This window comes from Brassica napus, chromosome C3 (assembly GCF_020379485.1).
Source record: "Brassica napus cultivar Da-Ae chromosome C3, Da-Ae, whole genome shotgun sequence".
NCBI classification, from domain to species: domain Eukaryota; kingdom Viridiplantae; phylum Streptophyta; class Magnoliopsida; order Brassicales; family Brassicaceae; genus Brassica; species Brassica napus.
The window spans coordinates 18,941,099-19,002,046 of record NC_063446.1 but is presented as its reverse complement, the minus strand read 5'-3'; the positions used below and the strand labels follow the sequence as shown (position 1 = coordinate 19,002,046).

General features: G+C 33.4%; 6 protein-coding genes and 1 pseudogene across 13 annotated transcripts; 1 reads left to right on the top strand and 6 right to left on the bottom strand.

The window, feature by feature from the left end:
* Positions 1 to 656: 656 nt before the first annotated feature.
* LOC106414020 (F-box/kelch-repeat protein At4g38940-like) lies at positions 657 to 2,548 on the bottom strand. Of its 4 annotated transcripts, none has more exons than XM_013854739.3 (2): positions 2,426 to 2,548; positions 657 to 1,993 (listed from the first exon to the last, which is right to left on the bottom strand). In XM_013854739.3, the coding sequence occupies exon 2, from the start codon at positions 1,956 to 1,958 to the stop codon at positions 873 to 875; it is 1,086 nt and encodes a 361-aa protein (XP_013710193.1). In that variant the 5' UTR covers positions 1,959 to 1,993; positions 2,426 to 2,548; the 3' UTR covers positions 657 to 872. The 4 variants fall into 4 exon arrangements, with proteins under 4 accessions (XP_013710193.1, XP_022555000.1, XP_048606888.1 ...); XM_022699279.1 differs by having other exon boundaries at positions 2,448 to 2,482; XM_048750931.1 differs by having other exon boundaries at positions 2,437 to 2,472.
* A 618-nt stretch (positions 2,549 to 3,166) lies between these two features.
* Positions 3,167 to 4,395, bottom strand: LOC106435656 (annotated as a pseudogene).
* A 4,433-nt stretch (positions 4,396 to 8,828) lies between these two features.
* On the top strand, positions 8,829 to 10,867 carry LOC106435671 (thylakoid lumenal 29 kDa protein, chloroplastic). Its single transcript, XM_013876577.3, has 10 exons — positions 8,829 to 9,063; positions 9,148 to 9,249; positions 9,333 to 9,420; positions 9,504 to 9,604; positions 9,685 to 9,725; positions 9,805 to 9,935; positions 10,011 to 10,117; positions 10,200 to 10,337; positions 10,420 to 10,554; positions 10,639 to 10,867. Exons 1-10 carry the CDS (start codon positions 8,971 to 8,973, stop codon positions 10,747 to 10,749), a joined length of 1,047 nt encoding a protein of 348 aa, XP_013732031.1. The 5' UTR covers positions 8,829 to 8,970; the 3' UTR covers positions 10,750 to 10,867.
* An 806-nt stretch (positions 10,868 to 11,673) lies between these two features.
* Positions 11,674 to 14,004, bottom strand: LOC106435672 (F-box protein FBW2). Of its 4 annotated transcripts, none has more exons than XM_013876581.3 (3): positions 13,773 to 14,004; positions 12,731 to 13,044; positions 11,674 to 12,573 (listed from the first exon to the last, which is right to left on the bottom strand). In XM_013876581.3, exons 2-3 carry the CDS (start codon positions 13,042 to 13,044, stop codon positions 11,931 to 11,933), a joined length of 957 nt encoding a protein of 318 aa, XP_013732035.1. In that variant the 5' UTR covers positions 13,773 to 14,004; the 3' UTR covers positions 11,674 to 11,930. The 4 variants fall into 4 exon arrangements, with proteins under 4 accessions (XP_013732035.1, XP_013732034.1, XP_013732032.1 ...); XM_013876580.3 differs by having other exon boundaries at positions 13,809 to 13,963; XM_013876578.3 differs by having other exon boundaries at positions 13,491 to 13,956.
* Positions 14,005 to 19,145: 5,141 nt separating this feature from the next.
* On the bottom strand, positions 19,146 to 21,225 carry LOC106415346 (serine/threonine-protein phosphatase 2A activator). 2 transcript variants are annotated; one of them, XM_048750928.1, is made up of 2 exons: positions 19,856 to 21,225; positions 19,146 to 19,392 (listed from the first exon to the last, which is right to left on the bottom strand). In XM_048750928.1, exons 1-2 carry the CDS (start codon positions 21,007 to 21,009, stop codon positions 19,368 to 19,370), a joined length of 1,179 nt encoding a protein of 392 aa, XP_048606885.1. In that variant the 5' UTR covers positions 21,010 to 21,225; the 3' UTR covers positions 19,146 to 19,367. The 2 variants fall into 2 exon arrangements, with proteins under 2 accessions (XP_048606885.1, XP_048606886.1); XM_048750929.1 differs by having other exon boundaries at positions 19,146 to 19,377.
* Positions 21,226 to 33,431: 12,206 nt separating this feature from the next.
* LOC106415949 (protein EXORDIUM-like) lies at positions 33,432 to 34,662 on the bottom strand. Its single transcript, XM_013856760.3, has one exon. The coding sequence runs from the start codon at positions 34,491 to 34,493 to the stop codon at positions 33,549 to 33,551; it is 945 nt and encodes a 314-aa protein (XP_013712214.1). The 5' UTR covers positions 34,494 to 34,662; the 3' UTR covers positions 33,432 to 33,548.
* An 8,841-nt stretch (positions 34,663 to 43,503) lies between these two features.
* Positions 43,504 to 45,417, bottom strand: LOC106415982 (arginase 1, mitochondrial-like). Its single transcript, XM_013856801.3, has 6 exons — positions 45,049 to 45,417; positions 44,806 to 44,965; positions 44,596 to 44,729; positions 44,230 to 44,439; positions 44,048 to 44,158; positions 43,504 to 43,954 (listed from the first exon to the last, which is right to left on the bottom strand). Exons 1-6 carry the CDS (start codon positions 45,196 to 45,198, stop codon positions 43,694 to 43,696), a joined length of 1,026 nt encoding a protein of 341 aa, XP_013712255.1. The 5' UTR covers positions 45,199 to 45,417; the 3' UTR covers positions 43,504 to 43,693.
* Between the last annotated feature and the right edge of the window lie 15,531 nt (positions 45,418 to 60,948).

Below are 60,948 nucleotides of genomic sequence, written 5' to 3'. Positions count from 1 at the left end.
AGATTAATAAATAAATTAAATTAAAAACTATTTAGTCAATTACAAAATAGACTACAAAATATCATTGATTACATAATTTAAAGAGTTAAAAGTTACATTAAAATATAAAACATCATTTATTTTGACTTGTCTCTATGTTCTGACCGGCTTTTTGATTTTTATTTCATCATATAGTAAGAATTTACAGAGCTCTGGAAGCCTATCAGCTGTGAGTAAATTCGCTGGATCAGAAGCATCAAATTGAAAATTTTGATACCCTTCTCTAAGGGTCTAGTCCCTGAGCCTTCATGCGAATGTCTTACTTCTGGTTGCCTATTGGAGCCATTTCGCTGTGTGACAGCAGCTAAGTTGAGGACTGTCTTCTGCGAAATTCTTGTTTCATGATCCTTAGTGAATTCAGGCAAGTTATGGCCACAACTGGATTAGTGATACTAAAAGATAATTATTATCATGGTGAGTCCTCACTTGAGCTAGCACTTGACATTTATAAAGGAGCTACAAGAATTTTTGAATCAGAGTTTCTCACGAGGATAACAGTTTGTTGTTTGCTTCAGAAGCACTTCCAAACTTGCTGCTGCTGAACTACTGGAAATACATACGACTTTAATTCTCAGCCTAAGACATTAAACTACAGATGAGGTTGTGAGGAAGCAAACTTCAAACAAGTCTCAAGGAAACGATTATAGAACATAGCAAACTTCAAGTCTCAAGGAATCGATCTAAGATAAAAACATAGCACAAGTTTTAAACGACTACATGAAACACGTTACTACGTTAACGATGTAAGCTAAGCACACTTCCAACTCACGTTGGGAATTAGGATAATTTAAAATACGAAGGGATCTAAATAGAGATATTATTATTATGCTGCATCAGACGGTAACAGAAACAAATTTGACCATGTCAACCATCCCATCCTCAATCACAACATCACACGACTCCTTCTGACCCCAAATCTCTCCTCCTTGGCGCCTTTCCAAAGCAATCTCTGCACAGCAAATGACCTCTTTGCCGTCATGGTTTTTATGAAAGAAGAGAGCCAGCTTCTTCTCGCCATAGCTCACCGCATGGGACCTAACTGAATCAGCAGTCTCCACGGCCAAAAAATCTTTCAAACCATTGACAACACTCCAACACCTCTGCTTTGGATCATACGCCTTCAACGCCATCTCGAAACAATCGTGATAGTACAAGACATCGTCAACCACACACGCACCCACCCATTCCTCAGAATTCAACACCTCGTCCATCAATTCCCATTTCCTTTCCTCTGGTTCATAAACAAAAGAGTTGCCGTTGCTGTAATCTTTCAGGTAAATCTTACCCTCCATCACCATAGAATCAGACCAAAAGGGACCAAGACCTACATGAATGTCTTCCTTTACCAACTTAGGCTCCCATGATTGTGTTTCTGTGTCAAACACCGCGACTACATTCTTCCACGCTTCCCGCGACCCACTTTCATCCGGCAAAAAGGAACCACCAATCAGGTAAATCTTCCTGTCGATGACATTAGCAACTTTATTAGTCATGAGCTGAGGAATGTCAGAGATGGGCTGACACGTGTGAGAGGTGCAGTCAATGCTGAGCGCATCGAGATCGTTAAACCCGTACACCTTCGAACCAACCGAGACATAGCTTCCACGGGAAGACATGTGGTGAAGTGTACGTGATCCGACGATGACCAAGCGGTTACTGCATTTGAGTTTCTTGTGGAGAATGTAGAAACTAAAATTATCACGAGTTTGGGGGTTGCGGAGGACGGCATAGAGACGGTGTTGGGTGATGCCTAGGAAGGATCGCCTCTTGTAGAGCGTAGGAGAGGCAATGAGTTTCCTGAAACTCTTGGAAACGAGGGAGAGAGTCGGGTAATGGCTTCTGGGCACACGAGCTACGATGTCAATGATGACGTCATCTGGAAGCGACGGAGTCAGAGACTGCTCCATGTTTTCAGACATGTGAAAGCTGTGGTTGAGTGAATCAGGAAATCAACCTGAACAAAAAAAAAAAAGGAAATATGTTATTGGCTAGCCTAAACACACAAAAGAGAGCTAGCTGATTCTAAGTTCAGACATCATTTCAAGTTCAGATATATATTTCAAACTCAGACAATTCAAGCAAGTTCAGACATATCATATCAAGCAAGAATCACAAAGAGACGAGGAAAGAGTAAATAGCTAAGAAGCTGATTTGAAGACCACAAACCACGCAAGTAATGGGTGAATATTAGGGTTTACAGCATACAGACAAAAGTTTCAATTTTTATGTAATTATTGGTCATGAAATGTATGCAGGAGGATAAACCATAACCACCCAAAAAGTTACACTCAGATTTCAACAACAAGATAAAAGAAACCAATCGAACTAAATAGAAAAGGAGGATGGAGAGTAAGAGAAAGAAAAATTTCAGATTTTGAGTACAAGCCTGCAAGTAACTTAGGCTTTACGTAAGACACTCTCAAGACCCAAACCAAAGAGACGACGAGTTGCATGAGAGAAGAAGCAGAGAATGGAAAACTCTTTATAGGGATTGAAAAGTCGCTTTATTTGTGAATTATAATAAAATAAATTTTATTATGGGATTGGGGTCCATAATAACCCAAAAAGGCAAAAATAATGGACAAGTAACTAAAATTCCTTAATGGGAAACATTTTAATCTCACTACTCCTTAATAATCTTACTATTTATACCATTTATTTCTTCTCGTGACCTATTCTTTTCTTTGTAATATAATTGACATCTCACCTATTAAACTAAAAAATTAAACTTCAAATTAAATATTCATACGACAATTCAACAAGGATTCCACTATCTTAACATTCTTCCCCCTTCGCCATAATTCTCCTCACCCACCATTCTACATTTCGCAATTTTGAATCTCCATTTAAAGGTAAATTTTTGTCATTTTCATGAAATTTTCTTATTAATAGATTATATATTTGATATGGGTAATGTGAAAAATCAAAATTCTGTTATGAAACCGGAGTTTTTGAAAACAAATATAAAAATGATATTTACGGATGATTTGGTATATTTTATACAATTTTGATACGTACAAAAATCATTACACTGGTGTTAGAAAATATGTTTGTTGTTTAACACGTTCATTGTCGTGTAAAAAGATTAAATCGAAGCTATATTTAAAAATTTTATGCAAACTTCAAGTCTAAAGAAACGATTCAAGAATAAAACATAGCCAAATTAACAGAACATATATAGCACAAGTTTTTAGTCGACACTAACGATGTTAACAAACTCACCACCACACGAAATGGCATTTAGGATAAATGAAAATACGAAGGGATCTAAACAGAGTTATTATGCTGCATCAAACCGTAACAGCTACACATTTCACCACGTCAAACAGCCCACCATCCTCGATGACAACATCACACGACTCCAGCTTACCCCAAACCTCTCCTCCTTGGCGCCTTTCCAAAGCAATCTCCGCGCAGCAAATGACCTCCTTGCCGTCATGTTTTTTAGGAAAGAAGAGAGCCAGCTTCTTCTCGCCGCACTTCACCACATTGGGCCACTTTGACAGGGCACACTCAGACGCCAAAAACTCTTCCAAACCATTGACAACACCCCAGCGGCTCTGCTTTGGATCATACGCCCTTAACGCCTTCTCTGAACAATCGTGATAGTAGAGGACATCATCAACCACACACGCACTCTCCCAGTCCTTAGAGTTCAACACCTCGTCCATCAATTCCCATTTCTTCTCCTTTGGTTCGTAAACAAAAGAATTACCATTCATGTAACCTTTCAAGTAAATCTTATCCTCCATCACCACAGAATCAGACCAAAGAGCACCAACGCGCATGTTTTCTTTTTTCATCACCGGCTCCCACACTTGCGTCTCTGAATCAAGCACCATCACTGTTTTCCTCCACGACATCCCATGATCAGAAGTGAAACGGGAATCACCGATCACGTAAACCTTCCCGTCGATGACATTAGCAACTTTACTAGGCATGGGAGTCGCCGAGAAGCGCTGAGGCATGTCAGGGATGGGCTGCACCGTGTGGGAGGCACAGTCAATGCAGAGGGCATCAACATCGTTGAACACATATGTCTTCGAACCCACCGAGACAAAGCTTCCACGGGAAGACACGGGAGGGAGCGATGGGACGATGACCAAGCGGTTTCTAGAGTTGAGTTTCCGGTGGAGGATGTAGAAACGGCAGGTGTTGGGTGATGCCTAGCTGAGATCGCCTCTTGTAGAGCTTAGGAGAGGCGATGAGTTTCCTGAACTTCTTGGAGACGAGGGAGAGTGTCGGGTAGTGGCTTCTGGGCACACGAGCCACGATGTCAACGGTGACGTCGTCTGGAAGCGATGGAATCAGAGGAGATGATGACAGCTCCATTAATTCAGACATGTTAAAGATGACCTAAATAAAGGGAAAAGACTAGTAGGTAAATTGCTGAGAAGCTGATTACAAGTTCAGACAGAAGTATTGTGCAATATATTTAGACAGAAAAGTTTCAATTTTTTTCAAAGTAGAGGTCAATATATCAGTCAAAACCCATCAAGAAATGTACGCAGGAGGACCCTTTATAATGCAGATTTCAACAATAATAACCAATAACAAATTAACTAGGCAGGACCATTACTCAACAGTAACACTCAAAGTTTCAATTTTTATCAAAGTAGAGGTCAATATGTCACTCAACAAGTAAGTAGGACGAGCTTCCGATCATTTATCATGCAGATTTCCACAGTAAACCACCAAAAACATTACTATCAAGTTTCAACATTTAAAGAAACAATCGAATGAGATAGTAAAGTAGAATGGAGACACGGAGAAAGAAGAGCTGAATTTTTTCCGAAATAACCTGCGAGAAGCGAGAATTTCAGCGAGGAGATTAGGGTTTCGCGCAGACTTTAAGGGTCCAAGGGTCCAACTTTAAGAGAGAAGATGCATGATGAGAGAAGAATCTCTTCAGGGGTTTATGTTAAAAAGTTAAACGGCGACGTTTTCGTGGCCCATAATAATCATTTCGAAGTACATAGCCTAATAGTATCTTAGTTGGCCCATTAAATAGATCAATTGGTGGCTTGATGATGTTAAAAGTAGGAAACAATGGGTTGTATATACCCAATTGAGTTCCAAATTTGTTAAATGCCCATGAATTTGAATAGCCTTTTAATCAGTAATGGACGAAACTAACCTTGTTTTTTGAAGGGAGATAGTGGTCGTACGTGTCAGTCTGCGGATTTAGAGCAGTAGGCCTACCGGTAGGGGATGGATCAGACGAAGGTCTGTTGTGTAAAGGACGGGTTTCGTATTTGTAATAATGTCAAAACCTAACTTCTATGTTATTGTGTTACATTATATGTTTGCTTGATAATGTATATCATTAGCAGTTAACTAAGATTTACGGGGCTAATCGAAGCTAACTAAGTGTAAATGGGCTTCCAACCAAATTTTAATTGTAAAGTCTCTTGGATAGCGGTAAGTGTATTAATCAATTTAGATCTGATTTCATAGATGGGTGTTAATGATTTAATATTACTAAGATAGGTTAAAATTTGGAGTTGTGTTTTTGTAAGACATTGTTACCGCCTAACGATTTGAGTTAACAGTTAAGCGAACAAACATTTGATGGGTGTATTAAGCTGATTTAGCGACAAAAATATGGTGTATTGATCACCTAACTTCCATGTTAATACATCTAATAATCGGTTATTTGTATTGATCACTTTGGGAAGACATCTTGTTACCGTTTAAAGATTTGAGTTTCGCTAAACGATCAAGCACTATTTTAAAGCCTAACGATTTGAGTTAACGATTAAAATATAATGACTCACTAGTAAACATGAATTATTCGTTAAAACGAAAAAATTGATAGTGTGCATAAAGAAACAAACAATCCTTAAAATCTTAAACAAAGTCTGTAGTAGTAACCACTACTTCAAGAGGTCTTCATGAAATTTAAGAACCAGTTGCTTTGCGGCGTCTGGGAGAATGCGAGGAGTGATAGCCTTACATCCATCGACACCGAATGTTGCATAAGATTCAATCAATAGGACAATCGATGAATAATAAAAAGCTTAGCGGTTAAAATTATAAGTAGCCATATGTAAAAAGCTTAGCGGATAAATAATTTATTAACCCTAGACCAGTACATCGTATACTATCACCTCTCTATTCTATCAATCTTGTTAACCGCTAGACAAATACGTATCCATCAACGGACAGATTAGCGGCTACAAGTTTTATTTAACATAAACAAAGTATATGCATACTCTATCACCTCTATGTTTTATCAATTTTGTTTACCACTAAAAAGGAAATTAGCCATAATTAAACAAAGTTAGTAGATCTATGTTGTTTTTACCTTGAACCAGTATATGCATGAATTATCACCTCTACATTCTACCAATCTTGTTAATCGCAACGACATGTTGTCCAACCGTACCCGAGAATTGCAGATTCTCTTCAACGGCCAGAATCTTCCCAAAAGTCGAATTGTGTAAGAACTCCATCCATCTCTTTAGGTTCAAGGGCCTATGTTTTCTTGATTTTGTGATACGAGTTCAGTCGATCATCCAAAGCTCTTCGCCAACGGCTAACATCATCTAGGAAAGAAGAATTTCCTCCATTGAACGCGATTATGGCAGAAGGAAACAACAGAAATCGAAGATTTAGAGAATTTATCTAAAATGGTGAACGAGAGGGTTTTGGCTTTAGAAATGTTGGAATGAAACGATTGAAGAATATTGATAGAAATATCAAACTAGGGTGAGTGTGGAAATAAAAATAAATGTGTCTCTTCAATGCTCTGGACGGAAACACCGATATGCAGCTAGCTCTGTTTTGTTTTCTTTGGAAAAGCTGCGAGACATTGAATTGTCCAATGTGTAGAACGCTCCCGTCTGTCACGCACCAGAGTCTATGGGTCATAGGGGAAGGTAGTTCATAGGGGTAAAACGGTCATAGAAAAGTGGACTATATGCTTGAGGTTATATGGCAAATATGTGATCCATTTGGGTGCATTGATGCCAATTACTCTTAAAAGTATTTAGCTTTTGCAAATAAGTCTTACAATTTCCAAGTATTAACTAAACCAATCTCTTTTGTGGATTTCGATTTGCGAAGTGAAGTTTATTTTTATTTTAAAAAAAATTGCATTGTATATTACAAAAAAAATAAACAAAAGATAACATCCCTTATATATTAATAGAGAAACATTTAAAAAGTTATAACCTTTAGTTTGTATTAATTAAAAAAGTGTCATGCTGAGTTGTCACACAATTAGAATGCTAATTTTGCTTACGTGGCCGCTTGAGAATCAATTGAGAATTTTGTTAGTTCAAAATTAAATTGCTAGAGAATGTTATATTATATAGTATGTCCATTATGGACCATTCATTTATAAAATTGAAATTATTATATAGTCTTTCCTTAAATAAAACCTACGGAATTACCTAATGTGATTAAGATATATAAGACAATTAATGATTTTAAATAATAAAGATTTGCTAACAATCTGTATACTTTTTATCTTTTTGTTTAATTATTTATTATTAAAATAAATTACACAATTACATTAATCATATAATAAAAATTAGATTGTTTATATGTTGTATTTTTAATTTTTCAAAACGAGTATAAATTACTAAAATTGTTAAAAGTCTCACATAAATTTTTATGATCAAGGTTTAAAATATTTTCTATAATAGGATACAATGATTATAAAATCATATGAATAAATAATTTTATTTTAATAGGTGTTTATGTTAATATATATATATCATATCGGTTAAATTAAACTAAACAATATGAAAAATACATACTTATATTTTGATATCCGCACTGAACATATATTGAAAAATTAATATTTTAATTTTGAATTTTTATTGTTTTTTAAATGATTATAAATTATTGAAACCACTAAACATTTCACATTTAAAAAAATCATTTGTGCAAAATTTTGTTACACAAATATTCAAATAATCATAAAATCATATAAGTAGAAACCTCATTTAATAAATACACATATTAAAAGTATACTATATATCTATGTTAATATAATTTAATATAAATTATATATCATATACGATAGATAAAATTGATTATTTTGATTTATTTATACTAAAATGATTTCGAATAAACAAGAGCGGTCATTTGATTTATATGTGCATGCCTATTTATTACATAATAGTAGCTGATTTCTTAGTTATTTGATATATAATTATTATTTTATTATTCATAATATGCAAAAAAACATAAAAGAAATATATATATATATATATATATATATAAAATATTTATTAATAATTTTAAATCTTAAACATTTTCTAAATCTCAGCTAAAACAAAATAGCGAAATGAGAATCAACTCAAAAATTAATATTTATATCGAGCAATAACCAAAATGAAAAAAACAACACAAAAATGAAAAAAATATTGAAGATAGATAGGATTAACACGTAAGCGTAAACTTTTCATAGCCATAATTAACTTTTAAATTGCTAAATCATGATATAAAACCGATGTGACATAGTTTCATTGTAACCAAATAGTAGGCCTAAGATTCTTCGGCCTAAACATTAGGTTTTTATGCGATAAATGATTTTTTAACCTAAAATATTTTTAAAAATGAGATCATCTCATCAGTAAACAAATTATGTAATTAATAAAAAAAAATTTAAAATTTTTTAAAGACTAAAAATATTAATTCAATCAAGAATATAAATTTTATTTTTCCATACGATATTTTTTAAATAATTTTCATATAAATTAAGCTAGGCGTATCCTAGTTTTGATAAAAAAAAAAAAAAAAGCGTTACATTATTTTATAACCATAACGAAAATGCCTCCCTTTCACGATACCAAATCAATAGGAGTGATATGATTGGCTGGTTTGGATAACACAAAATCCACAACTGTATCCTTCACAAAACCCAGAAGCAACCTCCAATTTCTTCACACATTCTCTCTCTCTCATCAGAAACCAGAAATGGGAGGAGTTTCTTTCCTCTCCACTGTTCCCTCCTTCACCAACATCAACAATCGTCAACAACATCTCACATTCTCTTCTTCTCATCGCTCTGTAAGTTTCAACCGTTCCCCATTTACTTTTCTACCACATTTATTATCATGTCCCTTTCGAAATAACTGTGATGATCATCATCAGGTTCTCATTCGATGTTGCAAGACCGATCATCAAGTTTCCGACAACACTTTTTCTTTTCACCGGCGAGATGTTCTCAAACTCGCCGGGACTGCTGTCGGAATGGTATCTTTTACTTGCTAGGACATTACAAGAATTGTTGATAATGTGATTGATGAGTTCTTGGCAGTGATGATCTCTTTTGTTAGGAATTAATAGGTAACGGTTTCATTAACCATGTGGACGATGCAAAAGCTGCTGATCTGAATCAGCGTAGACAGCGATCAGAGTTTCAATGTAAGTTCTCAAACAGATTCATGTATAAATGAAGTAACAAGAGGTTGTTAGAAACAATGGTTACTTTTTTTTTAATTATGCAGCAAAGATCAAGCTTACACTTTCAAAAGCGGTTAAGGCTAAACCGGAGCTTGTTCCTTCTTTACTTACTCTAGCTCTTAATGATGCTATGACTTATGATAAGGTCAGGCTTCATTTTATTTTATTTATATCTATCACTCTAGTGATTGCACAACTCTTGAAAAATATTATTAATTTGTGTAGGCTACAAAATCTGGTGGAGCCAATGGATCCATACGGTTCAGGTACTTGTTGCTCTTGAAATAATGTTATATGCAAATGCAATCAGAAACCGTAGGCTTCACTTTTATTTTTTATGTGTAGCTCGGAGATAAGCAGAGCAGAGAACGCTGGGCTTTCTGATGGGTTGGCTCTCATAGAGGAAGCAAAGAAGGAGATTGACTCGTTCTCAAAGGGTGGACCTATTTCATATGCAGATCTCATTCAACTGGCAGGTGATATTAAAGGTTGTTCATGAACAGAGCATTGTTCTTGTGAAACTGAAGTCTTTCATGGGTTTGGTTCTGTAGGGCAAGCAGCGGTGAAGGCTACATTTTTAACATCAGCAATCCGAAAATGTGGTGGAAACGAAGAGAAAGGGAACTTACTCTACACAGCATATGGTTCAAGTGGTCAGGTAACACAATGCTACCCCACGTGAGAGTCGTGCACTGACTGACACATTGTTCAAATGGAAACTGACTTGTGTGAATGTATAGTGGGGTTTGTTTGATAGACAATTCGGAAGGAGTGATGCAACAGAGGCAGATCCAGAAGGGAGGATCCCATTATGGGGAAAAGCAACTGTTCAAGAGATGAAAGATAAGTTCATTGCCATCGGATTGGGTCCTCGTCAGGTACATTTTTACTTTCCGATTTAAAGAAATGGTTATTGGATCAACTAAAGTGAATGAGTCTATTTTTTTTGTGGATTTATAGTTAGCTGTAATGTCTGCATTCTTGGGTCCTGATCAAGCCGCAACAGAGGAGCTCTTAGCTAGCGACCCACAAGTTGCACCATGGGTTCAGAAGTACCAACGAAGCCGTGAAACTGTATCTCAGACAGATTACGAGGTTTGTTTTTTACTCAAATTTGTTTGATCATATATTCTTTAAACTCGAGCTCATGTTAGCTTTTTTTAAAACATGTGTTTGCAGGTCGATCTGATAACTGCATTGACAAAGCTAAGTGGTCTAGGACAGCAAATCAACTATGAGGCATACACATACCCTGTCGAGCGGATCAATCTTAGCAAACTCAAGCTGTGAGCATAAGCGTGACAACAAGTTTAAGTCATTGTATAACTTGAGCAAACTTGAACTCATTAATACATTCAAGATTATTCTTGACATTCCAATGGAAAATAAAAGAAAAATCAGAAACCAACATTGAAAGAAACATTCTCCAAGGAAAAACATATGAATGGAGAAAGTTTAGATACTGAAACAACAATGAAGTCGCCAGAAGAAGAACTGCTTAGGATTGTTGTTGTTCTTCAGCAGGCTTTGCTGCTGCTGCTCATTTCTTGATGATATTGTCGTTCTGACTCCTGACCCAGCATTTGACAATCATAAATCCAGATTCATAAGGCATCACAATGCAAAAACTAAACCATTTTTTTTTTATTTTCAGAATTTAGTCTTTAAGAATGGGTGGTTAATAATAAGGTTCATGGTTAAAACAACAAACAAGAATTACATATTTGGAATCAGAAACCTAACCAATAGTCTCTCGAAATTAGTCAATAGTCTTTCGGATATCAAACAAGAGAAGAAAAGGTTTAATGCATCATAGAGTGGGATTGTCAAGAAGAACCTGCATGATCAAATTACTATATTTTTAAAGAGTAATCAATTCAGCAATAGCCTAATCAAATGCCTAGTGAATCAAGCTCATCAAATAAGTAAAACTGACTAAATATATTAGAGTTTCTCTTGGAGAAAGTTGGTAAAGGTAATTGTTAGATAATCATTGATCAATAATGAACTTTCATCTCGATTCCAAATTTCCAATCAAGTAAGAGCAATAAATAATAAAGTAGTCCGAGCTCTGTGCCAGGTCAGTAAAAAAGCTTTTAATGTGAAAGGACCCCAGCTCTGTGCACACAAAAATAAAAAAAAGGACCCCAGCTCGTTTGAAATCTTCATCAATAGCTTGTCTTTCTACTTATTCACTTTTTTGTTTCTTAATTCTTATACATCAACTTGACATCACATACACACAGTACATATATCAAATATCTATACTATAAAATATAATAACAGGAATCTAAACATCAACTAAAGTAAAAGAGAAACATAAACACCGGCCCGGTTTAGATAAGAAAAACGCAAAGAATCCAAACAAGTATCAAGCACCCATACATAGAGAGCAAAAGCACATAAAGAGGCTAACACCATTCCTAGAAGCAACTTTCAGGCAGAGCTCTCGACCATAGCAAGACCTGGTTTCAAGGAGATGGCGGCCAAATATGCGGTTCCATGTCTATATTCACCCTATCCGCATAGAAATTGTCGTCCCAACCATGCTCAAAATCATCTTCATAGAACTCTCCCATCTCACCATCCTCAAGAAACTCCCAAGCCAAGTAATCAGACCCATCTGAGAAATAATCCGAGCAGCAATCCTCCCAATCGTTTATCATATCGTAGAATCCGATCACGCGTGGACCCAACACTTTCATATCCGGAAACTTCTCCTTGAAGAACTTGTTATCTAGCTGCACGTCCCAACAGCCTCTAAGTTCCAAGAACTCCAGAGAAACGCAAGACGATAAGATTTTGAGCACTCCTTCTGTGCTGACTCGGTGGTACGCGATCTCTAACCGCTTCAGCTTCGGCATCGTGCTGGCGATCGCATCAGCTTCATCGTCGTGAGAGTCGACGCTCGCTACGTCCAACGGATGCATGTTTCTGGAGAACTCTATCAGGGATTTGCAGTGTCTGCCTATGGCTTGTATCGCCTCTGGGCCGAGTTTGCAGCAGTAGCTCAAGTCCAAGAACGTGAGAGATGAAAGCTTTTCGGCTACGTTGACAACACCTGAATTGCTCAGACCACTTCTCGGCACCTTCAAGGTTTTAAGCGAACCAGCACTTACCAAGAAACAAAACAACGAGCTTAGCCTATAAACACTTGAATTCTAACATGCCAAATAGTCATTCTGACGGCCAGAGTTTTCAATAATCTCAACTATATATATATATATATATATATAAACACAAATGTAGAGAGAGTATGCTTATAACTCACTGTTGAGCAATGAAGGAGAAGATGGAGTCATTTTGAAGGCCAGTGACGCAGAGTTTGCGCAAAGAGCCAGAGCTCCTGAGGATCAACATCTGAAGCATTCGATCGAGATGATCCGACTGGTGGCAACGGTTACTCCATAGCTCAATATCTATCTCTTGCCAGCAATAAGGTCCAGTTACAGCTCTGTTCCATGCTTTGCAAACCCTAGGCACCACTGTTAGGATCTCTTGAAGTGGTAAGTGGCTAAAGATTAACCCAAGAGCGTCTGGGATTAACTCATCCCATTGTCGAAACTCACCATCTTCTTCTTCCATCTACAAATAGAAAAAAAAAAAAAAAAAAAGCAAAACATGATCACCAAATTCTTCAAAAAAAAAGGGCTGTAAACTTTTTTTTGACAAAAATATAAATCAAGATCCAAGCAGAGATGAGAATTAAACAAGAAAAAACTCAAAGATCCAACAAACCAAGTTATGGAACTAAACAAATCAACAAAACGACAACACAAGCATACTACAGTCACTGCTACCATTTTTTCCTCACTAACTTCCACTGCAGAAAGATCAGAGAACAGAGATGTGAAAAAGTGGTGGAAGAGCTAAAGAACCACTGAATCTGAAGCAGATAAGTTACTAGAAATAGAAAGACAGCTACTAAAAAGGCAGAGACTTTCTCTCACCCAGAAACTATCAACAAGTAATACTGACGCTTAGAAAAAACAGCAACAATTCAAGAAAATGGAAAAAAAGACTTTATTCACCAGAAATCTCTATAGCTTCACCAAGTTTCTTCTCCAGGTTCGGATTAGAGAGAAGAAATTTCACCGTTTATCCGCCACACAGAAGCTTGGGTAAGGAAAGAGAAAGAGAGAGAAGAGAGAGAGAGATCTGACCCACCTCAAAGAGAGAATCAACAATTTACAACCAAACAACAAGAACAAAGCAACAACAGTTAAAAAGCCCAGCGAGTTAATTCTATGACAACAAAAGGGTCCCTCAAGAAAATATCAATTATTTTTTTACAAATACAGTAGAAAATGTACATTAAAATGACAGTTTCTTCTCTTCTTTTCACTTGCTTTTAATTCCTCAATAATCAAGGAAAAGAGAAACCCTTTTTACACGAATCCGTAACATCTGATCAGAGAATCAGCGAAACTTTTATCTAGTTCTCTGATCCAACCAACAAGAAGAAAAAAAAGAAAAACCCCTTTTTAATCTCTCGGGAAAACGCAAGAGAGATATTAATTTAGTTTTATAAAGAGAAGTCTTAATGTTTTTTTGATATCGATGGATAGTTGGATACAGGTGCCGTGGAAATTGGGTAACAGTGTGTGTAAGTGTTCACATAATAATTGTAGAGAATAGAGAGTAACTTGTGAGGTGTTACAAAAAAAAAAAAAAAGAGAGTAACTTGTGAGTGAAAAACCGACACCGACCGGTTAAAGTACCGGAAGATAGCATTTCACGTGTCTATAGATGCGGTTGTGGGGTCTCTGCTGACGTTCACATGTTGACCATTTCTACGATTTGGCATGTGGGCAAAGCCTAAGAAAATATTAGTCTCACACTTCTAAAAATTTTAGAAAAAATTACATAAAAAAAACCTCCAAAACAAATTTTTTAAGCCTCTAAATTTACCAAAAAAAATTTTCCCTAAAATTTTTTAAAAATCGTATGCAACCCCCAGAATCTGAGAGCCGGTCCTGTGTAGAGCTGAGGAAGAGTCTTTACTAAATAATGGACCAAGAGCAAAGGCGTGATCAATACGAGAATCATAAACATATGGTCGTTTCCGACACACATTTATGACAAATGGAAATGGTTTTTAAGTTATCAACCCAATGGTTATTTATGCTCCCTTGAAAAATCCGTTGGGAATTTATGATTTTAACTAATTCTAAATTATAAACGTATTTATGTTTATTGCTTTCTAGAATTATTTTTATAATCTATCAAAATGTAGATAATTGTATTTACATTAGTACTTTATTCAATAAGTTATTTCATCACTTTAGGGTAAAAAGAATAAAACTCCGCACGGACGTGCGGATCAAGATCTAGTTTATCTGAGACTTTTATCCGAGATCCGGATTCGATTCGAAATCCGATCCGAAAATCCGGATATCCAGAGGGGCCAAATCCGGATTCGGATAGTAAAATGTTGGATCCGTCAAAGCCAAATCTGGATATCTTGATTTTTCAGTCCGGATATCCGGATCCGTAAGTTTTATTAAAAATTATTTCAAAAATAGTAATATCTATATATAAAAATTAATTTTATTTAATATATTTTCATTTTTATAATAGTATATATAAATATTATGTAAATTTTGTAATACTATACATAGAAATAATTAAAACATAAAAAAAAAATTAAAAAATTATATCTATTTTTATTTTTAAATTATTGTTAATATTTTATATATATATTAATATTATTTTTTATTTATTTTAAATATCCAAATCCGGATATGCGCCGGATATTACAATTTTTAGAAGGATATCCGACATCCGGATATCCGAGAATCCCGGATCCGGATAAGAATAGTAAAATTATGGATCCGCCGGATAAGGTTCCGGATCCGGATATCTTAAAATTGTCCAGATACCCGATCCGTCCCAGGCCTATGTAACAATATTGTTTTACATATTTTTTTTTCATTTCTAAAAATTGGAATTTATATGGAAATTTAATTAAAGTGAACCTACATTATAGAGAAGATTTTTTGGGATATTATTAAAAACAACAACACTTATGTTAAAAAAAAACTATAATAATTTTGCAAAGATCCTATTTGAAAAATTGCTTGAAATACACCAACTTGGATAGCATTAGAAAAACTCAATTAAAGATATCATAACATTTGAATTTTGGGTTTTACGATTATTGTTTAGGATTTATTATTTAGGTGATGAAGTTGAGTTTATAAACTTCTGTAAATAATTATTATATATTTATAATTTATTTTGGGAGGCTTAATTTTGTCTTTTAATAATAAATTTAAAATATTTATGAAAATGATAATAATTTAAAGGTAAATTTGAAAATAGAATCAAATATAAACTAAAATTAAAATTTGTTAGAATTATGTTATATACTGTAACATTAAACCAGTTTGGGTAAACGACATATTTCCACACCAAAAGTATCATATAGTAACACTTACATACAATCTTTCAACCTTGGCCTAATTCCACATATTAGAAGTATTAAAACTTATTTTTCCCCAGCCAGAAAGATCGAAACTCATATCCTCATAAATGAAGGTTTGACTTGGTTTAAAAGGTTTGAACGTAAACTAATACCAAGTTAATATGTTTTGGACCGAATTTAAAACCTGACCCAACCTGAGATCCAAATACAAACCCGATCAAATTTTCCAATCAGACTTTGGTAAATTTTAAAATCATAATGTATCGATTCAATTAGGTTAGCCACTGGTTAAGTTTCAAATTTTTGAATAGTAAACCGATCTAAATCGGATTGTGTAGATTTTAGTTTATACTTCATACACTATGGAGATACCGGTTTTGATCTTTTTGATTGGGGAGAAATAGGTTTTAATACTTTTAATATGGAATTAGGTCGAGGTTGAAAGATTGTGTGGAAATATTATTATATGATACTTCTGGTGTGGAAATAAGTCGTTTAAACCAGTTTAATAAATATGTGTTCTCTGCATACATAATAGTGTTGGAATATAATTTTTTTTTACATATATAGGTCATTCATTTTTTTTTTTTGATGAAATGTTAAATTTATTGATCAACTTTAAAGGAATATATGTACAAAGAATGAGTTTTTAGACTACTAAAGGCTACTGCATATAACTCTAGACTATAGATGAGCACTAAACCATCTCTGCATCAGTCCATATAGCTTTTGATTCGAGCGGTAGTTTGTAGCAGTAATCCTATTCCTTATTGACTTATCAATTAGCTGAGCCAGCTGATCTACAGTTTTCCCCGTCCCGTTGTGTCGCCGGTCGTTCCGCTCCCTCCATATGAAGTAAACGGAGGTTTGCAGGGCCATACGCAGTAAGATAGAAGTAAGCCGGTCATAAGAACCCAAAAGCATACTTTACAGCGTGATTTCCCAGTCCGGGTCGGGGTCTGAACCAAACAGATTGCCTACAACCTGTAACCAGAGTGTGAAAGTATATGGACAAGCGAAAAAAAGATGGTCTCTTGTCTCATCCGGCTCACCACAGTAAACACACCATTGCACATGCCCCCATTGTCTAGTACGATGACCCGTAGCTAGTCTGTCTCTAATGGCCAACCAGGTTATAAATGCATAGCAGGTCATTCATGCTATGACATTAGCATGAGCATATAGATGATCAAAGTGTGTTCATGTTTAATGTATTCATTCATGTATATATTTATTTTGTATATATATTGTTTGTCCATTTATGGTTGGAGTAGGAGATGTAAAACTTTAAATAGTGATTAATAAACTAATTTGGTATAGTTTTTAAATATTAAAATGAAATAGTTTTAACTCAATAGAATATATAAACACTAGTAATAGTTGACTAAAGTTTTATATATATGATGTGTAAAGAGGTTAAATGTTTCATCTACGAAGAGGGGTGTACATAAAAATTTAACATTAATAAGATATTAGTTTTGTGTTAAAAATTATTGACCTAAATGATAACGTTACATGATAGAAACAGTTAAAGTTGTAACCTGTAGGAGATGTTTTAAATTAAAAAATCACAGATATAATAAGTCATGATTTATGTTATTAATAAATAAGATATTTTTATTTTAAATTTAAATAGAAATGAATATTGCTTTCCAACAAAATATTTTTTTTAAATCTTTGTAAATTGTCTTTTTGAAAAGTAATAATTTTAAGTTAATATTATCATTAAAATATTTTATCTAATTTTTAATTTTCGTTTATAAATCAAAGCTAAATTAAATTTAAATTTCTGATTATATTTTATGATAACCAAAATTTAAATAAATCAACTTTTAGAAATAAAATTTAAAATGATTCTGAAATTTTTTTTAAAAGATTTTGTTAGAATTTTTTAAATAAATATTTATTTTATTTTATATAAAAATAAATATATTATAATATATTATAATAAAATTATGTACATTTGATAAGCTTTTTAAATAATGGTCCAACTTAAAACATTACACGTTAAAAGGAAGTTGTAATTTTTATTTTAATAGAATAGATAGTTGGACTTTTCGGTTTCATAGAAAGGTGAAAATATATAAATCAAATCAGTAGCTTTATACCACCTACACATGTCATATTTTTGATAATCTTAAAAGTGACAAAAAGACAAAATAATTCACCAGTGCCGTGTCCCAATTTTGATAGGGAGCAGCGGGAAACAACAAAAGAATGCATTGGCTATGATGACAAAAATTAAGTAAGGATAAGAGAAATGATGAGTTAGATTTTCCTAATTTAGAGAATTTCAGCACAGCAATGCTTGCAAAACAGCATGACATTCAATTGACACACCATAATATTTGTATCTGCGAGTTTTTAAGGGTCAATATTTCATGAATTTAGATACTATAAGTCCGGTCTGATTTGATCGGAGACGGATCCAGGCCCATAAAGGGTGTGGCATGTACGACATGATAAATACTATAAATCTACCGTTACGGTTTCGGGAACCCATGAGCTTATCTTATTCCTCCGACTTCTTTTCAAAAGTCGAGTACATTTTCTTATCCTCTTCGAACACCATGGTGTTAGCGTTAGCGTTAGCGCTAACCGCAGAGACGTTCGATGCTGGAGTGTTTTCAACGATGTCATGTGTGACATCGCCGTCATGAGGTGGTTGATTGTTCTGATCGTCTGTAGCCATATATGACCAAGCGTTTTGCGGCAACGAGTCAGATTGATATGTATCTTTCCCCCTTTTTTCTAGTGCAAAACTATGGAAACCAAAATTTGCACCGTCGATTTCTGTTAACGGAGGAAAATAAAAAAACCCTAACTTAAAGTGTCGAACCTACAATAAGTGATCAGATTATGAGAAATAGAATGCAAATTTGGAAGTAAAGTGAAAGATCTTATTGAATCGTTTTCGTGTATAGGGGTTATTTGTGAAATAACCAAAAAACAATTGGAAATTAGATTTGTAACGAGAAGTTAGAGAGAGATAGGAAGAGAAATGAAGAGAGAAGGGATGATTTTAGTTAGTTTGTGAATTTGTGTTTTTTCTTCGTATATTGGGTCTAATTTTCCTTAACATTTGCATAAAAGAAAATTCAGCACATTAGTTTTTTCTTTATAGACTTGGCCACTTGGGTGTCGTTTATTTATCGCCTTTTTAACATTTGTGTATAAAAAGGCTTTTAAATTTCAGCAAAAAAACTGTCTCATGGATTCTGTATTTCACTAAAAGCCATATGGTATATGGAAATCATAGTAAAAGGAAGATAGAATTTATCGAAATCATAAAAAAGGGCAAAAGACAATACGCAAGTAGCAAACCAAAATGATACAATACGAAGATAGCATCAGCAATTAAAAACAGTCCCTAGTTTCTCAATGAGCTCGGAAAAGCAAGACGTCTCTCTATAATATTTTAAGCCACCGCAAGGACGAGAAGTAGACGTCCTTGCGTCAATGCACTGTGCTTAAAAGTACCTCACTCCTCCCTGCCAACAAGATTGCTTTGAGAAATTAAATCAATTACATTCCAGGAACCTGATCACATTTAACTAAAGATCTCAAGACTCATAACGTCTTAGTTTTATTTATGCTGACGTCTAATGAAAATGGGAAGCAAATTTGGGTAGACAATGATGATTCAAATACACTCACTTTAGTTTCCAGACAACGATTCTGCACAAGTTTTTCACTTAATCATCATACATGTGAAAGCGCATAACAAAAGAAAATCAACTCAACCTGCAAACTATAAGTTCTCTAGCTAACATGATTTGCATTTGCAACAATCAAGAAGCTACTGATTCTCCCACCACCAAACCCATTGATTCATTCAGAATACCACTAAACCAGTTATCAGCCAAAAAGTACATATGAAGTGTGGTTCTTCTATACATCAATCAACCTCAGTAACATATAATCCAATTTCACAAACCAAAGATTTCAAAGAGGAAAGAAGAATGATACCATTTGATGAGGCAGCCAAAGAGGAAATGCTGCATAATGGGAACCTTCTCGAGCACTTCAACTTTATACATCTTAAGCAAACCGCTGTTCACTTTCTTCCAGTTCGGGACGCCGCTAATATCATCAAGCAAGGGAGAGTGCTCAGCGAACAAACCCTTCTTCACTTTCTTCACAAAGGCGATACAAGACAAGTACATGTACTCGGCAGAGAAATTATCCAAGATATCATCGTTATGAATGGACTTGGGTTTCATATACTTGTGATCAACCAACTGAGAGCTCCCGAAAATAAAGGGCAAGAAATGGTAATCATCAAGGCCCCACACTCCATGGGACCCAGCAGGCTCTAAGCAGTAGACCATCTGCAGCTTCCTCATCAGTTCAAGATACTTAACGAAAACCCTAGCCACCACGCCGTGGTAATCTTCCTCCTTGATTACCCCCATCCTCGCTAAGCAATACAGCCACGCCGCGAAGTTCGTCTCGTGCCCCGTCCCGTAATCGATTCTGCTCGAGTTCCCGAAGCTGTCGAAGAAGTAAGGAACGATCTCGATCGTTGATCCTTTGAACTCGTCGGGAAGAAGCTCGAGGATCAGCGATTCGCCTCTCTGAGCGAGCCTCTCGTGCCACGATCGGAAGGAGATGTTTCCGTAACGCGAGGACATTTGAACGGGAGGGATCTCGTCGATCCATTGCAGCAAGGTCTCGAGGATTGAAACTACGGCGGCGACGGTGGGCGAGACGAGGCAAGGATCGGAGATTTTGTGTCCGCGGATCGATTCGGAGAGAGAGACTACGAATCCTAAGAAGTTCTTGAAAGAGGGGGATTCCTGGAAGCGGCGGATATCGTCCGGGGAGTGGATTCTCTTGACGGGACACTCGAATTGGTACGGCGGAGAGACGACGGGGACTTGCTCGGCGTGAGGGACGGGGGAGAGGATGATCGCTTGAGAGTTGTGTGGGAGATTGATGGCTGGAGCTCGGATTGGGCGGTAGTTTGGGGGCGGTGACATCTCGGGAAGTGAAGCGAGAGGTGAAGGTTCGGAGATCGTTGGACCGCCGCAGTTAGTGCAGCAACCGGAGGGAGGGTAAGCCGATGAAGGTGGGTCGGTGGATGATTTCTCAGGCGTGTGTTGGTCCTTCGGAGGTTCCATTTCGCAGTTCACAGAGGCTTAACGATTACTCGGGAGGCTCAAGTTTTTTTTTTTTTTGTGGTTGGTGCAAATGTTAAAAAGGAGGCTCAAAGTTGAGATGGCATACATAATAACTCTACTGGTAGAAAAACCTATTGAATTTTTCGTTATTACGAAACTAACTTTTAATCTTTTATAATGTGAAAAACTTATATTAATTCTTAACATAATATTAATATTTCATAACTTAAGTTTCACAATAGTTTAATCAGAACATTGATCTTGAGTTTTAACGCGGAAAATTAGTAACAATGACAATCAAAATCAAAAGAAACGAGAAATTCCTTAGGATAATCTTATGAAAAATTTAATATAAATATAGTTTTCAAAGATCAAAGGCCAATTTTCTTAAATAATTTTTTTCATTTTTTTACAAAAATAATTTATGGGGTTTGGCGATGGGATTAGGAATTTTTTTAAACTAAATAAATAAATTTTTAGAAAAAAGTTAAAAAATTCTAAAAATAGTTTCAACAAGAAATTTTCGGATTTAAAAAAAAAATCAAATTTAAAAAATATTATTCAAAATAATAATAATTTTTTTTATTTTATATTTAAATAATTATGTATATTTAAAAATAGAAAAATTCTCTAGAATTGTTTTTTAGTTTATTTTCACAAAAATAGCCATAAAAAAATGACTAAAAAAAGTTCTATTAAAGGGTAAATATATATTTATACCTTAGGGTTAACTAATCTAGATTTAGAGTTTAGAGTTAAGGGATAAAGTTTTAAAGGTATGGTTTCAAATTTAAAAAAAATAAAAAATAAATATTAAATTTTTTTAAATATAATGGACTATTTTAATCATTTTTTTTAGGTTATTTTGGTGACAAAAACATAAAAAGAGTTATTTTATAGATTATCCATTTAAATATCTATAAAATAGTGATATTTTTTTTAGTTATTAATGGAACATTTTTGGTCATTTTAATTCTTGTGATCTTTTTTGGTAAAAAATCTATTTCAGAATCATTTGAAAAATTTACCCCAAAATATAACTAAATCTTCTCTATTAAAAGAAAAGAACAATTTTTATCGACCTTGAAAAAGTCATACTAGATCCATTTCATTAATTATATAATATGATATAATAATCAATAAAAATATTAATAATAAATCAATTTTAGCTATTAATTTGAATTTTATTTTAGTTATAATAAAATCTATTGAGAAATTCTAACAAAATCCAATAAAAATTCAATTTAACTAATTTCCTAATTAGAAATAAAAATATTAGTATAAATTAATTTTTTCAAACAGAAAAAAAGATCTATACTTTTACAAAAGGTGATTATTCATCATGTGGACACATGCCCCATTAATGTTTATCCTCACACTTGAATACATTTTCTATCTCAGATTAATGTTTGCATCATCATCATCATTTCTAAGGTTTTGTCTTCTTCTAAAAGTAACCGACTCTCTCTTCTTATATAAAAAGAGTTTTAACTAATAAAGTGCTCTCACGTACGCAAACATCACATCGATCAATATCCCTTATATATTAATTGAGGAACATTTGAAAAGATGTAACCTCAATTTTGTATTAATTAAAAGAGGCCCTAATGCATAGGTGGTACTCAATTAGGTAGTCAATTACATTCAATTGAAAAATAAGTAGGTCCACATTCGATTTTTATATGTTGTTAGATACATAAGTTGGTCAAACTATATGATATAATGATATGATATGATATTTTCTTTCCTTAAATAAAACCTACGGAATTACCATAAATGACTAATATATAAATGACAATTAATGAGTTTAATAATAAAGATTTGATAACAATGTATATCTCCTCCGTCATTTTTTGTTTAATTTTATATTATTAAAATAAATTAAACAATCAAATTAGCTATAAAATAAAATTTAGATTTTTTCGTATATGTTATATTTTGAATTTTTAAAAACGACAATAAATGACTAAAACTATTAAAATTATTATGTTAAAAATTAATGATCAATTGGTTTAACATTTTTATTATAAGAAGATACACATGATTTTAAAACCATATGAGTAAAAAATATCATTTAATAATAAAATAAATAAATATATATATATATATATATATATATATATATTAAACACTATATACCATAAGATTACATAAATATTTTAATATTAAAACTTTCAATGAATTTTCAAGAACATTTATAAATTATAAATTTATTAAAGATTTCAGATTGAAAATTTTGTTATCGATGATTTAAATATTTTGTTATAAAACGATATGAACGATCATAGAACTGTATGATTATAAATTCTTATTTAATAAATAACTATACAAAATATACTATTCCTAGAAAAATAGGTTGGTTCATCTTAACTTATATTACACTTTTTATTAAACTAACTATCGAATTGATAAATAACGTACCAAAAAATATTTTGCACTTTCCTTAAATAAAAGCTACGAAATTACCTAATATGATTAACGTATATGTGAAAATTAATTATAATGAATAATAAATATTTGATAACAATTTTTGTATCTTAGTTCTTTTTTTAATTTTATATTATTAAAATATATTTAAAAATCACATTAAATATATAATAAAAACATTTATAATTTTTCTTATATGTTATATTATGAATTTTTCAAAACGTCTATAAATTATTAGAAATTTGAATATCCCCACTCTGAAAATTTTGTGATCAATAGATTATTTTTTTTGTCATAATAAGTTACAAATGATCATAAAATTGTATTAATATGAACTTTTATTTAATATTATAAGAAGATACACATTATTTTAAAACCATATGAGTAAAAAATATCATTTAATAATAAAACATATATATTTATATATATATATATATAGATTATACTATATACCATAAGATTACATAAATATTTTAATATTAAAACTTTCAATGAATTTTCAAAAACATTTATAAATTATAAACTTATTAAAGATTTCACATTGAAATTTTTGTTATCGATTATTTAAATATTCAGTTATAAAATGATATGAATGATCATAGAACTGTATGATTATAAATTCTCATTTAATAAATGACTATATAAAATATACTATTCTTAGAAAAATAGGTTGGTCCATCTTGACTTACATTATATTTTTTATTAAACTAACTATCTAATTGATAAATAATCTACCAAAATTTTTTTTGCACTTTCCTTAATTAGAAGCTACGAAATTACCTAATATGATTAACGTGTATATGAAAATTAATTATTATGAATAATAAATATTTGATAACAATTTTTGTGTCTTAGTTCTTTTTTTTAATTTTATATTATTGAAAGATATTAAAAAATCACATTAAATATATAATAAAAACATTTATATTTTTTCTTATATGTTATATTTGAATTTTTCAAAATGTCTATATATTATTAGAAATTTGAATATTCCCACTCTGAAAATTTTGTGATCAATAGATTATTTTTTTGTTATAATAAGTTACAAATGATCATAAAATATAACGCATATGAATTTTTATTTAATAAATATTCAAACTAAATAATATATATATATAAACACTAATGATTTAAAGCAACAAGATTGGCTGATCAATTTAGTCGTCCAGTTGAAATCTTTCAAAAGTATGTGAAAGACTAAAGTCAAAGTAAATATTGATTTAGAATAGTAGTTATATTTTACTAACCAAATACCGAAAAAAACCGAACCGAACCGAAACTAACCCGATATCCGGGTTGAACACCCGTAATCCAAATGAAGCCAAACTATTGTTTCATTCTCCAAAATATAATAAAAATAATAACTTAATCCCGCGCAAGGCGCGGGTCTTATCCTAGTGTATATATAAATGATAGATATAATCTCAGTTCTAAAATCCTCACATATATAACACGTTATCAGCACGAAACTTTTATACCAGTAAAATTATGACAGCGAGTTATCATGTCAATTTTGACAAAGCTCGAAATAATTATCTTTGATATTAGGGGAAATAATTATATAGGTGCAAAGATGTCCCTAGAAAAAAACAGACTTTTTGAAACTATCGATAATTCAAAAACGGTGTCGGATGAGAAAAAGACAAAAACCATAATATTTTTATAGCACCACATACATGATGGTTTAAAAGATGAATATATTACGAAACATGATCATGCAGATTTTTGGCAATCATTAAAGAGAGGTTTGATCACCATAAATATGTGATCTTACCGAAAGCCAAACACGAGTGGATCCATTTCCAGTTCTGAGAATACAAAATTGTTAGTGAATATAACTCTACGATATTTGGAAGTACATCGAGGATAATGTTATGTGGAAAGAAAATAACTGATTATGATATGATTGAGAAAATTGTTTCCACGTTTCATCCTGAAAACGTAATCCTGCAGCAACAATACCGGACGAATGAATGAATATATGTGTTTGGAAGATAGTGTGTGCGTTGATTAAAGATAATAAATATTTCTACAGTTTCAAAATAAAAGATTATGCTGGAAGCGTAAGTACAATATCTAGTAGTGTAAAGATTATTATGAGCTCTATAAGAGTCAGATTTTCAATGTCAAGGGAGACAAAATTTGAAATAAGTGGTGCATTATACTTCCCCGAGTCTCATAGAAATTTGTTAAGTTTTCAGGATATCCCAAGAATTAGATATCATATTGAGACTATGAGTAAAGATGTTGAATATGTTTGCATTAAGTCTGAAAGGAAACATATATTGTAAAATTAAGAATGATATTCTTTGGTCTATATTGTACAAAAATAAACATGACTAAGTCCTATGCCACAGTAAAGTAAACCTGAAGTTTACTAGTACATTTAAAGTCTAGCATGAGAGGCTAGGACATCCTAGTTCAGTCATGATGAAAAAATTAGTACAACATTCGAATGGTCATCCATTGAAACGAGAGAATTTTGCAAACGGGCGAGTTTTCATGTAATGCATGTTCTCAAAAAAAAATTATAACTCGGCCATCACCATCAAAAGTTGAGAATGAATCACCAATATTTTTAGAAAGAATTCATGGTGATATAAGTGGGACGATCCACCCACCGTGTGGGCTGTTTAAGAATTTCATTGTATTTATTGATGCATCTTGTAGATGGTCAAATGATTGTCTTTTGACGACAAGAAATAAAAAATACGGCTTTCTCAAAGTTCATTACCTAAATAGTAAGCCTAAGAACGTAGTTCTCAGAGTATGCCATTAATAAACTAAGGTTTGATAGTGCTGGTGAGTTTACATTGCAAGTCTTTAATGATTATTGTATGTCAGTGGAGATTGATGTAGAGCATCCAGTTCCTCATGTTCATACACAAAATGGTACGGCCGAGTCACTGATAAAAATGTTGCAGTTGATTGCAAGACCGTTGATATTGGGAACAAAGCTCCCAACTTCAGTATGGGTCATGCTATATTGCATGCGGCTACATTGATTCAGTTAAAATGGAGTGCATATCATAAGTATTTCGTATTACAATTTGCATCTGGACATGAGCCAGATGTATCCCGTATGTGTCTTTGGCAGAGTTATGTTCTGATATCTCCGCCACAAAAAACAAAAATGGTCCCACAAAAGAGATTGAGAATATGTGGGGGTTATACGTCACCAAGTATAATAAAGTAACTTGAACCGGTAACTGGTGATATGTTTACGGCACGGTTTGTCGATTCCCATTTTAGTGAGGATGAATTTCCAGCGTTAGGGGGAGTAGTTATATAAATTCCTAAAGAGGTTACATGGTGTACACCGTTTTTGTTACACCTTCATCTCCTACGAATCAAAGAGAGTTGGAAGTTTAAAAAATTGTATATTTACAAAATTTGGCAAACTAGTTACCAAATGCGTTCACAAATATATGAAGGGTGACGAAATCATATGTGTTGTTACCAGCCAAACAATATTTCGCACCGCTTTTTACTGAAAACCGCAGTTGTATCGTATTGCATTCTAATTCGGCATGAACCGCAGTTGCACCGTCAATCACTTTAATTATGTACTGCTTTTACTATCAATTCCACTATCACCATTCGGAGACTTAGAGTCCGTAGATGTTTCAATTTGCAACATATTTCTCAGTTGGTTCCTAGATATGTTTACTATTATATGGATATATTATGGCTTATGCCCTTAAAATTTATACAATTCTTTATTCTAAGCATATCAAAATGGGGTAAAAGTGTAGGAGAAATATCGATTAAAGAGAATGAATTGTACATCAGAATGGGTTTTAAGATCATGGTGGTTTTAAGTAACATATGGCTTTGTACGCAATCAACAATAAATTCCGGTTTCGAACCAACATGTCTGCACCAAGCCGGATGGTTCTTAATTGCATCCGTACAACATGCAGGTGGAGAGTTTATGATGTGCGTCTAAAGAACTTGAATTTATAGGAAATTTAAACGGTGGAGCTTTCCCGTACTTGTTTGGTAAACGACCGCTTTGGTTACCAGAGACAAGTAACACATGCAGTTATTGTTGAGATGATAAGAACTAGATATGTTGGACCCGACGGAGGCCCGCGACCAAATGAAATAAACCATAATGTCCATATCTCTTATTGGAAAGCTTGGCGAATAAGACAAGTGGCACTTGACTATGCGAAAGGAGCACGAGCTTCGTACAATCTTTAACCTAATTATCTTAACAAGATAGTGAACGCCATCCCATAAGTTGGTGAATTACCATGAAAATTTGGTGGACTTAATTCAAAGACTTGTTACGGAAAATAGGAGCTTTCATCAAAGGATATCAGTACATCTAGAAGGCGGTTGCCATTGACAGCACACATGCGGGAGGTAGTTTTACAGAAGTTAATTTTGCAAAACTATTTTAATGAGTTTTATGAATGTTTTTCCATAAAAACTTTTGAAGTTTAGTTTTATGCAAGTTTATTTCATAAAACTCTTTTATTTCGTAAAAAACCTTCAAAATAACATTTTCCAGATAACTTTTGTTTGGATAGAAACTATGGTCCCGCTATTCGGAGGTTCGAATCCTTCCGTACACGCAAGAAGTAAACCAATTCAGCAGCTTTTTGTTTCTTGTAGACCATTAGAGATAAATGTCAGAAATTTACATTTATTACTTAATTATTTTCATTTAATAATAGTGTCAAGTTTTCAACTTTTTAAATTTTAGATAATTTTAAAGAAATTAATATTAAATAAAAATTATATATTATTTTATTTAAGTTTATGATTATAGTGTTAAATAAACAATGTTTAAGAGATTTTATATGATAATGAACAAACAAATTAGTTATAAAGACAAATCTTTCAGAAGACCCTGAAAAGATTTTTGACCAAACAATACACAAAGAAAAAATGATCAAAAAAGATTTCATTAATAGATATATAAATATAAAATATATATAAATAAGTAATAAAATAAAAAAATATTTATTTTCAGAAAAACTTTATTAAATTTGAAACCTTTTCGATCTTTTACAAAAAAAAATTTTGAAATCTAAAAATTCTTTTTGAAAATATTTCAAAATTATTAAAATATTAGTTATCTATTTAAAAAATCCTAAACCCACCCCAAAACCCCCACCAAAAATCTAAACGAGTATAAATTAGTTAACTTTACGAGTATAAGTACCTTTTATCTCTTTAATGGAACATATTTTGTTATTTTAATATTTGTGTCTTATATTTGTGATAAACACTTAACACTTTTAAAATTATTTTACCTTATTTTCTAGTTAAAATAGTAACTATATTATAGAAATTTGGTTATTAAAAAATTATCAAAATTTATTAAAATATTTTATGTGATTTCCCCTTTTGAATATACATCGGCAGATTAATCAATAGTCAAGTTTAAGTAGTTCAAAGGATGTATAGAGATTTAATTTACACGTAGGTCATCAATTTTGTATTATACAAAAAGACTCAAAAAAATTTATCGACATGAGTGTTTTATATCGAAAAAAGCTGAACTATTTTTTTTTGAAAATCTTATTCAATTTTTAATTAGACTACATATGGTAGAAAGAGTACCATATTGCATCTGAACTTCAAACGGTTAAGTTTTAACCATGTTAATTAATGGTCCCAAATTTTTGGTTGATAGAGATTCAAAGTCAAGTAGTTACCAAAGAATAACGAAATGCTATGGTTTTAAAATATGATTTTTTTAATTGAATTTTGTATTCAGAAGTAACTCGCAAGATTATGCATCCTTTGCTAGTTATAGTGCCACTAGGCGAATCCAGCCTATTCTTGAAATGAACAACTCACACGCTCCCTTTCTAAAACAGATCAATACACCGAAGACTACACATAGATTGGTAATGCCTGGGCTTTGCATCGATACTTTCTACTCGGTTTATACTTGTTACTTAACCCGTATATGGCTTGAAAAATCAAGTATTTGGTTTCGTAAAGTTAATTAATAAGACCATAAATTTTACTATCTGTAAGTACAAGTTAAGTACCAAGTATTTTGACTTTATTAATATTTTCCTCATTTCTTGTTTTGCTACTTGTTATTGGTTCTAAAAATATGTATTACCCATTAAAATACTTATTTTACTACTGACATTGTAATATAAATAAAAAAGAATATTGTTTTTTAGGTATTTGATGTAATACATACTTATTTCAAATGAGTCATATACACATATTAAATCAAATTACTTGAACGTACTAGATAGAATAACATGTATATGAAAAATAACGTATTTTACTCCACGTTTAACCATGCTTATAAGTTTTGGGATATTTAATTTTAAAGTTAATTTAAATAAATAAATATCAAATACTCTTTTTGTTTCAAAATAGTTGATGTTTTGGTTCATTGCACAAGAATTAAGACATACACTTTTATCTAAAAAGTATGATTAAAAATATAAACAAAAACTAGTTCAACCAATCATCAAAAGAACTATAAAACATATTGGTCACACAATTTTCAATGACATTAAAATTAATATAAAAATACCAAAACATCATGTATTTTGAAACATCAAAAATTCTTCAAAACATCAAAAATTCTTCAAAACATCATCTATTTTGGAACGGATGGAGTATTATTAAGTAATTTGCAAGTATTTAAACAAGTACCTAAAATGTGATTTTCCCTTTAATTAACTAAGTACTTATTGGATCAGGTTCAAGTACAAATAAAAACTTCTAATACTTACACAAAACAAGTCAGGTAAGCGGGTAGGGCAAATAAACCAAATGTCCGGTTTGAGTCCACGATGCTGCCCTTTTACATTACAGGGATAATAAATAAGTGTGGGACAAAGATTTTGATAATAGAAATTGAAAATGTTGGCAGGAGACCAGAACCGCGTACGTTACCAAACTGTCCCTACCGATCACCGCCAACTAAGGCATCCAAATTCCAAAATGATCACATGACCATCACGCGATTACACTCGTCGAGGTTGGGAAACCACCGAAAAGACTTTCTCATTATTAATCAACCACTCTTCCTTTTTTGTTGAAATTGTTGCAATTTCTTGGTTCTATCTTTTGGTTTGGCTGCTTACAGTTAATTATGTGTTTATACTACAATTAATAGTATGGTGATAGGCAGAAAAGCAAATGATGGTTATAGTTTCAGTGTTTCACGCAGTATTCAAGATACCGCTAGAGATTAGCTGGATCTTTGTTTGATAATTAACATACACTCTGTATTACTTTTGACCTTGAAATTTTCTTTACCTAATGAAAATAAGTGCTAAAGTACATTTATTGCATGTCTCCACCAGATTAGCCAGTTGATTTTCTTGAACCGGACTTTTAGCTTGATTATTCCAATATCTTGCTGAGTCTTGGTTTTTGAAACAGACTGCTTATTCCAGAATGTGTATTGTTTTCGTTTCTTCTTGAGCAGTGCCGTTTTAACCAATATAATAGTTCTGGCTGAGTGAAACACAAAATATGGACCCTTTTATAAATATTTTTTATATTTTTTTTCATTGCATTTCTTTTAATTTGAACTCTAAGACCTGAAACCAGTGTTTTGAAAACTGGACCGGACCGACCGACTGGACCAGAACGGCCAGTCGGATCGTGACTCGGTCATCTATTCGATTCCGGGTTATACTAAAAACCGGATTTGAGTTAAATGGGCACACCCGGTCAAAACCGGTAAAACTCGCTAAAACCAGTGATCAAGATTGATATTAAAATCCTATTTTTCCAAATTCAAGTATTTTTCTTAAACTGCAAATTTTAAAAATATTTCATAAAAAAATTCATATTGTTTTCTAAGTATCTATCTAAATAAATTATTTTCATTATTTTATATTATTTTTTAAAAAATTATTTTTGTTTTCATATCATTTTTAGATTCTTATATAAAATTTATAAAAATAATTTTATGTTATACATATAATAGTTACTTAATGTAAAATTTAATTAAAATTTAAAATTCAGTTGAACCAGTTGGACCGGTCTGACCATTGATCTAGTTACAATGTCAAATCAACGTCTGGTCCGGTTTTCAAAACACTACCTGAAACAAATAGAAAAAAAACATCTCAAAACTAATGGTGAATGTACAAATTTTTTATTGTTTTGTCATGTAATAAATAAATTAGGTTTACTTAATTATGAATCTTTTTGATAATTTAACAGATTAAAATGAATCTTTAAAACAACAAAAAAAAATTTTGGACCCATGGACCCTTGACAAATGTCCATGTTGCCATGGGTAAGAGCCATGGCTGATTAAATTATTATGTGTTTATACTATCCATTGTTTTTTCAGTTTTTACTTCTTTAGTTACATCCCGAGACTATATTTGTGAAGTGATTTATACAAATGTCGTCACTACAATCATTCTCGCTGAAAAAAAGATGACATAGTTTTAGAAAATATTGACATGGCATCATATTAATTGTGAGATGTAAAATTTCTTTATAAAAATTTAATTTTTTTGCAGGGATTTTAAATATTGTAATAAAAATAACTCATATATCATCATTAATGTCAATTTTCCATATAAATATTTATTTATGGTAAACTATTAAATATATTAATAATTCATATATCACAATTAAAATAATAATATATATGTATATATGTGTCTCACATAAATAAAAATAAACTAAATAAAGTAATACTAATCCAAAAAAAAATTGATACTTAAATATTTAAACATTATTTAAATTTATCCGTTCATCTTCATCATTTAAATTAACAAAAAGATTTTTCAGTTTAACTAAAACAAACAAAGTCTCAAATTTATTAGAATTTATATTTATATGTAAATATATATATATATATACCCTAGACTATATTTGCGAAGTGATTTATACACATGTCGTCACTACAATCATTCTCGCTGAAAAAAGATGACATGGAATTAAAATAGATGACATGGTTTTAGAAAATAGTGACATGACATCATATTAATTGTGAGATGTAAAATTTTCTTATAAAAATTTAAATTTTTTTGCAGGGATTTTAAATATGGTAATAAAAATAACTCATATATCATCATTAATGTCAATTTTCTATATAAATATTTATTTATGGTAAACTATTAAATATATTAATAATTCATATATCACAATTAAAATAATAATATATATGTATATATGTGTCTCACATTAATAAAAATAAACATAATAAAGTAACACTAATCCAAAAAAAATTTGATACTTAAATATTTAAACATTATTTAAATTAATCTGTTCATCTTCATCATTTAAATTAACAAAAAGATTTTCCAGTTTAAGTAAAACAAACAAAGTCTCAAATTTATTAGAATTTATATTTATATGTAAATATATATATATATATATATATTTAAAATTAGATGGGAAGATATATATATATTTATTTAAAATAAATAATCAGTAAACACAATAATATAATTAAAATCTAATTTTATCTTTATTAAAAATTAAATCAAATCAAATTTAAATAATTATACCAAATAAAAAAAAATAAGATTACAAAAATACGTTTATGATTTTTTATAACTATTGAAGTTAACATATAAATTAATAATGTTGATATATAAATCAAAATTTTCTTTTGAAATTAAAAATGTTATTTTAAAATTATTATTTTTGCGCATGGCGCAGGAAAACTTCTAGTTGCTTTCGTTTAATTAGCTAAATGGTTTTTGCTACAATTGTTCCGTTAAGTCAAGGCTAAAATAAGTTAGATTGGAATACGTCTAAAACAATGTTAAACTGATTCAAAAACAAACAATGTTAAACTGATTCAAAGCTCTACAGCCACAAATCATAGCACATCAGAAAATTAAAAACATTACAAGATACACATTTGGCACGATTTCATGTTTCAATATATAAACCTTCTAGGCTTGTACGTCACTTTTGTACTTATATTCTGCCTATCAAGTTTCGAACAGGAATATAACTAACAAAATAGAAGCCTTTTCGATTTTAAATGATTTGCATATAAAAATATGAAAATCATACAACAATAAGAGAACTCAGAATAATATTAAATGAATAAAATAAAAGAATTACACTGGAATAATAATGCTTAATCATTTTCTACTACAAAACCAAAAGATGAAACAGTAAACAATTTTTTCTTCTCAAACCATAGTAGAGCAATCCGACGTTGTAGGATCATACAACGCAGGTAGCAAGAACTTCCTGCCGTTTGCACCATACGCATTAAAACTACCTCCCGTCGTAGTATCCACAAGTAGATTTCCAGCGTAACCAGGATAAGCTCCTTTGCCATAAACACCAGGACACGCGGACGCAGCTTCGAGCGGTGCGTTTTGTGGGCCCTGGTAATAACCATTACCAAACGGGTTCGTTGCGGTTCCAGCTAAAAGACTCGCTAAGTTAATCACCATACCGTCGAGTCCCACATCGTTGTTCGGCGCCACGAGCGGCGGGTTCTGAGGACCGTACACCGGTGCGTGAAATGGCCATGCGCATTGACCCGGGCATTGCGTTTCGGAGTTTCCGACCCAAATATAAGCGAATTTGGATCCACGCTTACCCGTATTACCACGAGCATGTCCGTGTGTCCCGCATCGACTCATACCAAATCCAGTTACCGCCACGTCAGCTGAAGTCAAAACAACGTTAACCGCATCGTACTGATCTCCTTTTGAGGCTAACTTGCGGATGTCTCTGTCTGTTAGAGATTTTCCGAGAGAGTAAGTCTCATCGAGGATTTGTGACTTGAGAGTGAGTGAGAGTGAAGGAGAAGGAGTTTTATCTCCTGCGGCGAGTTCGTAGTATTTCTCAGTGGTCTTCCACCACGTGGCCACAGATGGTTGGTTTGGAGTTTTTGAAGAGGAATGTGAAAGCGAAGTGATGAAATCGGAGATGATTGCTCTTTGAGCTGGTTTGAATTTGCCGTACCAGATTAGGTTAATGGAGATTTTGCCGGAGAGAAGAGCTCCTTTGTGGTATTTCAATGATTGAAACTGGTTTGGTTCATCTTGTGCTAGTTTCCTAGCAGAGATTGAGATTTGGAAGAGAGACGCAAATAAAAAGAGTTTGAAAACTAACGAAGACATTTTGATTTTTTTTCTTGGGAATGGTTCTAGAGAATAACGAGAGTGGGAAGCTTTGCTTTTGAAGTTCAGATTTTGTTTTGTGAGAAACGAGCAGTGTGATGGGGCTATTTATATGCCTCTCCCGATGGATATTTTTCTCTGTATTTTGTAGTTGAATTAAATTAGTTTTTGAATAGAAATAAAAAGTAATGCCATATATATGCTTTAAAATGAAAGAAAGAGAAGTTGCAGAGAAATTGGAAAGAAAGGAAAAAGAGAGTAATGGTCCATCATGCTGTTGCCAGCTTTTTTTTTTTTTTTGAAACACTACTGTTGCCAGCTAAGGAAGGATAGCCCCACACTTACTTTATAGTTACATCCTTGGTTTATGTTAGAATTCAATTTTTTTTTTAACGCTCGATGATTATGTTATTACAACTATGAAAAATATTACAGACGATTCTACAGCCGACAATTCTACTTGCCGTATGAGGATTCACGCCTGACTGCATCACCTGAGCCGTCCTATGGGATCCAAGCTTGACGGCACTCCTTGCGCCATGCTGCAGATCTTTTGTAAGCCTTTTTTCCTTTAATTCGCATAATTCCGTCTTCTCCGAGAATTGAAACCCAAACCTCTTATTGTAGAACCATTAATAAACTTTTGATCAAACCACTGGACCAAGAGACCTTTCACTGAATTCAATTTTTTTAGATTGTGGTAATTTTTTCATTCGTCTTTTTAATTTTGTCAATGTCTTCGTTTACAAGCTTTATGCAAACATGTACACTACTTCCGTTCAGAGCTGTTGTAAGATTTCAATTTTGTAAATAATCTAAATTTCGTTTTGTATTTTCAGGTTAAAGGTTTGCATACAGGTTAAAGGTTTTTAGACAAAATTTTTAGTGTTTAGATCATCTCTAATGGTACACAAAAATTTACTTTATATTTTACTATAAAATAAAGTAACTCTATTATAGAATTGAATTTGCTCTAATGGTTCACTATATAATAGAATTACTCTATAATAGAGTGAAATATAGAGTAATATTATTTTTTTACTCCAAATACAGAGTGAAAAAACAACATTACTCTATATTTTACTCTATAATAAAGTTATTCTATTTTAGTGTGAAATATAAAGAAATTTTTTGTGTCCCATTAGAGATGACCTAAAATTGAAAAACCAAACCTTATATCGTGTAGTCTTTAAGTCTTATATCGTGAAAAATTAAAACATATTTCATGTTAAGATTTTAAAATCCCTTATAAATATACTCCTATTTCAAAAGACATTTAGTAAAACAAGTAATGTATATATTTCAAATATGACTTCATTTGAGTGTTAGTTGATAAATAATCTACAAATTATGTTCTAATTTGGATAAGAGTACTCCAGGATAATCGAATGAGACATAGGATTCTTTTGTAAAGACATCGGTTTCTGTTTTTTAATAAATAAATTAGAAATTCAATCAAGTTGTTTGTAACATTGGTTTCTGTTTTTTATTTAATAAACAAATTAGAAATTTAATCAAGTTGTACAATTAAAAACAAATTAGAGATTTAATCAAGTTTTTTATATCTGTATTAGAACACTGTAAAAATTGATAAAAGAGTGTATTATGTCAGAAATGAGCAATACCTATAATATATACAGCCATGAGTTTACAGAAATTTTAAAAAGAGGCATCAAATTTGACCTTATCGATAAAGTGTGACGGAATATACAGCTTAGTTACAGACATCACCGAATTTAATGACTGAAATACTCTTGCCAGCAAGCAAGCAAGATGTATATGTTAAGACTTAAAGGGCAGTCGCTCAAAAAAAAAAAGGACTTAAAGCGCGTGGTAGTTAAAGAGAAAATGTGAAACGTCCAAGAGACGTTGGGGATTTTTAAAATTTTGGACAGCCTGGAAAAACTTTGCAAATAATTAAATTATCAATAAATCTCGAATTAATAAATATATACAACTAATATAGGAAAGTAGGTTGGAAGAGCTACGGGAAACGGTGTACAGTTGGCGAGAGAAAACCAAATCCCACAAGTAGAGAGAAGCCTTACTGACACAATGTCCGCGCGTGACAACATGCGCGTCCACGTCTTCGAGTTGTGAGTAATTGAAAGAAGGTTAGAGCTCGTGACTGGGAGCTTGACTATGGTTGGCTCTTTTACACATAACTCATATTCACCGTTTTAAGGTTCGTCTTTTTAATTTGTGAAAAAAAAAAACTAATTTTAATACTCCCTTCGTTACGAAAAATAGATTTTTTAGAAAAACAAATTTATTTCACAAAGATAGATATTTTGTGTTTTCTATGAAAAAATTGTAAACTTCAAGAATATTAATTAATTTTATTGAATTAATATTGAGAAAAAGACAAAAATAGCACTAAATCAAGTTTTTGTTCCCAAACTAGCATTCAAGGTCAAAAGTCACAAAAATAGCACTTAATGTTTTATCAAAAGTCACAAACTTAGGGTTTAGAGTTAAAGGGTGGGGTTTAGGATTTAGGGTTTAGGGTTTAGGGTTTAGGGTTTAGGGTTTAGAGTTTAGGATTTAGGGTTTAGGGTTTAGAGTTTAGGGTTTAGAGTTTAGGGTTTAGGGTTTAGAGTTTAAGGTTTAGGGTTTAGGGTTTAGAGTTTAGGGTTTAGAGTTTAGGATTTAGGGTTTAGAGTTTAGGGTTTAGGGTTTAGAGTTGAAAATTGAAGTTTTGGGGATAAGATTTCAAATTTTGAAAAATAAAAAAATTAAAATTTTCAAAGGATAAACTTAGAAATGTGCTATTTTGGTCATTTTAGTTTTTGAGTGCTATTTTTGTGATATAAATTTAGAAAGTTGCTATTTTGGAGATTTGCCCATTAATATTGGTTAAAAGATATTAAAAATTAAAAATTATAGAAAATAATACATTTATTATAATAATTTAATGTGTTTTTTTAATATGTGTAAAAACATTAAAAAATCTATTTTTTTGAAACGGAGGGAGTATAAACTAGGTGTAACTTTTTTTTGGTCACTTGCTCATCTACACTAGATTAAGTAATAGTCAGACGAGCCAATTTTCCGAGGAGCATCTCAATTTGGCTGGATCTGATCTATATGAAAAAAATATAGCTTCTGGTCCTTGTTTCTTTTGCTAATGCTTCTGTCCGACCATTTCTATTTTGAAGAATATGAGACATACTCACATCCTCGAAATCTTCCTGTAATCTCTGGAACACCTCGATCTATGTCACGAATGTTGGCCAATCCGTTGGGTTTGTAGTCATGTCTATTAGGTCCGATCAGCCCGTCTCGAACCGTATCGAAGTTATCCTCATGTGTTTCATACATGAGGTTGTCCAAAGTAAACCTTCCATCTGAGTTGCAAAGCTGAGAGGTTCATGCTGCACGCCCGTAATCCGAAATATTTATGTAATTAAAATAATAATTAATTATAATATAAAGTATAAGAATAATTTGTTAAAAAGGGTATAATTTGTTTTAAACATTATGTTATTTTATTTTGATTTAGTTATTATTTAAATATATTGAATTGCATCCATGTTAAACTATAATATTTTTTGTTTCCATTGTATTATAATTTTCATTTATTATTTTATTTAGATTCAGTCTGGTTGTTCGAAATCTTCAACTTTTTATAAGTCGACATTACATAACCAAACGGTTCTTCTTTTTAGTTAAAGTTCGTCTTTTCACATTACTTAAACATTTTTAGCTTCATTACATAATAAAGGTTTGTATTTTCTTACGAATTTCTTTTCTATGCAACGTATACCTACGTCTCTCCCCCCTCCCCCACAATAATATATACATATTTCATAAAGATTGTAGTATTATTTACAAATAAAATATTAAAATATCATGTAAATTTTTTTTTTGCAAAAGAGGTAATTTCTTAAAATGTCCCGAACAAGTATATCCATATGATACAGATAGGGCAAAAACAAAATTGATATTGGAGCACGTGCCACACCCCCCTCCTTCATATGCGTCCGCCTCTGCTTCAAAAATATACGCAATTCATTTTTCTAATTACTCTACTGAAGATGTTTTCTGAAAGCAAAAGATTTTACCATATTACCTCAGAAATGAACAATATCAATTTATTTGTCTGCCGAGTTATAGTTACATTCAAAAAAATCCGCTATAAAATAATCGATGATGGATGCAAAATTTTAGTGCATGAATTTGGGCTAAATGTGTTTCTAATATATAAAATAGTAGCTAATTCAGGTTTCATATTTTTTTTAATAAGAGAAAAGCAAATCAGAACCACTGAACTTTGCATAAGAAAAGACACGGATTCTCTTTGTTTGGTTTTAGTGAAACCTTGTTGTTATCTATGTTCCACCTTAATTAATAGATAAACCGAAAACTGATATTTAAATCTGTTTCTTTAACAGCTATGTTTATTTTGACTCTAATCTCCAATTGCATGCTAATTGTATTTTTTTCTCTGTTTCATATTAAGGGGGTGTATTGGACTATTGTTTTAAAAGACTTTAGGGTGTTTTAATTTTAGTGGGATTTAGGTGATTTTTGAATTTATTAGGGTGATTTTGATGAAAACTAAAATCTACAAATAAGAATCTATATGTGATTTGTTAAGATATCTTTTATAATTTCAGAGTTGTTTAGGTAATTTGAGCACATAGTTTTCGTCATAGTTTTTGCTTACGGATCTATCTACCTATCATGCTATCACTGATAACGTATATGCATAAAAAATTGAACTTCTGGCCATTGATGTATATTAGAATACAACCAACATTGAAATACAAGTGATACTTGGATCAAACTTCAAACATGATACGTTCATGGCAAGTCAATCAAGGGATTCATGTCATACTCGAGGAGTCATTGCAACACACAAATGACAAAGCATCAGAACTCGCAAAGGTTGGTGATTCAAACATTCTACTACTCGGTAGTCTCACACTTCAATAACACTTTTATTAGAGCCATGTCCTTCTCAGATGGTCTAGCAATGTGGATTTTATGAAAGTTTGATGTTTTAGGAGTAACTTAGATAAATAACAGAAGTAAAAGTTAGATAATTTATCCAAAGCTAATGATGTACTCTGGGAACAATACATGGTTACTCATATTTATCATACACAAAACAGAACACTTGTTCAATATACTTTATGATATTTTTTTTTCTACATTTCACTGCGGCTACTCCATCAACTCTTTTAATTTCAACAAGACACTGTTGAAAACATGTACTCAGCAATTAGAGTTTGGATAACCTCGTGCTTACCAGACAAGATGAAACTATCATTTTAAAAACGAAAAACAAATGGAAAGTGTGACAGCAGAAAGTGTGATGACTGCTTAACCTCACCTTCTACATCTTATTGAAGCATGGATTCTCCTCTAAGATATGAACGTTGATCCACTTCTAAGCCTAGGATTTTTGGGTCTGTAAATTTCTGTAGGAATCGTTCGATTGGGTTATATGCAACCAAGCTCGTGTCGTCACAAATTTCTAGGACTGCAAGGTACTGGTTCTTCTTTTTTTTGAGTGGATTCTGCAGACCATGATCATCAACAGAATACGAAGAACGAGGGCTAAGGTATTTATCAATCCCACCTCAGTATCCCTCCAAGTCTTGGTAATACTCTTTGTCAGGTCTCTTATAACGAGGGAAGAGCTCATATAATGTAGGGTTGTTGCGTCTGAAGAAGAAGTTGGATTCAAAACTGAGCATTCTGCACCAATTTCGTCATGATCCAGATTAGAGGTATCAAAAGCACCATACTTGACTGTAATCATCGTCTTTAAGATCGTCCCCTTCCACTCTCGACGGCTTTGACTCCAGCCTCCTGCTCCAGTATTTTTCTGTAATGGTTTATTCATTTTTTTTTTCAAAATTGTTCAAATAACACCTATAGGGATGTTATTTTACGGGATCTAATTTTAACTAAAAATGAAGGCAAAGTCTACTAAATATCACAACTTTTTTTCTTAAATATTACTTACACTTGAATAACACTTGATTTGATTTACTTTTTATAAATTTTATAAATTGTTAATTGAATAACAAGATATTACGAGTGATTTTCAATAACTTTGCACAATTCTCATGTTGAATAACACTTGATTTGGAAAGAGTTTTTAAAATCATTGGTTGAATAACAATAGATTTTAACAAAATCTCAAACTCTCTTAAAATTATTGTTTCAATACATCCCCCTAAGTGTCATTTTAGATTTGTACACACAAATTTAAAAAATATTTAATTTCGCATATTTTCTATATAAAAATATCACTACCCATACATCTAACCATATTTCAACTATTAAAAAAATAAACTAGAAAATAAAGTTAATAAATTATGCATTGAAATTCTAAAAGACACTTATTTTGCAACGAAAAATTTCTCTACAACGCACTTAATATGAAACGGAGGGAGTATATTATAATCAAATTTTGCTAATTGTTATAAAATAAAAATATTAAGTTATTTTAAAAATTTAAAAACTTAATACCCCTAAAATTTCCTTGTGAATTATTTTTGAAGTTTTGTTGAAGTATTGGTCTGATATAAAGAACAACCAGTTGGCAATGCATGGAATATTAAAGAATGTTTGTATATTTAAATGGAAATACAGTGGAGGAGGAGCTATGCAATACTGAGACATCCCAGAGTAAATGCTTTCTATGGAATAGCAGATTGGGGGACATGAGTTACATGAATATGAAAGTCCTGGTTAGAGACGGCATTCTCAAGAAGAAATATATTATTAAGGATGAGTTATGTGAGCATTACATTGTGGGTAAAGCCAAGAGAGAGTTTTGAGACTAGAAAACATGATACTCTTCACGTTTTGGATTATATCCATGCGGATTTATTGGGGCTCGCCGAATGTATGTCCATCACTATCTGGAACTCAATACTTCTTGTCCATCATAGATGATCACTCGAGGAGGGTTTGAATTTGTTAGACTTTGTCAATGTTTTGTGATTGAAAAAGACTGATGGAAAATCAGATTGACGGAAGAGGGAAAGTGCTTGAGATCTGATAATGACTTGGAGTTTTGCAGCAATGCACTCTATGACTTTTGCAGAAAGCATGACATTACTCGTCACATGACCTGCACCTACACACCACAAAAAATTGGGGGGGGGGGGGGGGGGGGGGGGTGGCAGAGAGGATGAATGAAACCATCATAGAAAAGGTTTGAATGAGTATGGACTTGGTGAAAATTTTTGGGCAGATGCAGCTGCAACTTCTGTATACGTGATCAACATGTCTTCAGCTTCTACCATAGGTTTCAAGACACCTGAGGAGGTATGGTTGGACAAGAAGCATGGTTATAAGCAAGAAGTTTGGCTCTGGTGCGTTTGTATTTGCAGATCAAGGAAAGCTGAAGCCAAGGGCTGTCAATGGGATCTTTGTTGGTTATCCTATAGGTACCAAAAGGTATAAGATCTGGTTGCTAGACAGTGAAAAGTGTGTGGTTAGTAGAAATGTAAAGTTTCATTAGCATCATGTATACAAAGACATTACAGGCTCGAGTACAGTAAGTGATAAACTTGACACAGAAGAAAAGCTTACCGAGTTACTTGTATGTGTTCAAGAATCCAAAGAAACTCTAGTGGAGGAGGATCTCCTCATACAGAAACATAGAGGCATAAGGATTCAAAGACTGAGGATGCTACAGAAGAAACTCAAGGTGTCAGTGCTATGAGAACGAGTCTATCAAATTATCAGCTCACAAGAAACAAGAGCAAAATGATCATTGTTCCTCCGGTCAGATTTGATGATTATGATTGTTTAGAAGAAAAAGTAGCATTTGCGATGTTTGTCTCTGGGACTATGAGTACTGAAGTGCCTTTGTGACTATAGTGAGGCTACTGAAACTGATGAGTGGGACTGATGGAATGCTGCAACAGATGAAGAGATGGATTCGTTGCAGAAGAATCACACCTGGATTCTGGTTGATAAGCCTAAGGATAGAAAGATCATAAGTTGCAGATGGTTATTCAAAATAAAATCAGGAGTGACTGATCAAGAGCCACACAGATTTTGACTCTTGTGGAGTGGGCTATTTGAAGCTAATTCTCTACATATATGCAAAATTTTGGGTAATCGTTGTTTAAGATTCGTAGTACCTAAACTAATAGTAAGTTCTAAACATGTTTTTCATAAACATTTTCTGTTCTAAAAGTTAAGTATGAAACTAAAAAAAGTTCGGAGTAGTTTTCTCAAATTTTAAAGACATTTTTGTATATATTTGTTAAGAAATTGTTTTTTACCGTGGTGATGATAATTGATATTTAATAACAAAAATAACAAATATAGTACACACCAATATATTATAAATAATAATATCGAGCAAGACATATGAAAACAAATGTTATTGAACTATACAATATAAAATAGCAAATTTTAAACAATACTTTAATCTTATTGAATTTATAAAATATAAAATAAATTATAAAACAATGAAATTCAACTATTATTAAACAAATCTTAAAACAATATATAAGTAATTATATAATTTTTAAAAATCAATATTTAATATTTTTGAGTAAACCTACACAATTATTATATTTAATTATTTCATATAAACAATATGTCAATGGGTATAGAAACGAAAGAATATACTGGCGGACGGATGCGGGCTAAACTCTGTTTTAGTTGATGGATTTGTTCGAACTATTTTTACTAAAGACAAAACTGAGTGTAATATATCCAATTTTAGCTGAAGAGTTTTTTTTTTTTTTTTTTTTTTTTACTAAAATGTCGTAGTTGCTGTTGCTTTTGCTTTTCTTTCTAAAGAAAAGTACGTGGTTGCAAACTAATGTCATATTTAGCACCTTGAGGTGAAATAGTTTTAACTTCTGTATGTTTGCAATCATTACCATTGTGAGGGTAAATTAATATTTCAAAGAGTGTGTGAAAAGGGACGTAAGAAGTAACGAATCTGCGAATTTGAAAGAACCATATTTCCCCAAATAGTTTAGACATGTAGGAAAGGAGTTGACCTTGCTGTGATGCATGACCATATTGTAAGCAATCTTATTCATATCTATGACTGTTCTTCTGTCTACATGGCCAGTCTATTATTGCATCTTTTTCAAGAACGCATGCAAAACCAATATTACAAACTTCGAGATTCACTTGGAGATGTCCATAATCTCGTAATGAAACACCGAAACATAGCAAAACCAGAAACTACAGGATACCATTCTGTCTCACTTTGAGATTTTTGCCGCTAGTTCTCTAACAAGCTTAGCGGCGACCATGGCCGTCATGCCGTCGACAGTATCACGCTGGGGGTTGAACTCGACAACATCAGCCCCGACCACATCTCCTTGAAGATTATGTAAGATGTTAAGAACATCTCGGAAGGAGAGACCTCCTGGTTCGATGTGTGACACTCCAGGAGCAAACGCCGGATCAAGACAGTCAACATCGATGGAGATGTACACACCCTTCACTCCTTCCCCTAGTTTCTGTACAAACCACATTACAACCAAACCGAAAGCTAACTAAAAACCACAGTTTAACACCTCTTGTCTTAAAAATCAGGGGACAGAAAGAGATACCAGATTTTCCAAAACTTCACGATCTCTCGAGAAAGTTCGCATCTCGTACTGTTCTACTCCAAATCTCTTGCCCTGTTCTCGTCCTTCCTTGTTTATCGATCTGATCCCAACCTATACAGTAAAGAGTGGGCTCCCCTTAGTATTATCTTTCCTAGAGATTGTCATGTACATAGAACACCTACCTGCAAAAGCCGCCGAGCATGGCCACCTTCCATGATACGAGCAAAGGAAGAGGCATGAGAGTACTTGTTGCCTTCGAAACAGTCGTATATATCAGGATGTGCATCAAGATGAAGAACGTCCACAGGTCCTCCAAGCTTCTCAGAAACCGCTCTAATAACTGGATAAGATATCGAATGGTCTCCACCTAAGACCAACGGACGCAATGGTTCCTTACACAGCAAACAAGGATCTCAATTACTTTTGTACATTTTTTTTTTAACACTTGTTAATTATCCTATTACAAAAACTATGAAAAATATTAGACGATTGTATAAGGTCGACAATGACTTTGACAATCAAATCAGACTAGTGGTTAAATAGCTTACCTCTTCCATTACAACCTTTACAGATTCGCTTATTACATTCATTAGTCTATCATCATCAACTCCACAATCTCTGATCTCTTGTACCGGAACATCCCCAACATCAGTTAGAACACGTGGATCCTTTAGCTCCTTCCCTGAAATATATATTCCACAGTTTAAATCAGATAATACCTAAAATCTTAAACAAATCAGCGAATATATTTTTGATACCTTCTTCAGTGGAGGAGTTGGTGCTACCACACCAAATAGCTTCTCTAATTCTTGGAGGAGCAAAGGCAGGACCTTGAAGGAAAGAAGAGTTGTGACCTAGTGGGACACCGAGAAGAGATGTTGAAGCTTTAGCTCCTCCTAAGAGACGCACCAACTCTCCCTACACAATAAGTATATATATATATATATATATATGATTATGTTTTTGTCGTACAAACAAGACAAAATGAAAGACTGTAATACTTTGAGTTTTGCCCTTTCGCGAATGAGAGTTAACGAAGCATCGACGACACGATTCTGCCCTTTCTCGATCGAAGAAGCAGACACGGTCGTGAACGACGCCGTACTGAATCGCTGTAAGTGGCGAATCCCTCTCTGCCCAATCTTCAACATATCTGGAATTTTTGTTTAGATCGGATTGTAATAATTTCTCGAATAGGTGATGAAGTCGAAAATAGATTTGATGAAATTCTTCTTGTTTTTATCGCTAGAGATAAAGAGAGAAAGACGAGTTAGTGATGACTATGGAACCAATGACCAGTCATTCTGGTTTTTATTTCTTCTCTTTTGTTTTTCTTTTCTGTTTCTGTCCAAATTTCTTTTCTTGAATTGTGATCAAATGTCACAAAGGTATGACCATAAAAAAACTATATATCATTTACATAACCATATGATGTATAGTTAGAAATTTTGAAAATGTATAAATTCTAGTAATATATCCTTAAAATCATGATGTACTTTTTTAGAATATTCATTCATTATATAAAGGGAATTGTATTAATACCTAAAGTACTTTAAAATCATTGATGCTTTAGCCACGTCTAACTTCTTTATAAAATATCAAATCTTTTTTGTTTTTGTTTTTTTTATATCTTTTCCTTCTTTTTCGCACCTACTAAAATAATTCATATCATGTTCAACTGTTCATCAACCACAGTTCCAAAGTTTCCTTCATTTTTCATCTGTTTTTTTTTAGCTTTGATTTTGCTTCGCTCAGTCATCAATTCCAAATTTATCAACAGCGTATTTAACCTCAACTCGTTATTTGTACATGTACATGAAGAAGATACGAACGGAATTGACAACCGTGGAAGAGGTGGAGAGGAGACTAGTACACATGCAAGTACCAAGAAGATGATTATGATGCAAGATCATTCTTGTTGCCTTTTGGAAGTTGTTTATCACATTTGAAGAGACTTGGTTGTAAATTTGATTGATGTCCTCTTAGAATTCTACTCTCTAAATATGATTTCATTTCGGATTTGATACGTAAAAATTTTCAGAAATAAAGTTATAAATAGGTAAAAAATGCATTTCATTTCATTCTATATACTTTTAAAAGGGAAAGGACTGCTCACTAAACCAAACTAATGTATACCTACTCGCATGAAGTATATGTTATATATACATGACAACATCCTTCAACTTTATGATGTCATGTAGTTAACATCACGAGTTTAATTTCATTCATCCAAAAACTGATGTGGATATTATAAATCATTTAAATATCTTGTTTCATCAATTAAAATATGACCGATCCGACTATAATTAGATTTTGACCCACATTTTAAAAGCGTAAGAATATTTTTTAACAAAATCTAATTTACAAAATCAATATGTTTTAACATTTATTGATAAGTGGTGTTTTAACATTTTATTTTAGTATATTTTAAAACTATATAATTGTATTATTTTATTTATATTAATCTGTTTTATCAACTTTTAGTAAACAGTGTTTTAACATTTTTATTTTAGTGTTTTAACATTTTTATTTTAGTCTATTTTAAAACTATATAATTGTATTATTTTTATGTATATCTGTTTTGTTTTTTAATTCTTTTAATATGTTTTGTTATGAATTTTTAATAAAATTTTTTTAATTTTTTTGATTAACTGTGTGATATATACTTCTTTTATATTTTTTTAATTATAAAACTTATTTGCTGTCAATTTACTAACTCTAACATTTTATTTGTTTAAAATTTATGTGATGTCAACTTAAACCAAACATAATCTTGCGTATATAATTTATATAATTATATACTTTTAAGAATAAAAATAATCAAAAAATATATTTTATATTATGTTTTTGTACGTCTAATAGTTCAAAAATTAGATTAAATTAAAAGTAAAACATAATTCTGCTATATTTTGAATTTATAGTTTGAATATAAATTCTTATTAAAAATATAACAGAAATTATAACAATTTATATTTATATTACTATTTAATAATTTATAATTTCAATAAATAAAAATATTTCTTTAATAATTTATAATTACAATAAATATAAATTCTTATTCAAAATATAATAGAAATTAATTTACGTATATAATATTTTGAAATTTAAAATTAAATATATTTAATTTTGGATGATGTAAAATAATTATAATTTGGGTAAAATAGTATAATAGTTTTTAGTTTTAATATTAACTAAACATCAACTTAATTGGTTTTTAAACAATTGAAAACATATTGTTAAAAACAAAGTATGATGTCAAATAATAAAATCGATATAAGCCATATTTAGTATTTTAATAATAACTAAAATGAAAAATATAAAGAGTATAGCATAATAAACGTTAAAACTATTAAAAATTATATTAAAATCATAAAATAAATTTGAATGTAAGAAATATAAGTAATAAAAATATTACTTAAGTTTCTGAATTTAATTTTATGTTAGTATTGTTCACTAAATAATTTCATATTTATTTTATTTTGACATTTTTAACAAAAGAAACTGTATATTTTTAAAATGAAAATGTTACTATTCACAGACTTTTACCTGAACTACTCTAACATGAGTGTTTCATCTGCTCTGTCTTTTTAATTAAAGTAACGACCAAAAAAAAAAATTGCTCCACTTTCAAACAATGCATTACTTTAGTAGATAGACTGCTTTTTGTTAATTGTTATCATGAATGGGAAATAAAAGTGGATCTTATACACCAATGGATGGACTGCTAATTATCCACTCCTATGTATCTCTTTTTTCTTGTACATGTCCTCTTCCTCTTGCGTGCATTTTTCAAGATGGTGGGGTCTGTTTTGTTTTGATTATGAAGAATCAAAGCTCTTGCTGTGTTTGTACAAAGCTTTAATGGATACTTTGGGCCAACAAAAGGTAAAATTTTATTGTTTTTACTATGAAATTGACACTTTAGTTATATATCGATGGACTATATTCCCAATAAATGATGACGCAGCCAATACAAGCTTCTATGTTTATATTCTTCCATGTGTCCATTATACGGAGAGACGAGAGAGAAAAAGTTCTATCCTCTCTCTAAAGGCGGCTAGTTTTCTGATTTCCGTTTTTTAACCGGCGACGGTGGGCTCTCAAAGACACGTCGTCGGTCGGGATTTGTGTTTGTTGGATCTGTTTCTTTGTCGCCTCTCTGTCTCTTCTTCTTTTTGGCGATGAGATGTATCTCAACCGGAATCTCTCAGTGAAACTATGTATTCCGGCGACGCACCAACGCTAGGTGGTTGATCGGTTTTTGACTCCGATGTTGCACCTGTTTCGATTAAAGGTGAACAGTCGGTTTCTGACTCCGCGTAGCATCGTCTTTGGTGTTGACGGCGGCTCTGTTCTTTCTTTGGGTTGTGTTCGGCGTCGGCCGATTGATGGTCCACGAGGTGGACGATGGAAAGAGGAGGGGTAGTGGTGTCTCTTCCTGGTATGTTCGATGGTGGAGATTGGGAGACGGTTTCCGGCAGAGGTCCGGTAAAACGCCAGTTAGGTCTCCGGGAGGCGGCCATGTGACGCGTGTTGCCTCGTAGGTGAGGATTTCAACACGTGTACCGTCCACGTTAATGCTTGACGCGTGGAGTGAGTGGCGTCTCGGTGAAAAAGATGGGTTTTAGTGTTTTGGGCCATATTTGGGTTTGTGGTGGAAGTAGTTTTATTTCGTCCTTATGTTTTGGGCTTATGTTGTTTGTACGGTAGACGAGCTTAGCCTGTTGGGTTTTGGCCTTTTAATGATAATAAAAATAGATGGCAAAAAAAAAATGTTTATATTCTTCCATTTAATTGATTAGATTTGTAGTGAAATAGTTTTTCTTTATTCATACGATTAGCATATAGTGGTTAATCATTATTACATAAGAATATAGTGATTAATCATTATTAATTCAGAATAGAGAAGCTACTGACGTCAGAGGAAAGGTTAGGGTTAATCATTATTACTTCAAAAATATGTGTGCAGCCGATGTTGTATGAAAATAATAGTATCATTACATATATTTGTTTCGCAATGTTTTACCTCTCAACACACAAAATTAAAAAAATTAATTTTTTCTAAAAAATAGTTTTAAAAATATAATTTAAAAATCATTCAACCAATTACATAAATGGTTACAATATCTAATTGGTTACACCGTTTCCAATAAAATTAAAAATAACATAAAAATATCAAAACATCATATATTATGAAACAACAAAAATCTTCTAAAACATAGTCTATTCTGAAACAGAAGAAGTATTAAATACCCATTTAACATCATTAAAAATTAATAAAAATATTGATTATCACTTCCTTATAATCATTTTCAAACCAGCAAATATATACCGACTTATTACCAAAACATAACTATATAATACTTAGACAAAGAAACAAAAAAGTATTTAGTATTTCAAAATGGTATTACCTCATGTGTACCGATTTTCTAAACATATTGTTTTAATGAAGAGAGAGATAAAACTGCAAGGTCGGATTCCCAACAATTTATATATGACCTAGAAATACTACCTATAAACATGCATGAATGATTACATATCATTTGGTGGTGGAGGATCATTTGGTGGTGGAGGATCTTCCAAACGATATTTAGTTTTTTACATTTTACATTTTAATGTACAATCTTCATAATAATTAATTATAATTTATGCTGCACAGTTTTATAAATAATTAAATTCAAAACTTAATATTGCAATACACATATATAGATAGTGTTTAAAGGGCCTCACAAGTGGAAGAAAATAAATTTGAATTATTTTCACTATTGAAACCCTCAAAAGTTGTGGGTTTGAGGGTTGATTGGATAGCAAGATACATCAAAAGTTGTGGGTTTAAGGGCCTGTTAAATTAAAAAGCATACAATTGATCATGAGAAATAATAGAAATGTAACCTTCAAACATTCATATTAATGCCCAAAGAAATGTTTTGATGGGTGGTTCTAGAAACTGTATTTAAGTCGATGTTACGTTGAATGTCTTTTTATTTTAGTAATATCAAATAATTAATTTAATGTTCTTAATGTCATTAGAATTCAATAATATATATACTGTATTTTTTCCACCAATTTATATATGAATGTCTTCATACTGCATATAAACATACAGAATGATATGGACCAGAAGTTTAAAGACCCTACATTTTATAATAGAAATCAAAAGAAATTATTATGTTAAGCTCGATTTCTTAGAAAGATATATTTGACCGGATGCGTATCCTAAAAATATTGTTTCAGGGCAAGAAAAGTTAAAATGTACGCGGTTGTACACTTTTTCGATATCATTGTTTTTTATCCCACTAAATTTTTCTATAACAGTTTTAACGGGACAACTAGATTTCTTAACCGCGGGTTTGAAGTTTTTAATCTTTAACAAATTTTAAATCTAGTATAATTTTTTTTTTGTTTCACAATATAACTATTGATTTTTAATGTTTTTATTATTCATTATTTTTTATAGTGTGAGATTTGTTTGAAATAGATTTAAAGATGATATGTATGTTTTTAGTAGTAAAGATATTCATTATTAAAAATACATATTTTAATTATTGAACTGTATTAACCAATGTTTTGAAAATCTGATCGGACCGTACGATCGAACCAGTCGGATCCTGACTCGCTCTTCTAACTGGTTTTGAGTTGTGCTAAAAACCGAATTTGAGTTAAATCGGACGTAGTTCAATATTAAAACCCAGTTTTCGCAAATTCAAGTTAAAAAATAAAAAAAAATGCAAATTTTAATAAGATTTCATCAAAATTTAATATTGTTTTCTACTACATATATAAATAAATTAGTTTTAATTTTTGAATTTTTCATTTTATTTTTCATATCAGTTTTAAAATATAACATTGACATAAACTTATATCAAAATTAATTTATAGTTATACTTACATATATATAGTTGCTTAATTTAAAGGGAGAATTGCCAAGTGTGACTCAAAATTTGGAGTCAAACCCAAAACAATACCCCAACTTGGGTCAAAGGCAAAAGTAACCTAAAAGGCTATTGAAATTACAACTATCCCCTTGTGACCAAACAAAAAAACGGAATTTTTTTTACGTTTCTACCCCTCGCAAGTCGTCTGTTTAGACGACTTGCAAATAAGTCGTCCAGACGACTTAACTGAAAGTCGTCTGGACAGTTAGTCTTAAACATAATTTAAAAATTTTGTAAAAAATATTTTGATAAGTGAAAAATGGGAATTATGTAATTAACATATGTCTTAGGAGGTATAAATTAAGATATAACAAATTTCAATTGTTTTCAGCATAGATGAGTGAAAGTAGTGAGTCATGATATTCTTTAGTTTATGTTTCATCAACATATGTTGTAGTATTGTATGTGTTCTTAGGGTTAGATTTTGGAAAGCATTAAAACCGTTTTTGAAAATTTTTAAAATTACTTATGCGTGTTCATTTCTGTGTATAGTAAACACTATTTAAGTATAATTTGATTTTATAACGTGGTTAGTTAGTTAATCTAGTCATTTTAGTTTAGGGGTTCATTTTAGGGTCTATGACGACTTAATATTTTGTCGTCTGAAAACAGACGACTAAATATTAAGTCGTCTGTTGTACATTATCAGCCAGAATAAGTCGTCTAAACCGGACCAAACCTTAAAGTTTACCAATGTACTTTTAAAGCTAACCGGATTATTTACCCAATATATAAGGTGATTTTTTCTTTTTTTTTATTTCATTTTTCGCAAATTAAGAAACCCTAACAGTTCTCTCTCAAAGGCGATTTCGAATTCCCACGATTTCCGAACAAACCATCGTTCTCAACGTCGGCTATCTATCTCACTTCATTCTCACCGTTGTCGCCGCAGCTTCTTCTAACCCTAGCGCCGCCGATTCCTCTAAACCCTAGCGCCGCCGATTCCTCTAAACCCTAGCGCCGCCGATTCCTCTAAACCCTAGCGCCGCCGCTTCCACTATTTCCGAACAAACCGTCGCCCTCGCCACCGTGGTCACCAACGTTCTCACCGCCGCTTCCTCTAAACACTAGCGCCGCCGCTTCTTCTAAACCCTAGCGCCGCCGCTTCTTCTCTGTAAACCTTAGCGCCGTTTCTCTGTAAACCCTAACGCCGATAAGTCATCAATCTCGAGGAAAAGATGAACATAAAACGTTGTCTCTATCAATTTACTCATTCTCACCGTTTCACGTTTATTTTTTCAGATCTATAACCGCAATGACGAGTACTCCAACTCCTTCTGCGACTAATCAGGTCCGCTTTGTACTGGAAGACTTGTAAGTAATTTAAGTCGTCTGGAAAGTCTTCCAACTGGATGACTTAGTAGATGACTTAAATATAAGTCGTCCATTTGGAAGACTTTCCAGACGACTTAATTATAAGTCGTCTACTAAGTCGTCTGGACTTATATTGTTGTCTTTGATTATTTTGCAGACAAAAAGGATGGATATTCCAGAACTCCCCCGTAGGTTATACACATCAGGGGAAGAGCCAGAAGCCCACAATAGCATTTCGTATCATACGGATAACAGCAAGTTGCATACTGCTCTTAGGGAAGCTCTTACTGATGACGAATTTGAAGAGTTCAAGGAGTCGAGTTTGGGAGTTTTCATCAAGTTCAAGGAGCAGGGATTTGGTTGGGCTTCAAGGCTGGTTCACTACATGCTCAGTTTCAAGCTGGACATTAAGAAGAAGTATGAGATGTGGTCTCTCGTTGGTCCAGAACCTTTGAGGTTTTCACTGTTAGAGTTTGAAAACCTCACTGGTCTAAACTGCGAGTACATCGAGGACCTTGAGACACCAAAATGTGACGTTACCCAAGAGATGGTTTCTTTCTGGGGGATGCTGGGAGTTCATCTGGAAGCTGGGCCAACTACTGATCAGATAATAGCAGCACTGAAGAGATGCGGGGATTGGTCCAGGGAAGATCGCAAGCGGCTCGCGTACCTCTCCATCTTTACTGGATTCATTGAAAGGAGAAAGTTTTCAACCGCTACACGATCTACTCTGGCAAGGCTAGTGATGGATTTAGAACGGTTTGAGAATTATCCATGGGGGAGAGTCGCGTTTAAGGTGCTGATGGACTCTTTGTGGAACAAAGAAATTACTGGCTGTTACACCGTGGATGGGTTTATACAAGTTCTTCAGGTCTGGGCGTACACAGCTATGCCGGAGTTGGGTGCTAGTATTGGTGGTCCCAGAGCAGACAGTCCGTCTCCACCGATACTGGCTTACGAGGGCAGCAGAGGCCGCAGATCAATGAAAGCTGCTATCTTGAGTCAGGTATTTACTTCAATCCAAAAGACTGCGCAGACGACTTATAATAAGTCGTCTGGAAGGTCGTCTAGCTGGACGACTTATCGGACGACTTAATTAAGTCGTCTGGAAAGTCTTCCCAGCTGGACGACTTATCGGACGACTTATCGGACGACTTAATTAAGTCGTCTGGAAAGTCTTCCCAGCTGGACGACTTATCGGACGACTTAATTAAGTCGTCTGGAAAGTCTTCCAGCTGGACGACTTATTAGACGACTTATTATAAGTCGTCTGTTTGTAGACGACTTATAATTAAGTCGTCTATTTAGTATTTTTTTCAAATATCTAACTCGATTCTTCTATTTACTGCAGACCCGCGTGATCAACTTTGTTGAGAAGGACATTAGTGAAATGTGGCCAAAATGGGACTCTGATGTTGAGGACCTGCCCGCGGAGAACATCATTAAAGTCATGTATGAGCGGAGACCGTGGAAGTGGACCATGGATTGCTGGGAAGTCACTGGTACTAAGGTCTATACAAAACCTAAGGTTGTGACTCCATCGAAGAAAGCCAAAGAGATGGTTGTGTTGGAGGAGGAGGAGGAGGAGGAGGAAGACAATCCAAGACCTCGGAAGAAAGCTCGTAAAGAGGCTCCTAAAGTGGCTAGTGAAGAGGCTAGAGAAGAGGCTAGAGGGGTGACCAGAGAGGATTTGGAAATTATGTTCAAGGGCGTAGCTGACTGCATGAAAGAAGGGTTTAAGAAGTGCATCAGGGAGTTTAGGAAGTTGTCCGATAGATTGGAAGCTGTGGAGAAGAAGGTTGGTGTCACCAATCAGGCTACCCCTCCACCTCTAACCAATCAGGCTACCCCTCAAGATAAACAGCCTACCCCTCTTGCCAAAGAAACCGGGGGTAGTAACAAACAGGCTACCCCTCATGCCAATGAAACCGTGGTTAGTAACCAGCCTCCTCCTCATCAAACCAAACAGCAGCCTCCTCCTCCTCAAAAGAAACAGCCTCCTCCTCCTCCTCAAAAGAAACAGCCTCCTCCTCAAAAGAAACAGCCTCCTCAAATCAAAGAGGTTAGTATCAAATCCAGGGTTAACTAGTTGTCCAGACGACTGTAAAAGTTGTCTGGACGACTAGTTGACCCTGGACGACTTAAACGTAAGTTGTCTGGACGACTAGTTGACCACGGAAGACTTAATTTTAAGTCGTCCAGGGTCAACTAGTCGTCCAGACGATTTATATTTAAGTCGTCCAGGGTCAACTAGTCGTCCAGACAACTTTTATTTAAGTCGTCCAGGGTTAACTTGTGTGCAACTTTTATTGCAGAGATGGTTGCCGGAGGATACAGCAACCGAGGCGAACTCGGTATATAAGATCTTGCCGGAGGATAAAGCAGATGGTGTCACCTCCAAAGAGATTGTTGCTGTCACTTCCACCGATCACCATCCGAGCCTCGCTTCCACCGATCAACAACCGAGCCTCGCTTCCACCGATCAACAACCGAGCCTCGCTTCCACCGAGCCAAGCGATCCAGTTTCAGAACCGAGCCTGGTTGTATTGGACAAGCGTGCAAAGAGTAAACGAGCGAAGAAACCTGCTCCCACTGTGAGATCTCCTTATACGGTAGAGAAAAAAAAAGATAAAGTGGCAGCCTATAATCCATTTCCGCCAGTAAACAAAGTTAAGTTGAAGGAACTCGCTGATTGGTTGAAAACTGATCCGTAAGTGATTGCTTTACCCATAATAGCTTGATTTAGTCGTCCAAAACTGATTGCTTTTTTGTTTGCAGTCATTATTCAACTAAGACCGAGGACAAACCACGTACATCACCAACAAGGTGGTACCACTTCCTCCGGACAGCCAGAGAATGGCTGGAAGACTGCGTAAGTCTTCTGCACACGATTTAAGTCGTCTACAAAGTCGTCCAAGTAGACTACTTTCCAGACGACTTAAAGATAAATCGACCACGTAGACGACTTATATTTAAGTCGTCTGGTAACTTCTAACTTGTTATATTTAATATGCAGCATATAGATGCTTGGATTAATGTGCTAAGGCAGAGGTATCAGGAGAACCCACAAGCTTTCAGGAGCGAGCGAATGTGCTTCCTGGATCACAACTTTTCCCAGTCTTGGAGAGAGCAGTATCAGCTCTTCAAAACATCGGAACCTGATCACAAAGGTTTAGGAAGAGTTCTACCTGGTGGGGCGTCGAATTTTTATGACGGATCAATACCTTCATTTTGTCAATCAAACAAGAAGTGGGGGGAGGACATTGATGATATCTATGCGCCAGTGAACTTGAACGACAAGCATTGGGTTGCTATTTGGATATCGATCCCTAAGAAGCACATAGTCGTCTGGGACAGCATACCTTCATCTAGTGTACCAGACGCATGGGATGCGATAATGGAGCCTTTTCTCCAGATGGTCCCTTATCTGCTTGTTGAGTGCGCAGCCACCGACGAAATACGGGTCAAATACGGGTTGGAGCCATACACATATGAGAGACCGCTGAAAGGTGTAACCACGGCCAACAATGGTGATTGTGGCGTGTACGCTGTAAAGTACATTGAATGTCATGCTCTTGGGGTCTCCTTTGACCCTAAAGACTTTGCTAGGTGCAACGCGAAGAAAATGAGGGATAATATGGCGGTGGATATATGGAAGGAGCTTGTTGATCAGCATTTGAAAGAAAATGTGGATGGTGATAAGTTCGTGGGCATGTATGATTAGATTTGTGTTTGTATTTGAACTTGTCTTTGTATTTGAACATGATTTTTTAACGAGCGAAGTATTTGTATTTCAGCTTGTCTTTGTATAGATTTGTAAATATATAAGTTGTCTGGAAGAAATAAGTCGTCTGGAAGGTTTTCCAACTGGACGACTTACAAATAAGTCGTCTAGAAGGTTTGGACGACTTATTATAAGTCGTCTAGAAGGTTTTCCAACTGGACGACTTACAAATAAGTCGTCTAGAAGGTTTGGACGACTTATTATAAGTCGTCTGGAAGGTTTTCCAACTGGACGACTTACAAATAAGTCGTCTAGAAGGTTTGGACGACTTATTATAAGTCGTCTGGAAGGTTTTCCAACTGGACGACTTACACTGGACTTCTAAAAATAAAATACACTGGACGACTTACACTGGACTTCTAAAAATAAAATACACTGGACGACTTAGTAGAAGGTAGTCTAAAAATAAAATACAATTGAAGGGATAGTAGAAGGTAGTCTAAAAATAAAATACACTTGAAGGGATAGTAGAAGGTAGTCTAAAAATAAAATACACTTGAAGGGATAGTAGAAGGTCGTCTAAAAATAAAATACACTGGACGACTTAGTAGAAGGTCGTCTAAAAATAAAATACACTGGACGACTAAAAATTTAGTCGTCTGGACGGGTAATCAAGACTGGACGACTTAAATTTAGGTCGTCTGGACAACTAGTCAACTGGTTGTGTACATTGTGGTTTCGTATGGCCAGTTTCCTTGCAGTTTGAGCATCTCCGTGCCCTGTGTTTCTTCCTGGGTTTGTGTCCTCTCATCCTAGATAGCTCCAACCAAGATTGCCATCTTGATTTTTTCGGTCTCCCCCGACCACGCTTTAGTTCTGGAGGAAAGCATTCTCGTTCCTCAATATGTTGTGACACGATAGGATATATATTCTTTGAGTATCCTGCATACAGATAATTCTTTGAGTGCAGTGGACATACAAGTGTGGAGATATGCAAACCAGCATGTGTTCCAGCAGCTATAGCATGAGAGCAAGGTATTTTCTCCACTCCATAGACACCACAATCACACTTTGCATGTTCCAAATCAACCACACAGTCCATTTTGCCACTTTTGACAAAGAAATGTCATCCATCAATTGGTTCGACCGTCATCGTATCCGCTTTCTCCAAATACGTTGCAAGTTCTGGGTTTGCACTCCGTATCTCAGCCATGTACCGGTCAAAATCGTAAACCGTGTGAGCATAAGCAGCCCCTTTCACCAAGTACATGAGATGTTTCCCTTTAAACTTTTTGACAATGTTATCTTGAAGGTGATAATAACATATTCCTTGGGTTGCCCAAGGAAACACCTTATCACACGCACTTTTAATGGCCTTGTGCCGATCGGAGACTATCACCAGAGGCTTGTCATGAGATATACAACTAGCCAATTTTATGAAAAACCATTCCCAAGAAGGTACATCTTCCTCATCCACGATCCCAAAAGCCAATGGGAATATCTGAAAATTGCCATCTTGTGCGGCTGCAACTAACATAGTTCCTCCATACTTTCCACTTAGGTGAGTTCCATCCACCACAATGACCCTTCTCTGATACTTAAAACCTTTGATAGAAGCTCCAAAAGAGAGAAATAGATACTTAAATCTTTTCATAGAATCAAGTTCTATCGCCGTGATAGAATCAGGATTTGCAATGGAGATTTGCTCGAGATATGATGCCAGACGCGAATACCCTTCTTCTGCTGATCCTCTCACCAATCTTTGTGCATATAACAGTGCTCTGTATGAAGTGGTGTAATCAAGCGCCATGCCAAACATGTTCCTCATTGCATCAGTGATATGCTGCGGAGTTATCCCATCAATGATTCCAACACGATCAATGAAAAGACTACCTACATACTTCGGAGTACAGTGTCTCCGCTGAGCGATTCGGTCTCCCGCTGAGCATAAATGTTTTTCCACATAATTTGTTACCCAAAACGTGTTTGTCCCATGTTTGACACTCGCTCTGACCTTCCATCCACAATAGCTAACCCGACATGTTGCCACAACGAGAGTTTTCGTTGATTTGTATAATCTGAAAGAAAACTTACCCCTCACTGCTGCCAACCGCAGCTCTGAAAGCAGTGCACCCTTGCTAACAAAACTCTGGTTGACATAGATACTGGTACCATTCGATTTTCCTCCTTCAATAGCATTTGTCTTAGCATATGTCTTTTGGATTTCTTCAAAACAAATATTATCATCATCTTCCTCGTCCTCATCTGGAACCTTTCCATAAAGACTGTAATCCCCACCATTCTGATCCGTTTCACCAACAATAGAATTATCAGCATCCTCCTCCCCATTTTCCTCCTCCCCATCTTGATTTTCATCTTCAACAAACTCATTATCACCAACATCTTCAAAACATTCATCAGCTTCATCATCATCACCAACATCTTCTTCCCATTCACCAGCTTCATCATCATCACCAACATCTTCTTCCCATTCACCAGCTTCATCATTATCACCAACATCTTTTTCCCATTCACCAGCTTCATCAATATCCCTTTTCTCTGAAACCGTTTCGACCTTGCTGCGGCTTGATACACAAAGACATACTCTATGGGTTTTGAGTATCTCCAGCAAGTTTCGAACTTGTCTATCACTTGTAACATGAATGGGAAGACTGCCTGGAGCCATCATCATTTCTGCTGGTAATGAGTAGCTAATCTCCACACTCACTGTTCTCATGTCCAGGTTATAATCTTCTTGAGCCATTGCAACAAGTTCAGCATGTGTTGAATCTTCATTCAATAAAAACAATCTTGCTCCTTTGAGATCATCAACCACAAAATCCCAACGGAAATCTCTCAACAACCATTCTCCATACACTGCATGTAACTGAAAAATCATCTGCAAATATTCAAAATAAAACACATTAGTAAACATAGAGAAAATGAAGAAGTTCAATAAACATTGCCGCAGACGACTTAGCATTAAGTCGTCCAGAAGACTTAAAGGTAAGTCGTCTAAAGAGGTCACTTTTGCAATTGAAAATTAAAAGGGACGACTTAATTCTAAGTCGTCCGGCTTTGTTTGTTAAAAAAAAAACTTCAGACGACTTATATATAAGTCGTCTACGAGAAACGGGCTAGTTTTGCATTTGACCGAATCGTGTCAGATCTTTGACTATTTCTGGACGACTTATAATTCAGTCGTCTCTGGGAAAGTTAAAATTTCAATATTTTATGAAAACTTGACGACTTACGTGTAAGTCGTCCTAGGTTAGTTTTGTAATTGAAAAATAAAACTTGAAATTTAACTTTCTCCAGACGACTTAGATGAAAGTCGTCCAGCTAAACGACTTAATTTAAGGTCGTCCGGGATAAGCAAGGTTTGACCAGAAAATTGGGAAAAATTCTGGACGACTTTGCTTTCCCCGGACGACTTTAAATTAAGTCTTCTGGAGGGACGACTTTATATTAAGTCGTCTGGTTAAAGTTAAATTATGAAGTTTTATTTTTCAATTACAAAACTAACCTAGGACGACTTACACGTAAGTCGTCAAGTTTTCATAAAATATTGAAATTTTAACTTTCCCAGAGACGACTGAATTATAAGTCGTCCAGAAATAGTCAAAGATCTGACACGATTCGGTCAAATGCAAAACTAGCCCGTTTCTCGTAGACGACTTATATATAAGTCGTCTGGAGTGTTTTTTTTTAACAAACAAAGCTGGACGACTTAATTTAAGTCGTCCGTTTGACCAGAAGACTCATCAGTAAGTCTTCTACATACAGATGACTTACTAGTAAGTCTTCTACGCGAACAGATCTTGAAAAAAAATTCAAATTCGTACCTTAAACTAGGTGAGATGACTTCGTTTGCACACATGGTCTTCTCCAACCACCCAGAACCTCAAACGAAAGCAACCGTAAGTCAAAACGAAAGAAATATGACTCTGTCAACCATAGCCCATATTTTGAATCAAAAGCTTGAGTTTTTTGGATGAATATAGAGAGAAAGTGAAAGAAATGTTGTTTTTAGTTCATAACAATTGAAACAGAGAGAGTGTAAAGAGATTTACGTGCATTAAAGGGCATTAAAAGCTCCAAACAGTTCGTACAAGGTTGTTGCCACTATTCATTGCAGTGGCAATATTGTAAATACTTGAAGAAGATGAGGTTGAGACAGTAAAGAAGCCATTTTCGAAAAAAAAAAAATGTTAATGGCATTTTCGTAGATAAAATGCAGGTGTGGGGTTAAAATCTCAAAAAAAAGGAATCAAAAGAAAATGTTAGTTTTCTGTTTGACTCCAAGTTTTGAGTCACTTTTGCAAAAAGTCATCTGTATGTAAAATTAAATTAAAATTAAGCGGTTAAACCGATTAAACCGGTCCGACCATTGACCCAGGTGCAATGTTGAATCAGTGTCCCGTTCGGTTTTCAAAACATTGTCATTAACACACAAGCTATCAATTTTAAATTAAAAATGAATTTTCCTCGCATATATTTATATCCTAGTTACAACTATCAATTTACATTATTATAAAACCAATTATTTTTAGTATTGATATAGTTTTCAATTTCAGATATTAAATTTGTGATAACATTTCATAAAAAGAGTCAAGAAATACATGAATAACATATCACTTAAAAAGTGCATTGAATATTGTTAAGTTTGTAATACAAAGGTATGCATCATATGTTCGATAATTTATATGTAGGGTCCAAAAATATGTACATTAATATTAATCCGTTTGTTATGACTATTTCCTTAAGTTATTTTCTGTATTAAGAAAATAATAATAAAATATTTACGTAAAATATCGTTGTTAGTTATAATATATCGTTTTGTACATTAAGGAAATTATGAGTTGATGTATGGAATATTACTTTGGCTTAAAAATAGGCTAAATTATGTGGTGTTAGTCTAACTAATA

Excerpts from the sequence above, each read along its gene's own strand:
- LOC106414020 (XM_013854739.3), bottom strand. The coding sequence starts at position 1,958 with ATGTCTGAAAACATGGAGCAGTCTCTGACTCCGTCGCTTCCAGATGAC.
- LOC106435671 (XM_013876577.3), top strand. The coding sequence starts at position 8,971 with ATGGGAGGAGTTTCTTTCCTCTCCACTGTTCCCTCCTTCACCAACATC. Across the intron at positions 9,421-9,503 it reads ACAGCGATCAGAGTTTCAAT|CAAAGATCAAGCTTACACTT; the intron begins GTAAGTTCTCAA and ends TTAATTATGCAG. Across the intron at positions 10,555-10,638 it reads TATCTCAGACAGATTACGAG|GTCGATCTGATAACTGCATT; the intron begins GTTTGTTTTTTA and ends ATGTGTTTGCAG.
- LOC106435672 (XM_013876581.3), bottom strand. The coding sequence starts at position 13,044 with ATGGAAGAAGAAGATGGTGAGTTTCGACAATGGGATGAGTTAATCCCA. Across the intron at positions 12,574-12,730 it reads TTCTCCTTCATTGCTCAACA|TGCTGGTTCGCTTAAAACCT; the intron begins GTGAGTTATAAG and ends TTTCTTGGTAAG.
- LOC106415346 (XM_048750928.1), bottom strand. The coding sequence starts at position 21,009 with ATGGAACCTCCGAAGGACCAACACACGCCTGAGAAATCATCCACCGAC. Across the intron at positions 19,393-19,855 it reads TTTGGCTGCCTCATCAAATG|CAATCTTGTTGGCAGGGAGG; the intron begins GTATCATTCTTC and ends AATTTCTCAAAG.
- LOC106415949 (XM_013856760.3), bottom strand. The coding sequence starts at position 34,493 with ATGTCTTCGTTAGTTTTCAAACTCTTTTTATTTGCGTCTCTCTTCCAA.
- LOC106415982 (XM_013856801.3), bottom strand. The coding sequence starts at position 45,198 with ATGTTGAAGATTGGGCAGAGAGGGATTCGCCACTTACAGCGATTCAGT. Across the intron at positions 44,966-45,048 it reads GCGAAAGGGCAAAACTCAAA|GGAGAGTTGGTGCGTCTCTT; the intron begins GTATTACAGTCT and ends CTTATTGTGTAG. Across the intron at positions 44,159-44,229 it reads ATGCTCGGCGGCTTTTGCAG|GTTGGGATCAGATCGATAAA; the intron begins GTAGGTGTTCTA and ends TTTACTGTATAG.